General features: G+C 44.0%; 3 protein-coding genes across 3 annotated transcripts in view; 2 read left to right on the top strand and 1 right to left on the bottom strand.

The window, feature by feature from the left end:
- Nucleotides 1-2074: 2074 nt before the first annotated feature.
- LOC118698524 (nyctalopin-like) lies at nt 2075-3340 on the bottom strand. Its single transcript, XM_036401868.1, has one exon. The coding sequence runs from the start codon at nt 3338-3340 to the stop codon at nt 2075-2077; it is 1266 nt and encodes a 421-aa protein (XP_036257761.1).
- Nucleotides 3341-13021: 9681 nt separating this feature from the next.
- On the top strand, nt 13022-14253 carry AGTR2 (angiotensin II receptor type 2). Its single transcript, XM_036402262.2, has one exon. The coding sequence runs from the start codon at nt 13037-13039 to the stop codon at nt 14153-14155; it is 1119 nt and encodes a 372-aa protein (XP_036258155.1). The 5' UTR covers nt 13022-13036; the 3' UTR covers nt 14156-14253.
- Nucleotides 14254-49603: 35350 nt separating this feature from the next.
- SLC6A14 (solute carrier family 6 member 14) overlaps nt 49604-60948 on the top strand; it is a 13947-nt gene continuing 2602 nt past the window's right edge. Inside the window, exons 1-10 of the mRNA XM_036402150.1 lie at nt 49604-49651; nt 50264-50426; nt 52204-52335; nt 53822-53983; nt 55285-55420; nt 56174-56306; nt 58112-58252; nt 59214-59442; nt 59527-59652; nt 59741-59859. Coding sequence (XP_036258043.1) covers nt 49604-49651; nt 50264-50426; nt 52204-52335; nt 53822-53983; nt 55285-55420; nt 56174-56306; nt 58112-58252; nt 59214-59442; nt 59527-59652; nt 59741-59859 — 1389 coding nt within the window. The remainder of the gene's footprint in view (nt 49652-50263; nt 50427-52203; nt 52336-53821; nt 53984-55284; nt 55421-56173; nt 56307-58111; nt 58253-59213; nt 59443-59526; nt 59653-59740; nt 59860-60948) is intronic.

The raw sequence follows: 60948 nt of genomic DNA, 5'->3' as shown, positions 1-60948 counted from the left end.
AATGTCTTTGCCATTTCATTTTTTTGTGGATTAAAAATGGGGCCACATGTTCTCCCTGAGCATACTGTGTATAACTTGTTAAATATTTCTATGACTTTTTATCATAGCACAGAGGAAGCAATTTAGTTGTGTTCCTGTTACTCTTTAATGAGGTGGTGGTGTAAAAGTGGAAGGAATGTTTTCTCCAAATGTTCAGAGAAGGCAAGGTTCTTGTCCATATACATTTTTCACCAAATTGTATTATTCAATGGGAAAATGGAATCTTTTAGGGACATAAGAAATTGCTGAGGTGGACTTTGCTTGCTTTTTTGCTTCTGCCTTTTTTGATTGCAGCTTAACAGAGAGTAATTCAAAAGCAAGAAACCAGCTGGAGTATTTTTCCACCACTTCTCAAAGTATGTGAAGCTGAGGGAAGTGAAGATGATGAAACAGCACAGACAATGTAAGCAAAAATTTATTGTATTGACCGTTAAATGCTTTGCACAAACGTAACCACAAATACAATGAGGTGCAGCATGTGTGGTTTTGTTGTGGAGCCCTACTTTGTCCCTTCCCTGGTGTAACAGCAAAGGTTGGTCCTGCTCTGCACTCCATGGCAGGTTTCCCATGTCAAATTGTGCAGGTTTGTGTGTTTTCAGCCCTAAACAAGGGTTTATTTCTCTCTTATCAGCTTGGGGTAATTCCTTTGAGGACAGGGACAAGTGTGGTGTGTCCGGCACACATTCCTTTGCTTCCTTCTGTAAGCACCCAGTAAACGTTGGATAAGGGCTTTTAATATACCTGCACAAATGGAAAATTCCATTTGGGAGGACAGAGAAGGCTGATCTGTGTCTCCCAGCAGCTGAAGGGAGGCAGACTGGGGAGGTGGCACTGGAATTGTGCTGGGACAGTGCTCCTTAACAGCATGCAGGGAAACACAACTTGTACAGCCCATCCCTGAGACAAATGACCTCCTTGCAGGGGTAAATGCAGAGCCACATTAGCTGAGGTTTGGTGCTGTGAGAAACACCTGAGTGATAAAATGTTTTACATGGTGGTGGTTTTGCCCACACCTCCTACATTGTCTTACATTCCAGCAGCAGAGATCCCCATGTTCCTGCTGTGGGAAGGTACCATGTGCTCACAGTGATGCTGATGGACTGGGCCTTTTCTCAGGACTCCAGATGTCCTGGAGCACGTGCAATTTATTCCTATTTCAGCAGTACTCACTGACAATATGCCCAGTATGGGCTGGGCACAGGAAGGCAGCCCCTCCCAGGGAGATCACACCTGGCTGTGGTCAGTTGGGAAATGGGGAGGGCAGAGGAGAACATGCTTCCAGCCCCACATCACCAGCACAAGCCCCAGACCTGAACTTGCCAATGTGAGCATTTGCATTGAATTTTGATGTTAGCATTTCAGATTAGAGTATTGCCCATAAAGGAAATAATATATTCCTATATATTGAAATTTCTTTATTTGCATATAAAATCCAAATGCCAGCAAAACCATTGTTCATAAACAAATTTCAAGAAAACAAATAATCAGCCTCCACTTTATTACTGAAATGTCCTGGCCTCCTGCTGGGCAGGTTTGCCCCTGAGCAGGCAGCACGGGCTGGATAGCTCAGATAGCTCAGTCCTTTGGGGGCAGAGTGCCCAAGCCGCTCTTAGCTGCAGGCAACCTTAGCAAGCTTAAGGATATCAGCTCTTTTTAGTGATTATCAGCTCTCTCATGATTTCAGCTCTTTGCTTGCTAAGGCACCGTTGCAGGCCGACCGAAAGGCAGACCGACGCGAGAGAGGAGAAGGCAGCTGGAGTTCCACAGCGATGGTTTTATTGGGGTCTGTGAAGGGTTCTTCTAACCAGAATGGGCTAAAACAGCCCATTATATAGGGTAGAGGGGGATCCAAAATTGTCCAAGAGCAGGGGTTAAGGGAAAGTGACCTATGGGGTTACAGAGAGATGAGCTGGGGTCCGAAAGGCGGAAGAGAGGGCCTTCTTGCTTTTTCACCAGGACATGGCATTTCCTGTCTTTGAGCCTCTTCCCTCCATGGAGCCCTGGCAGGCCCGGACCCTGCTACACTCAAACACCATTAAAAGGTGGCCAGCAGGGTGCCCCATCCCCACGTGTGGCAGGCAAGTGCCAGCAGGATGAGCTGGCCGGGCAGGGCGGGGGGCCTGGGGGCCACGCTGGTGCCAGCCACCCTGCACCTGTCCTCGGTGGCCATCTCCAGGGGCACGGGACAGTCCCCCAGGAGCCCAGGGAGGGGCTGCTGGGCTGCTGTGGTGTTGGCAGGGCCCGGGAAGGCGCAGTCCAGCCCCTGGATGAGCGTGGCCTTCCAGCGCCAGAGCCAGAGCGCGCTGCAGTCGCAGCTCCAGGGGTTGTGGGACAGGAACACGTACCTCAGCCTGGGCAGGGAGGAGAAGAGGTGCACCGGCAGCGAGCTGAGGTTGTTTCTGCTCAGGTGAAGGAAGTGCAGCTTGTTTAGGTGCAAAAAAGCAGAGTCTGAGATGGAGAAGATCTGGTTGTTGTTCAAGTACAAGTTTCTCAAGTTGAGCAGCTGCCTGAAGGTGCAGTCCACAGCAGTGATTCTGTTGGCTTCAAGGTGCATGGTCTTGAGCTGGATCAATCCTTCAAAAAGCTGATTAGGCAAATCAGTGATGAAGTTGTGGCCTAAATTTAACATGTCCAGTCTGAGAAGCTTTGAGAAAGCTCCATTTTGGATGATCCATATCCGATTCTTCCTGAGATTGAGATCGTTCAGGGTTTCCAGGTCCTTCAGGGAATCTCTGCCGATGGCCTCTATGTGATTGCCCTCCAGGGACAGCCTCGTGAGGCTGGAGAGGTTCCTAAAGGCTTGTGGGACATACCTCATGTTATTGGAGGCTAAATCAAGCCTTTCTAAAGAAGGCAAGTGTGAAAATAGAAGTGGGTGGATTTCGAAGATGTTGCAGTGGGACAAATCCAGGCTGATGAGGTTTAATAGTCCTCTGAAAGTGTTTGCGTGCAGGTAGGTGAGGCGTGAGTTCCTGCTGAGGTGCAGCTCTTGCAGCCTGCTGAGAGCATGGAAAGTTCCTGGGGTCAGGAAAGTCAGATTGTTCCCATCTAGCCAGAGGCTGTGAAGGAAAGTCAGGTTTCTGAAGGTGTTGGTGTTGAGAATCCGCAAATAATTGTTGGAGAGGTTTAGGGAGATGGTGGATGGTGCTATTTCTCCAGGTAGGGTTTTCAGTCCAGCTCTGTTGCAGAGGATGGTCTCTTCAGGTGTACATTTGCACATGCTTGGGCATGAATTGGAGACATTCAGACTCAGCCCAGCCTTTGCTGCACAAGTAAATATAAATATAACGAGAAAGAACATGACCAGCCACACATCAGCCACAGCATCTAATACCAATGGACAGTAGAGGAGGAGGCAAGAAAAAGAGCATGTACCTTTTGGGCAGGTGAACCACAGGCAGGGCAGGGTTGGTTGGACTGTGCACAGTGAAAATAAATCAGCTGGTTCCTCCTGCTGCAGCCCCGTGGGGATTAAGTGTTTAGGCACGTCAGAGCTGATTAAGTGCTGCCCTGAGAGGCAGGGAGACTTCTCAGCCCAGGGTCATGCTCTGATAGTGGTTTTTCTCACCTCCTGCCCTCTACAAACAGCAACAGGTAACAGACTTCTCCTGGCAGCTGTCTGGGAGAGGCTCCTGCTCATGGGTTATCACCATTCTCAGAGTCTGCTTGGAAGTTGCCTCAAAAAAACTGTTCTGGGAGGAATTTTTGTGATTTTTCTCCAGCTAGAGCTTCAGCAAAGGCAGTGCAAGTGGCTGTGCCATCCAGGTGTGAGGTGAGGGCTCTCAGCCTGACAGAGGCTGCACACACTGACAGATGTCCCAGGCTCAGGGATTTCCCTTGGTGATGGCTGTGACTCTCCAGCAGTAAAATGGGAGACTGCCAGGAGCTGTGCAAGCCTCATGTTCTCTGATATGAGAGACATTTCTCTGACATTTTTCTCTGGGAAAGCACAGGGGAGTGCTGTGTCCTGGCAGTGCCTCTTCTTGGGATGAGCCCTGAGCCATCTATGAGGGGGGAAAAATGAACCCTGTGGTTGAAACGTGGAGCACCCCAAGGACACACTGTCCTTCCCAGGGCACTGCTTGTCTCCAGCAGGTCCAAAGATGCCACTGAGAAACTGGAGCTGGACTTGGGTCCTTAAAAATCTGTGTCCTTGCCCTGCCCTGATTTTTATCCCATATCCACAGTGCAAAGGGAAAGTGCATTTGGGGGCCTGATTGATGAACTCAGCAGCCAGGGATCAGCAATCTCCAGGCTGATCATTCTGCAGGAGGACCAGACCCAGGGCTTGCAGCTGATGGGTCATTAGTGACACAATTGCTGCTCTTGTTTTTGTCACTCTAAATTTTTCTTTTCCACTTCTCTCTGCGGAGTTCTCATGTGTTCTGATGTGCTTGAAGCACCTTTTGTCAGCTCCCTGCCTTCCAGTGCATTTCCTTGCTCTTAATTTCTTGGTCTGGCTCAGCTTTTTTCTTTTTTTCATGTTTTACAGGTTCTTTTTTTCATGTTTTCTTTCTTTCCCCTGTTCTGCCAGCTCTGTCCAGACAGTGGCTAAACCCCCAAATATACAGTATGCCCAACAGTAAGTGTGACCTGGACAAGTTTGCAGCTCTGTTATTTTCTCAGCAGAAGCAGATTATATTTCCTGTGCTGTTAAATCACTATGTTGGCTTCAGCTAGTTCTGTTTTCTTCTTCATTTTTTCAAGCAACAATCCCCTGAAGAACAGCTTCTCCCTGGAAGCTTGGCCAGGATGATCATGTTGTGTAATGGAGACCATCTTCCAGCTGTAAACAACATCATTTATTTAGTTAGACAGGCTTTGGTGCAGTGTTACTGGGGGCCAAAATCTGGTTTCCACCACGAGCAGCAGTGCTGGCACTGTGCCCAGGGGCTGGTCCTGGGAGCCCCAGAGGAAGGTGGAAATGTGGAAATGTGCACTGCTCACCCCATCCAGCTGATTGTGTCTGGGGTCAGGCAAAAGGTTTTGTGGGTGAATCTTTGTTTTCTGTATTCCTGGCTCAGCTGGGACTGCTCCTCCAAGGACATCACCTTGGTTTGGTGTCCTGCTGCTTGGTCTCCATGGCTTCTCTTGCCTCCTGATGCAGCACAGCTGGGAATCTCCATCCCTCCATGACTTTTCAGTGCAACCCTGTGAAGGAGAGAGGTTTCTGCTGATCTCTGTGCAGGACAGGTGAGCTGCACTGTGTGCTGGGGAATGCTCTTGCCTTCAGCTGAAGTTTGTAGCTCAGGCTGAAAAAGATGGATCTCTTGCTTTGGTGTCCCTTTTATTCTACACAGGGTTTATTTCTGGTTGTAATTCTGTTTGCAATTCCAGCAGTGTTACCATGTTCTAGCTCTTAGTAAAGCACAGTGCTCTCTGTAGTGTGGCTCTCCTTGATTTCATATTGGAAATTTTCAGACCAAAAGCATGCAGCTCTTGGAGCTCATTGCTGCCAGATGTTGCTTAACTGGACTCAAACACTGTGGTGGAACAGGAGCATGCAGAATGTTTCCTTGCTTTAGAGCCTATAGAGCCAAGGAAACCCATAAGTATCAAAGTGACCAAATTTTTACACTTTGTCCCAGGTTTGGCAATTCCAGTTTCTCCCTGTGGGGATTCCACAAAGCACAGAGGTGGGGTGGCAGCTGCCTTGAGAGGATTTTGCCCAAACTGACCGATGGCAGCCCAGGCTGCAGCTGCCCTTGGGGTGGAAGCAGTGCAGTGGTGTGCCAACACCCAGCACTGTGGAGAGTTAAACCTTTGCTGGGGGCTGAGTGCTGGTCCAAGAGAGTGGCCACAGGAATGTCCTGTGTGTGCTGCAGTGCCCAGTGCTCCTGTGCTCAGCACTGCTCCAGCTTCCTGAGCATCTCTACTGCAGTCACTGCCACACCAAGTGCTGCACAGACAAGGTAAAGACGTGCTCCTTGAGAAGAACTGTCAAATAAGTTTTTCCTCCACCTACCTTTATAAGCAAACTTTCCCTTTATGGTCTGCTCAAATATTAGCATCCTGCTCTGGGGTTCTCTTTTCCAGGCTCAGCTCTTTGTGCTCCACGTGCAGGGACTCTGATTGTCTCTCTCCATCTGCCTGGAGGGTTTCTGGAGTGCATCATGAGTTTTGGCTGAAGTGCCTCATCCACCCGGCTTTAATGGAAAAGCTGAACCACTGCAGGTCTTCTGTTAAAATGTATTCCACCCACCACATGGCCATGGTTGTGTTTTTGTCTTTTTTTCAGTCACTGATTTATCTGACATCTGGGATTTATAGCCCAGCTCATCCCCTTCAGAAATTGTTTGTAGCTGATGTCAAGAGCCTTGCCTAAAACTGTAGATTTTAAGGAGATGAATTCTCTTTAGAAAATCGAGGCAGCAGTCAAAACTTCTGCTGTGGGATGGTCTTGCTGTTCTAATAAGTTAAAAGAGCAAGGTTTCCATCCTTTAAACTTTTTGTTGGGAAAAGGTGGAATTAGTCGAATCACTTAATAGCTTTGTTGGTTAAAAGATTGGTTAAATAATGTGGAATATGCAAATGTCAGGAATAATCTGACACCCCCAAAGTTTTATCTAGCTGGTGAACTGTCTTTCATGTGTATCTCAGTTTTCTTGGAACATAAGAGGAATTTCTAGTAAAAGCACTTAAAAAGTGGGAAGGCTGTTTGCAGTGGTTATAGTTCAAAATAGCAAAGAGAGGAAGATTTTTATTTTTAAAAGATCTCTGGAAAGAGATCCTTTGGGTGTTCTATGACTCTATAAAAATTTCCACAGAGTCCTAAATCTTCCTAAATACCACCTTGAGACCCTAAAGAGAAATGTGAAGCATTCTCCCACATCCTTTGAATGGTTTGAGAGAAATGAGGAGAAAATTACCTGTGCTGACAAATTATGAAAGCTGACTGTGGGTTCCTGTCTCAGTTGCTGAAATGCTGCTCTGCCACTGCTGCTGCTCTGTGTCTGTTTTTAGCAAGTCTGGTGGTCTGTGTGTGTCGGGGGCATGGCTGGGAGCTGTGCAGCTCTCAGGGATGGAGTTTTGACCAAGTCCTGCTGCCTTCAGCAAGAGCAGGGCTTGCCCCAAGAACAGGCAGTGGTGCCAGGGTGTGTGCACTTCCTGCCTTTAATAGCAACGGGTGCAGCTTGTTTTCAAAATCACTTATCTGCTTGTTTTCTTTGCTTCTTTTAGTAGCTTGTAAAATGCTTACAGCCAATAATTTGAACAAACAATGTCATGGAGGATAATCTCAATCTTGGCAGTGCTGTTGGCTGGACACAAACATCTCTCATAAAATAAATGCTTTGGATAAGTTTTCTGCATGCTGAAGGTGGGAAGGGCATCCCTCTTCCCTCCCAAAGGCCTCTGTCACTCTCACTGAACTGCTCCAAAACTGACCTCTTCCAGCACAGAAGGTCTGTTCTCTCAGAGTACCTGATGGGCCCTGTCTGGGTGGCCCTTATGGCCACTGCTGTGCTGCTGGGAAGGGAAAAAGCAGCACTTTAAAAAGCTTAGTTCTTCCATATGAAATCATGGATCCAGCAGGGAGAGTGGAACACTGACTAAGGTCTTGACTTTGAGGATGCTGGCAGCTCTCCCTCTTGGCCAATACAATGGGTTTGCAGACAGCCACTGCCAGACCTGATCATGCTTCAGAGGTACCTGAGGCACTGCAAGGACCCAGAACTGACCCAGCAAGAACCATGGATGGGATTGGGACTCACTGTCTCAACCTTCAGCCTTCAAGGTCAGTGCTCACAACTGGTCCCTTCCCTGAGTCCCCAGAAAGGATGCAAGCAATCAGCGGCTCTGAAGGAGTGCACTGGGGCTGGGGAAGAAGGGTGAGGGAGATTCTCCAATCTTACTTGCAGGACTGAGCAATGAATCCCTAAAGAAACCCTTAAATAAACAAATGCAGGAAGGAGGAATGCTTAGAAAAGTTTATGGAATGCTGGAATGTTTGGCACAGCACACCCCAGAGTCACAGAATATTCTGGGCTGGATGGGACCCACAAGGATTATCAAGTCCAGCTCTTCCAGCCCATGCAGGGATCAAACCTGCAGTCTTGGCATTATTAGCACCATGCTCCAATCAACTGAGCTAATCCCAGGGTCTGGCATGATGAAAATCATCATTGTCCTGGCAGCTGGTGCTGGATCCCCAACTCCTGCTGCCAGCCCTGGCACCAGGGAGTCAGGGGATGTTGCTGTAAATCAACACCAAACACAGCCACAGTGATCTGTGTTGGGCTATGCATCCTGGGGAGCTCATTTTAAAAAGGTTTTTTCCCCTCCTGCTTTCTCCAAAAGGAAGAAATCAAGCTCATGAATACAGTTTGCATCTGGCTCTCACATTACTTGGAGCCTTTGGCAGGCAGGCAAGGTTTAGCCTCAAGAGGTGGCTCTGACAGCCTGCTGGCACTGTCAGGCTGCTTATTGGAATATTCCATCCCTGACAGTGGCAGCACTTCCCTGCAAAATCCAAGACCTAGGACTTGGAGTGCATAGATCCTTTTCTTTTTATTTGGACAGTTGATCAGAAGGTGCTATTTGAGTTGTGTTTGGGTTTTGGGTTTTTTTAAACACTTCTGGTGGCTTTTGACCTCTTTAGGTGCATAGGCTTGAGGATGGAAAAACAAACCTAAGGGCTCTATATGGGCCTGCAGCAAATTTCTTGCTCCTCTTGAACTATGAATTTTTTTAGTTGGTGTAAAAGATGTACTCAAATCCTTCCCCAAATTCAACCCCCAGAAACCTCAAGCTTCTACTAATTTAAAATCAAACAGGTCTTGTGTTGAAAACTCTCAGCTTTTGTAACTTTGCAGCCAGATGAGCAATGAAAAAGCTCTGCCCTGTGCTGAGCTGTGTCCTGGGCTCTGCTGCAGCAGATCCATGTACTGGATTTACCAGCCTGGCTATGGAAAACACATCCCACAAGCTCAGGGGCATTAGCTCAGCTGCAGCACTACATGGACAAGGTTCTTTTGTGCATGGACAACTTGGGCATCTGTTTTACAGCAGTACAAGGTGCTCAGAAATAGTGAGAGGAAGAAAGAAGTGGTGGGGGAAATAGAAGAGAGAGGGATTTGTACATTAGTGAGAGGAATCTTTGCAGTGAGGACTTGGGATCAATCAGGAATCAGATGCACTGAGCATTGGCAGGGGAAAGAACAGGAGCAGGATTTGTCAAAGGGCAGCCTGAGCTATGACCCCCATTGCACTGTGTGCATCAGGGCCATTTCTTGTCTGTAAAGTCTCAATTCTGTAGGCAAAACAGAATAAACACAGTCAGGATCTGTAAGGATCAAAAGTTGTGGGGAAAGGAAAACTTTATATTTAAGTCTAAACAACTAGTGTTTGTTATTTTTGAAAAAGAAACATTCTTGTGCATTTCCCCTTCACTGGGTGTTTGCTGAGGAATGGACCAAAACCTTTTACCAATGGTTTGTGTGCAACTAGCAGCAAAGACTCCTGGCTGAGGGTGTCCTGGCACATCTTGTTACCAAAAATAAATTAATAAATATGGTTCAGAGTGAGTGCTGATATCTCAGGTCACTCACCAGTGGGCCAGCAGTCCTGCAGACCCCAGGCAGGGTCTGTGCAGGGAAAATTGGTGGCAGAAGGTGCATCTCTGCTCCTTTGCAGCAGGACTCATGACTTTCTCTCTCTTCTGTGTGCTTGCAGCCTGACAGTCCTGACCATGGACTGCTTTGTCATCATGCCCTTGAAGCAGTAAATCGTTGCACTGTGGTAAATAGAAATGCTGTGTGGGATTCCCTTTCTTTAAATAACTCAGTCTCCTTTTAGCACAGAATATGCTAAGAACTGGACTTTGAATTATGAGGCAGATAAAGACAAAAGCTGCCAAGGACTCCTCTCTCTGCCTTGAATGTAGCACTCACCTCCAGGGGATGGGTGTATATGAATTTGCTGATAAGTTTTTTCAACACTCTCTGAAGTTTTTCTGGTCAAATACACAGCTGGGCTGTGGTGAAACTGGTGAGACTGTTCTCCACAGCCTGCTCAGCCCTTGGTTCCCCTGAAGATGCTGTTAAAAGGCTGTTTTCCATCTCTCCTCTGGGTCACTCTGGTATCAGCAGAGCTGGTGATGGCTGCTGTCCCTGGTGTGCTGCACAGTCCTGGAGCAAGGGCAGCACTGGGGTTCCCCCAAGCCCCCACTGGTGGATGCACCTCACCCCAAGGCTGTGCTGGTGTTCAGAGGATGGGATGAGCTTGGTTCCAGTGCTGGCCAGTGATTGAGAGCCAGGGGCAAAGGGAAGTGTCACTGCAAGTGTTTCTGTCTGGGACGTGAGCCTTGCTGGGGAGCACAGCATACGTGCCCCCAGGTAGATGGGCAGCTGTAGCAGAGATCACACTCAGGCATCAGGGCAAAATGTTTAAGCCTCTGGGTGCTTCCTTTGCCCCTGTTCTCATCCTCCTGGAGCTCCCTTGGAGCTCCTTCCATGGAGAGAAGGCTGGGGCCAGGCACAGCATGAGATGCAAGGGAGGAGCAGATGTACAAACTCTGTGTTGTGTGGAGTTGGCATGAGCTCATTTTGGTCATGTCCTACCCTAGTGCAGCCTCAGAACCAAACCTGCTCTCAGCCATGTCCTGCTGCCTGATTTGTCCTGATTTGTCCTGCTGCCCTCAGCCCCAGCAGTGTGCATGTCTTTGCCAGAATAGGGCAGTGGCTTTCCCATAGTAACTGGGAATGGGGTCAGCCCCTTTACCCAGGCAGTGCTGTTGTGAATGCAGTGATGTTCCTGCACTTTCTGTCTCTCTGTGTTCACATTATAGGCAATCCTGCCAGGACTAACAGCCTATTTCATTCTCAAATGTGTTAGCCAGTGCTAGGACTCCATGGACTGCACGGGAATCCCTCTGCCCTCAGAGATGCACAAATCCTTCCATGGAGGCTCCCACATGTTGTGTGTGCATGTGGAGGGCAGAAAGGGGCTGAAAGTGTGGGTGTATCCTCCTGGCCCAGGAGCTGCAGTAGAAAACCACAGGGATATTTGTGTGAATTTCCTTTTTCTTGCTTGCTTCATTTCCTTTTTTTTTTTTTTCCTTTTTTCTGGCTGTCTTGTTGCTCTCTCCTGATTTACTGCATGTGCTCACGTGGCCTTGGAAAGGGGGGTTCTCAAACTGTTTTGCTTCCAAAAGGAAAAGAAGCTGGCAGGCATTCATATTTCAGTTCTGGAGTTATGTAGGTTAAAGTCTCCCAGTGGACAAGGGAAGATATGAGAGAGCAGATTGCTGGTGGCAATACTCACCAGAAGGAAAGGGGAAAAAAGGAGCACAGAATTCTGGAGGCTTGAGAGGTAGGTTTTCTATCTGCTGTTGGAACATAATTTCCATTGATTTGATTCCATTTGTGCTGGAATGTCTCGTGCCTGCAGTGAGAGGAGGAAGGAGCAGCTCAGAGCAGATCCTCAGACACCACTTGTGCGTGGCCAGAGGGGGGGAGTGTGTTTGTCAATGAAACCTTGTTCTCTGTAATGCAGTACAAATAATTATGGTGTGGTCCCTCTGCTAGGAGTCAGGGAGGTATGTAATGATTTGTGATTAATTCTGGGATTTCAGATTCTATATGTTAAAGTGAAGAGCTCGGGACATAAGGGTGAAATGGGACTCCAAACCCTCTCTGAATATCTGTTCCCAAACAAAAAGCTTTCATTGGGTTTAGGACCTGTTTGAATACAGAACAGGGGCTTATGATCAACTATTTGTGACTTTAAATACCAGCACTCTGCAGAAATTCCCCTGCTGAATTTTCATTGTTGAGACAATATAGTTAAAATTAAATTTTTGTCAGTATATCCAAAGTCATATATTGAGTATTTTGCATTGAGCAAATGATAAGCTACTGTACGTTAAACTGTTGATACAGAAAAATATGTTTGAAATGATCAGTTGCCTTCTGTTAAATGAGAGATCATTACCCAAATCTGTTGTCTTGGTGAAAAGTTTTGTTATTTTTAGGGTTCCTTGAGAATTCTTAAATGCCTGACTGGTTCCACAAAAGCTTAATTAAAAATTAATTTCCTCTTTCTAGTATGTAAAATAAAATACTTGGGTATGATATATTCTTCCTTGACTTAGAAAGTCTTAAAGTTTGCAGTATGTCCTGCTCAGAGTGCAGACACAAGCTGTTGAAATGCAAGAAAGAAAAAACCTGTCAATTAACTCTTATTTTAGCTGGTTTATAGCTACATTTTCTCCTGCTGAAATCCAGTTCTAATATTTCTAAATGAATAGCACATAGCACTGCTAAGTCCAGTGCCTGCAAGGACTGAGTTTATTGCTTGTGTCTACATTGAAATGATCTCTTTTACTGCTCTGATTAAAGCTGTCATGAGGGAAGGAGATGCAGATATGTGTCAGAAGGACACTGACAGTGAATGACATTTTGCAAAGACCCTTCAGTGTCTTTGAGTCCAGCCCTGTGAATTGGGGAAAAAAAATAAAAATCACAGCTTGCTTTCCTAATAGTCCTTTTTAATGGCTGCTTTCACATCTGCCTTTTTTATACTACTTTAACTGCTCAGAGTGCTAGAAATAGCATGAGAAAACTGAGAAAAGGATCATGAGGAGCTTCCGCGTGGCCTTTGGGTCACAGAAGCTCCCAAAGTGTCTCCAGCTCCTGAGTCCATAATCCTTCTGCTCTGCTGGCCACAGAAAGCACCATCTGTAATCACAGATAAACCCCAGCTGCTCCCTTCTCTGCCAGGCTAATTAAAAAGTGCTGTGACGTCCCTAGGGCTAATTGTGTTCTGTCAGTGGGATGGAGGTAAGGAGTTCAGCAGGGCTGCCTGGTATTTCAGCACTCAGCTTACTGACATAACTTCAAATGGTTTTTATTTTATCAGGCCATGTGATTTCAGAGTTAAAACAGCTGCAGAGTGCACGTCTAACACATGGTTTCTGATCTGCAGGTGAGCAATGGGATAAGAAAGCGCTGCCAGCCCATGAATTTCCTGAAGAAACTCCCTTTCCACCAGCACCAACATGCAGAGCAATTACTCCCTGGTTGTCACCACCAGGGAAAGTCTCCAAGTCCTGTCTACAGCACTGACAAACTCATCAGCTGTGTCGCACTCATCCCCTCCCTGCCCCCTTACCTCTTCAGATTATCAGTTTTCACTGATTCCAGCCCTCTTCTCTGCGGTTTTTGTTCTTGGCTTGGTTGGCAACAGCGTGGTGGTTGTGGTGCTCTGTCGTCACACTGGCCCCAAGACAGTTGCTAATATCTACATTTTCAACCTGGCCATGGCAGACCTGCTGTGCCTGGCCACCCTCCCCTTCTGGGCCACCTACTATGCTCAGGGATACAACTGGCTCTTCGGGTCTCTCATGTGCAAGATCTCCAGCTCTGTCCTGTGTCTGAATATGTTTGCAAGTATTTTTTTCATTACGTGCATGAGTGTGGACCGGTACCACGCCATTGTCCATCCTATTCACTCCCAGAGGAGAACTCCACAGCAAGCTTATTTTGTGGCATTGGTTGTGTGGGGCCTCGCCTGCTTGTCCTCCCTCCCAACTTTTTATTTCCGAGACACTTACTACGTTGAAAGCTTGGAGGTCAATGCTTGCATTATGGCCTTTCCTTATGAGAACTATGCTCAATGGTCTGTGGCAACAGCCTTCCTGAAAAACACCCTGGGCTTCTTCATCCCCTTGGCAGTGATCACCACCTGCTACATCTGGATCAGGAGGCACTTGCTTAAAGCACAGCAGTTTGGGAAGAGCAGGCAGAAGAGGGACAAGGTCCTGAAGCTGGTGGCTGCTGTTGTCGTGGCCTTCCTGATCTCCTGGCTGCCATTCCACGTCCTGACGTTTCTGAACGCTCTGGCTCACATGGAGGTCATTGCCAGCTGTGCGGTGATGGGGCTCATCGACACAGCGCTGCCCTTCGGCATCTGCATGGCCTTTGCCAACAGCTGCATCAACCCCCTGCTCTACTGCTTCATTGGCAACCAGTTCCAGGAGAAGCTGCACCGCCTGTTCAAGAGGAGGGTTCACCAGCTCAGCAGCCACCGCGAGAGCTCCTCTGCCAGGAGGGGCAGCTGCTTCAGAGAGCCTGAAACCCCCGTGGGCAAAGAAGGGGAACCCGAGTCCTTCCTGTAGGCTCTGGGGTGATGTCAGTGCAGCTGGATGTCCCTGCAGTTGTGACATTCCTTTCTCCTCTTCCTTTTGTTTTGTGGCCATTCATTCACCAGCTGTTTCAAGGAGAATCTGTTTTTGTCATACACAGGGATTTGTTCCTCCTTCCTTTTCACAATGAGAACTCAAGTTTCACATAGAGGGAAGGTTCTGACAAATAACTATATTGATGGCACTATAAATATCAGCTTTTTGTATGGCTGGGATCAGGCAAATGTTATGTGTAACACCAGAAGCCTAAATATACTGAAGGACCATTGCACCATAGCTACAATTGCATAGGTGCTGAGTATTATACCCTAAACTGATTTTCTAAAAGAGATTCTCACTAGAGAATGTGTAAATAAAGCAGTGCAGATATTTCTGTACCTACCTGTAAGAAAATATTTTGACATTTATTTTGTATATTTTAATTTCTTAAAATAAATGGCTAGAGATGTATGTAAAATGCATCAAATACAATTCCAGCTTGCTTCAGCCTGGGATCCTGAGAATCTGTGGAGACATGGCTCTGCAGACTGCTGAAGGTAGGAGGGTATTCTTGTGGGAAAGTAAAACCACAAAGTGCACATTTTTATACCTTTCTTATAGCAGGTAACATGTCCATAGGACAGATGGTCCTTTCTTTGATTCAGTGTGGTCACTTGTGACAAAACTGCTGCAAGAAGTGAACATAGCAGTGTCCCACTGTTATGTGGGCATGCTGAGCCCCACACACTGTCCAGCAGCCTTCGTGGCAAGGACTTGCTGATTGTGTGCACTTTTTGCATTTTAAATGTCAATTACTAATGTGAATTTGGAGTACTGCATACAGAAATCCTGAGTGACTCTGTCTTGTTGCCCAGAAGCAAAACCATGGTGTGAGTTTACTCATTTTAACTAAAAGAATGAATGATAAAAAAGTATTTGGGAAATACTGATTCTATTTTGATGTTTATTTGAAATTTTATTTTGCTGGAGAGGTACTGGTCCTCTTGGACCCTTTGATAGGCTCAGTCCAAAAGAGGGGTCTGTTAGCACCTTTTACCATTGCCTGCAGGTTTTCCCCAGGGTGAGTGACCAAAGATCATTAGTTTCAGGAATTGTCTCTGCTATCAGAGTTACTCTTGAAGCTTGCATTCACAGTTTTGATCCCAGGTCAAGCCAACCTCCCTGGAAGTCCCAACTGGCTGGAAACCATGGGAACCTGGTGCAGGTTCACTCCTCTGGTAGGTAGGGGTAAGTTTCTTCACTGAATTTTACAAGAAATGTGTGAATCTCAGAGTGATGTGAGATGAAAAGTTTGTGCAGAACTTGGCAGAGCAGGGCCTGACCATAAGTAACCCCCTCTCCCTGAGTCCTCTGGAGTTCTCTAGTGGGATATGTGGCTGGAGAGATGCTTATCCCTGAAAGTGGCAGAGCTACCCATGCAGCTCCCCTGGAATGTTTTTGTTGAAAATGTTCCGAGCAGCTAATAGCGTCTGGGGTGTTGGGTATTTCTGGAAGGACAAACTGTTAATTGCTTAGCAATGAGGACAGCAAAGCAGTTGTGTTACAGCAAAACAAACCAGCACACTTAGAAAACCACCAGGTGCTCAAGGCAGCAAGCTCAGAGGGATAATGAGAGGTTATGGAAGATTTTTCCTTTGCTGCAATACAGGTCAGTAAAGAACACAAGTGGGACATTAATTGATGTCTTTGGAGTCTCAAATCAAAAGCTGACCTGCACCACCTGAGCTCCTGTGCTACAGCTGTGCCTGTCCTGAGGAGGACAGGCTGCACATTCTCTCCCTGTCAGGTGGGACCTGCTAAAAACCAACAGTGTTTAACAAGGATTGTGCCTTTTCCTTGGTGTGCAGACTTATGCTGATAGGGAAATACTAGAGGAATCTGAAATCCAGTTGCATTTACAGCTCTGAGAGGCTGGAGAAAATGAGAATAAATCTTTCCCGAGGGGAGAACAGCAATGCAGAATCTCCCACTGTTGTGGGACAAATTCATGGTTGGCTGCTGGAGGACAGGGATTGATAACCACTTGCAGAGGCTGAGACAGCTGCACCCAGTGTCACTTTCCTACAAACAGGGGAAGAAAAAAAGAGTATTAAATGTGAGGTGAACTGAGAGGGGAGGAAAATTCATTCTTTCAAAATGCAGTTTCAAAAGAAGTCTCCCCTGAAGGTCATATTCTGCAAGAGTGACAAACTTAGTGACCCTCAGTATGACATTTTTGTTTGCTAGATCTGCCTTGTACCTCTAATAGATCATGAATTTGAGCAGTGTGGTTAAACAAACATCCCAAAAATTCTGTCTCAAGAGAGGAGAAACAGGGGAGGTTCTGTATCAAGGGTTTTGCTTTATTTTTAGAACAAACTGATTGATGTTGAGCTCTAAGAATTTCTTTCATTCTACTCAAGTTCTTATGAGATTTTTGAGGGACTTTTAAAATAAAATGTGTGTGGGAGGGGTTTCAGGATTTCCGCATATTGTGTTTATTTTTTTGTGATTTTCAGCAAAAGAATGAGGATAGAAATTTAAGCAGGTTTTTCCTTGCAATTTAGAAGCTTCTTTTTTCCTTTCAAGAGAAAATTTTGCTCCTGTTTGAAAATTTTTCTGATAGGTGTGCAGGGCTGCTACCTCTGTCAGTCAGACCCCAACATTTGCAAGGTCCTTTGGGTGGTGCCTTAGGGTCTCCTAAAAAATGCAAACCCCTCTCCAAGGCAGGAGTCCTGCAGCCCTTTCCTGGGGTGGGCAAGCCTGGGGCCTGCTCAGGCCAGCCTGGCCATCCCACAGCACCCATCTGGACTTTGGGACACTAGAGCCACTCACACTTTTGGCAGGGACTTTGGGAGAGTGTGTGGTCACTCTGGGTTGTGCACTCTGCAAGTGCAGAAAGATGAATTTATGGGCAACCACTGGGTTTTGGCTCTGCTATGGTGCAGCAGTGTCAGTGGAGAGGAGAGCCTGCTGTGGAAGGGGTGTTTTGTGATGGACCATATGGAAATTCTGACAGGTTTGGTGAGGGAAATGTCCTGGGGCACTTCTGGACCTGTTAGATGGTCTTTCCCCAAAGAGAGATGGAAGGGATGGTTTCCTACGTGGGTCAGTCTGTCTCTGATGTATTTGCTCAGCAAAACCTCTTTGTGGCTTCCTTTTTTAGCTCTAGTTGATTGCTCAGACTACTTTGAGCATCCTATGTGTGTCCCTGAGCTGACTTGACTACACAACTTCAATGTACTCAGAGGAGAAAGCCACTGGCTTTTTATTAGGAGCTAGTGCTGGGTGGTGAGCTAAATGTTTTGTTTATGTAAGATATACAATAAGAAATGTTTCGTACAGCATGTTCTCCCTGAGGACTCAACATGGCCTGAATCTTGTGCTGGCACCCACTCAGCACAAGAGTTCTGGCAGTTCCTGCCAGATTCTGAGCAGGAATATCATCTTGCTACTCTGTAGCTGACTGCCACACTTGGCTTCCCTTCACACCTGCCCGTGTCCTGGCTGAATGGTGAGGAGGTGCCAGGGAGCAAGGGAACTGCTCATGTTCCCCTATGAAAATGAGGCCTTTTGGATATTCTGAGTGGTCCTGGCAGGAATGCAGGAAACCTGAAGAGTGGGGATTGAGGTGGTCTGGAAGCCTTTGCTCCAAGCTGGCAGCCTTGCTGATCCCATCTAGAATCTCCTTCCCATGGAGGAAAATGACTGCTGTTGTTGGGAAGGGCTGCTCCCTTCCACCAGGTCCTGGGATGTGCTTTGCTCACATCTGCCTGCTGCAGGATCCAGTGGCTGCAACAGAGAGGGGCTTGTTCCTGTGGCCCATTGTGGCCCTGTTCCTGTGGCCCATGGGCTCTGCCAGGAAGGGTTTGAGTCTCCCATGGCTTTGTTTTGTGAGATACCTGTCTGCAGAAGGAGCCCAGGCTGCTGTCTTTAACATCATGTTTCCTCTGGTTTGGGTGCAGTGGTCATCCCATTGCTGTGGCTGTGGCAGAGCATCCAGTGAGGCACCAGTCTGAGAGAGGAGGCTCCTTCCTGTTTGCCAGCTTTCATTAGAACCAAAATGGGAGAGAAAAAATAATAGTAAGAATAGTTAAAAATTGAGATTTTTTTATTGAAAACAGTGGGGTCCTGGAGTAGAGTGTCCCAGGATAGGGAGCAAGCCGACCTCTCTCATTGCCTCTTTGAAATGTTTACTTTCCACTTCTTCTTCAGCTGAGGCAGAGCCTGGATTTGACACTGTAAGCTCTGGATAGAACTCAGTTAATCCTCAAAGCACTTCACAGGGGCAAAGCAGAGGGATATGGAAGTGGATCAGTGTCATGACATTAATCTCATGAGGGACATCTGAACTTGCTCCCTATCCCCTTCTGACAACCAGTAGCTCTTTGGAGTAAGCACACACAAAATCACAAAGCTCTGCTTCATCCCTGTAAGACAAGCAGTTATGGGAAGCCAGGATCCAGTGTGATTTTTGGCTTCTGCTATTGTAAATTTGAATAAGAAAATCAGCAACTGCAATAGTGCAAATGGGATTTATCCAACACAGCTGTCAATTCTACATGACAGACAGCTAAAATGGAACAGAGACAAAGCTGTCTCTAGAAATCACACTTTCCTTGAAACAGCTATAAGAAGCCTTTCTAACAGGAAGGGAAATGGTAAAATCATTAAATGCATTTAGACAAAGATGTAATGGATATATGAGATACAATTACTCTTGAACAATGTGTGGGAGAGCTTGTGTGCAATGGAATAAAAAGATGTCACGTTCATATAATATATCCATGAGGAGACAGAACCAGCATTTAATTATTACTGTTTAAACTTGGGTTTTACTGTGTGTTCTGCATTCCCTGGTGATGCCTCTGCTCTGGATCTCTCTGCCCACACATATTGCAGTTCATTCATTGTGGAGGAAGCACGTGCATGTAGAGCTGTTTGCTGTGCTGGAGGCATGGCACTGAACTCTGAAGTAACTTGTCTGTGCCCTAAACTTGTCCCTTTGTGCCCTCAGCCACCTAGCCCCAGGCACTCTGGGATGCCCCACTGGCCTGGGTGCAGTGCCATAGCCAGAGCACAGCCTCCTCCAACCAGCACAGCAAAAAAACATCTGCAGGAGCAGCCAGGACAGCATCCAAACATCAGCTCTTTCGCAATGGCAGGAAAGTGAACACGATGAATACAGCCTGTGCTAGGCGTGCAGATGTGTCATGGCAGGGTGGAAAATATGTAGCAAGCACCCAGTCTCTGGAGAAAATGGAGCACTCCAAGAGGTGATGTTTATGTGACATACAACTATTTAAGGCCTTCAATTGCAGGAGAGCAGGGTAGGTTTTCTCAGTAGATGCTGAGCAGCACTACTTTGTGGTTTTTGACTTGCTCTGGTGAGTGCTTTGAGGAGTTTTACACGTAGTGAAATAGATCTTCTGTGCTCCATCTCACCCTGCAAACACCTCCACTAATCACAGCCAGGTTCCTTCCAAGGGAAGGACTCTGCAATTTGTCTCTCTGTACATATCTCTACTGTTGTGCTTATGAATCCCTTTTTATCATAAAGTGCTGAGTGGCCTTGTTTACTGTATTAACTCTCTGATGTTAGTAATGCTGCACAGCATTTGGGTGGTTGGGAAATTCTGAAAGGCTGTTAGAGAAGTGCAGTGTGCAGAATTTGTTCTTCAAAGTGATTGTGCTTCTTTGCAAGACAATTCCTCCAAGTGCATCCAAGTGCAGTAAAAATGTTTGACAAAAGTCTGCCTAAGAATGTACTTCTAGACCAAGACAGACTTCGTAATGTAATTGACATGTTTAATAGTGAACAGATTAATTTTTCTTTTAAATCTGTGCTAATAGACTGCTGTAGCTCAGTATATATGGGCTTTTACTATGGAAATTTTACAACCCAAGGGAGTTGTTTTCAAGGACAAGTCTAAGTAAAAAGATTTTATAGTATGACACTAAATATGCTGTATTAACTGGGTAAAGCCCTGTGGACTTCACTGGCACTCAGCCTGGGATCTGACAGTCTTTCATCTGATTTTATGTTGATCTTCCTCCCCTTCAGGAATGCAGAGAGACTTTTCTTTCACCCACTGGAACACCCGAAAAAGAAGTTAGGAATGTTTATTCCTTCAGCTCTGAGTCACACATGAATCTGAACTATGACACAACAAGCTGCTTTTCTAGCTGTTTTTATTCTGATGTTTGATACTTTGCAGGTAACTTTAGGATGAATGAGGATCACAAACAGGTAATGAAAAGAAAAAGTTGTTAATGTTGGGCTACCCTGTAGCTAATTCAGCTGCAGTAGTACCCAGAGCAGTCTTCATGCTGAAGGCAGGAGCAGATTTTATCCATACCCAAGCTGGGTGGAAAATGATGTACTTGTTGATTGCAAAGACAGCACTTGGATTAAGCAAGACTCTTGTAAGGCATGCCATCAAAAAAAAAATCCACCTTTTAAAAAATGTCAGAGATTCAGGTGGAATGAACAGGGTGGATTCAGCAGGAGGGTCTGTTGAAAGCCTCTGAATAATTACTGAGGAATGTTCACAGGTTCTTCTTGGGTGGCAGGGCAGGTGACAGTGCTGAGGACTTGTTGCCACACTGGTGACACGGTGAGCCAGCCGAGTTAGACGCGGTTGGAGACACACGAAGAATTGAGAGGTTGATCCCAGAGCTCCCTCCTACTGTGGATCCTGTCACAAGTCTTTGATATGCTCATGATGCCACCTGTGCCTGTCCTATAATTTTTGTCGTGTTGTGTTCAGGCCAGCTGAACCCATAATAAACTAGGGCAATGCTGGCAGCTGGCACCTGAAGCTGTCACACAGAGCATTTCCATTGGCCTTGCTTCCTTTCTGTCTCAGACCAAATATTTAATACATAGAGGAAATCTCTTCAACCTCAGTGGGGTCTTAAACCCTTTCTGTTACTTGTTTAAGCAGGAAAGTACTCCAAAGGAGCAGAGGAGTTGAGTCAGAGGCAGAGCAGCACAGCAGGGACAGACAGCCTCGTGTTCCCCTTCATGTGGTGACCCAAAGAAGTCACTACTTTCCTTTTCATGGGGATGCCCACAGAACTCCCCAGAGAAGCAGCCTGGCATAAATCACCCTTTTGCTGGCTCACATTTACTAGCTCTACAGGCTCCAGTCTTCATTCTTTGCCTAGCAAGAAGCGTTTACCTGCTCTGTAAACAAATTATCCCATTTCAACTGATGGAGGAAGTCACTGCTCAGCCACACCATGGCAAAACAGATTTTATTTCCTCATATGATCTCACCTAAGCGCCCATACTGCTACAAGCATTTGTTTAGCACAAAGCTTATCCTGCAGAAGCACACTGATTTTGCAATGAAGTGATTGTGCTTTTGGTGGTTGGGAAATTCTGAAAGGCAAATTAAGAACCCCTTTCCTGAGGCCATTTTGCCAGAGTGCTCTCTTGCTGTAGGCAATGCTCATTTCCTTGTTAGCCTCTTCAAGAAAGCTAAATGCTCCAATTAAACAATTATGCTGTTCTCTGCATTAGAAACCTCAATCCCATCCCATGAGTCTCTTAAATGCTCCATGATTTATCAGAGTTTTCTACTTTTGCAGACCACTTGGCAGAAAGAGCACACACTGCTGGAGTGCAAGGGCTTTGTTCAGAGCAGGGGAGGGGAAGCTGTGACTGCTATTTTGGATCTCACCTGGCAAAACCTAAGCTGAGTAGAAAAGTGTAATTATTTTATCTTCACGTCCTCTTCCCCTCTGCATGCTCTTGCATCTATGAGTTGGATGAAGGCACATTTTGTTTTTGGGCTTTTTTTTCAGGAATAAAATACTATGTGTACCTCCTAGGAAGTTATGTGGATAAAACATTGCCCAAGGCTTAGGCTGCAAGCCAAGTTACAGAGAATCTGTTCTGTATTCTGAGCTATATTGAATGCATTCCAGTTAGGAAACAATGATCACTTTTGGAATATTTGTCTTAAAATCCTTCTGAACAAAGTTCTTTAGACTTGCCTAATGTTTTTTACTTTTGGTTAAGTCATTAGGTGATATAATGATGTATCAGACCTTCTCTGAAAGAAGAAAGAGGCCACCTAGTGCTGAATTACAGACTGCTGTAGAAGACTATCTGCTTGGAAGGTATAAAAACAACTTCAATGTAATAATAATACTTTTTGTGGAAGGTTTTTTTTTTTTAAACAAGATTGTTAGACATTAGGAATGAGATCTCAATTAGCCATACTTTAAAAATTCATAGTGTCTGTTTTACAGATGGATCCACTGCTTGCCATAAAAACTGATTCTTTCAGGTCCTGGAAGTTCATGTAGCCCTCAGAAAACAGTCCCACTGCTAATTAACCTGACCCATTTGTGAGTGGGGCACCCCACTGCCCCACAGAACTCTGTCCCAGCTGAGCAAGGGGTGCAGGGCAGTGAAAGAGACATTATTGAACCTTAACTGCTGGTGCCAGACCAGCTGCTGGGGCACCACAGAAAACCCCTGAGGGCTGCAGGGATCCCACTGGCACTGCAGGATCTCTGCTTGCTTTATATTCAGTACTGAAAAAGGTACCCGCACAGTTTGTTATAAATCTGAATTATTTGCTGGCATTGCTCCTCTTTCTGCATTGACTTTTATGAGAGCATGGGGATATGTTTGGAGGAGGGTCTAAACTGATGGGGTTTTGACCTGAGGTCTCTTGGTTGTCTTCTGGAGATACCTGGCTTTTCATGCATTGTCTGCAGGAGGAAATGTTCTCCTAGGAGACTGTGCTTATCATACTTGAATAACTAAGTTAGGTGGCATGAATAATCCCCCAAGGCATGGATCAGGCATCTCTGTTAAATACTGGCGTTGCATGCTCTAGTGTTCAATCAGAGCTCCAGCGACACTCTTTGCTTTCAAAGGTGAATCTACTGTACAGAGTTCAGGGTAAGAAGGTAATTCCCCATTTGTATCTGACGTGAGGCATTACACAACATGAAACTATTTCCTTGAGAGGAGAAAAATCACTTTTCCAGTTCCTCTTGTGAGCCACGGAGTTGTCCAAAAAGATGGCTGAAACAAAGTTCTTAAATTTTAGCTTTGTCATATTTTGGTGCTTAGTTTCACTCATTAGTCACTATGGGCTGGAACCTTCTGTAAGTTTAGTACTTTCCGAATTAGGACCTAAGTATCTCTTGAAACATCCAGAAATGGAGGTGCCCAAAAATCAGTGTTTCTATGCACTCATGCCTTTATCAGTTTATGCAAGCAGTATCATGAAAATACCTCTTCCCTACAAATATTCACTATGCACATCAATGCTTTAGTAATTTCTGCAAGCAGAGGGGACGGTCCCATGATGGGACTGCACATGGCATCAGTGCATGCCCTGGTGACATGGAATTGCAGCAGGTCAGTTTAATTTGTTGTGTAGCATAATAAGAATGGAGTTCTGTTGTACAAGGCTTCTCACAAAAAAAAAAAAAAAATTACACAGAAGTACAGGGTAAGTCAGAAGATAAGGTAAGATTACATGTAAGATTGCATATTGATGAAATCAGCTTTGTTCTGTGTTTGAGGCATTTTGCTGCAGGCATAAATTGTTGTGTACCAGATTAGATGGGGATAGCAGTATAATAGCAAAAATAGTAATACTTTTTAAAAACTGCATAACTTCAGTGAAAAAAGCTATATTTAGAGGACTCATTGTGACAAAATCTACAAACATGGATATGCCTTTATTCCTAAGTGAATTATTTATTATGTTTGGAAAGTGTGGCAGTTTCATGTGACAATTCCAGCTCTTTTACATATTTCAGTAGAAGCTCTAACTCAGTCTGGCATCTATGTGGGTAATAAATTCCAGAGCAAAACAGTTAGATTGCAGCAAATAAAAAACAATGTTAGTAAAAAGTTAATAGGGACAGAAGTCCTTGGATCTGGGTTTTAATGCCTTGCAGTTATCTGGCCCATAATATCAAGTCTATCCCAGGTGTGCCCTTGGATATGTGTTCTGCTCTTGAAGAGAACAGTTCACATAGGCTAGTGGGAGCTTAAGGGTTTCACTATGTCTGTCTAATATCTGAAATTCCAAGATTTTAAGATAAGAGGGATATTTATATTGTTTATAATTGACTACTCTTATCTCCTGCACAGTCCTACTTCAGCCAGGTTGTGTTTTTCTAACTATTTGGATATAGGAATCCTAAAAAAAGGAAATTCTATGGAAGTGCAAGACTGAGAGAGTACTATATGGCTGTTTTTTTACAATTATTCTTTGTAGAAGTAGTCCACTGATCTGCAGGGATCATGGGCAAGAAGTGCCAAACCACAGAGCTGTGTTTTCTATCAGGCTGGGAAACCATGACGTTCATGGTGGAACGTGATTTGAACACGCTGCAAACAAAAGGGCAGGAGACAAGATCTGCACATGCAAACTCACACTCTCTTAGGTCAGAAGGTGCCATAGGCACCCCTGCTGATCCTTCCATGTCTACACAGCACTGCCTCCACCCATGAGCCACTGATACCAGTATCATTTGCAAACCAGTTGGGTTGATCATGGAGAAGAAAAATATTCGCTACATGGAGGTCAATATACTTCAGGTAAACAAATCATTTGTGCTGCTGATCTTTATCTGTCAGGAAATCTTGTTGGAGGTTTGTCAGCTTGGAAGGGAGCAGACTTTATCTTTGTGTCCCCTTCCAAAACACAGTCCAGGAATAATGCACTACAATCAGAGTCTACAAGTGGAGTGTTTGACACTGCAATGAGCAGTGCCTCCTCTGGGGACCCTCTGGGCTGCAACTGAACACTGGTGTTCTCTTTCCTGTCTGTAGGGACCCAAAAAGCAAATTTGCCATGTCTCTCTCTGGTACCTTTACAATACCTCTTCTCTTTCCTATCTGAAGCAAAGTAATTACTTGAGTGAATAAATACCATGTGGCAGATTTATCAGCAGCTCTAATTTCTGCCTGCAGAATCCTCCAGTGTTTTCTGTCTTGTGCAACTGAGGAAATGTTCATAAACCCCTAAGATACAAGAACTGAAGGAATGCTCTAGAGCTTTTCTGATAAGCTTCAAAATTCCCTGGTACTAATGTCTTAACTTTCCAAAACTGAAGAAATAATACAGATAAAAATTGCACGTAGAAGGAACACACACAGACAAAAATGGCATGTTTCAGCCAAGTGGGAACATTCTTCTGTAAGATTCTGTTTAACACCATACTATCAGATTTTTTTTTTGCCATATGCAACACAAAGCTAATATTGAGAAATCTAATGCTGCTCATCAGTATCATCCACTGCAATAACTCCTGATGGAAGACAGAAGTTGCCAAATCTTCTTTGCATTCCCTTTTCTCCCTTTTGCTTTTGTGCAGCCCACCAAAGCTGTCAGGTCAGTGCTTCAGATCTGATCTTGTTTGTCCTTGTTGGTTCTACTCCTCTTTTTTTAAGCTTACCTTTTCTGTTTGGCAAATCTCTGGCCATCTCTACTCGTGCATCTTCCTACTGGTTCACAGCAATCACAGAGCTTTAGTACTGCATTCCTCAGGCCTGAAGTTAGATATTCTACTGATTTTACTTGTCTTTTGTCTCCTGTGGCATGGTTACTTTCTTTTTCCTGGCTTTTCTTGGTTTCTGTAGAACTTTTACTTTTGTTTTCCTTCTGATAAAAACCATGTTTCACTGGGTGATTTTAACTTTCAATGCAACAGGTTACATATGGTCAGACCTGAGAGTTTGTTGTTTACAGTGAGTTTCTTCCAAATTTGTTAACCTTGTCCTCTTCCTTCCCTCAAACCCCACCACAGAGATGATGAGAGCAGCACTGGGCTGGCACATGTACCTGTTACAGAGTATAATGCAGGAGCCCTGCCTTGTACTCCTTTAAATAAAAAAACACATCACCTCCTTCAGTTGCTGGATTTTGTCACTTGATTTACAAAGTGGGGAGCTGTAGCTTCTTCCTTTCCTTCAGCTTCTTCCTTTCCTTCAGCTTCTTCTTCCATTTCAGCTTCAGAAAATCCATTTTCTTGCAGTTGGAATGCTTGGTAATACCAGTAAAGCCCGTAAATCTTCTTTGAGAAGAAAGGGTGTGGTGGGCTGCCGAGGCACCTCTGGCCTCCAGCATCAAACCCTCTTTCTCCAACTTTCAACATCTAGAGAAAGGCCTTATAAAACAAAATATTTGCAGTTAGATTTTTCTTACTTTTTAGCAAATACATTTCTTTACTGCACTGAGAAAAATCCAAGGAAAACACGAAATCAACCATCTAGTAGTTATGCCTGTTTCTAAATTTGTCCCAGGCTCTGCACTGGAGAAGAAGACAACTCCCCAGAGGATCTTTCTTTAGTTCATCCTAATTGTCTTTCTGTGTTTTGGTTTTTTTCTTGATCACTGCCTGATGTAGGAAACAGAGTGGTGTTTGTCCAAGCTTTTTGAGCTAATAGCTTTCTACAGATCAGCTCTTTTTATTTTTTTCTTTTAAATAGCCTTCTAAACTTCTTCTGTGAGTCATAAAAAGCAACTATTTGAGTAGGTGTAACTGTGAATGTTCCTCTGGGTCTCTGCACAGACTGCACAGAAAACTACCCTCAAAAATTATGACATGAGTAATCTGTGTAGTGCTTCCTAAAGAACTGGTCAGGTATTATTTCAGTGTAATCCTTTAAACTTTTTGCTGTGGGTCTTAATCCTCCAAACAGGTATTTCTCTAATTCTCAGTTATGTGCCTTGGGACACCACTCAACAAAGTCAGTGATGTTGCTTTCTCATCTTTCTCCCACTAGGCAGCAGGTCAGAGGTTTTACTGCTGTGTTTTGGATGGGACAGGAACTTGCTGGGAGCACATGGACGGTGAGGGGTGGGGGGAAAGGCTGATGTTGTATTTACCTTTGAATGGAGGGAGGGAGAGGGGCTGCTCAGTGTTTGTTTTTAATCTGGCAACCAAAGCATTCCTGATTTCCTTCCAATTTCTTGGAAGCTTTATCTCATAACACTCACAAAACTCTCCCTATTGAGCAACAGTTTTGTTTCTTCTCTGGAGCAGGACTGCCTTGGGAATGTCCAGCTGGAGCACAGAGTAACCACAAGGCAAGGAATTACAAACCAAACATCTGCCATGGGCTGTTCCTGCTGGAGAGGGTGACCCTCTGCACCAGGCTGGGGCTTGGTGCTGAGCTGGCAGGTCTCCAGCACCACTTGAGAGCTGGTTTTGGAAATCAGGCACCATTCTGGTCAGGTTCCAGACCAGCCCCAGATGAGTGGGAACATTTCTTCCTAACTACATCCATGTAGGAGTCAAAGAAGCTCCCAGGGGTGTTAACCAGTTGGTCAGTTTGAGGGGAGAAGCCTTTGAGGGAAGGACTTTCCTACAGAGGAGAAAAGTTGTCTGTGCTCTGCAGTGAGGAGGTGCCTCTGCTGTGGCCCTCTGGGAACTCTGTGCCAAACTGCACCACAGGCACAGGACTTCAAATGCAGCCTGTGTGGGTCATAAGATCTGATGGAGGCAGGCAGTGGGGTTTTAACTTCCCTGAAATGCAGGGCCATGGGGGAAACCTAACAGGGAGTGAATATGGTGGGATAGGGGCCTGGAAGAAGGAGGAATTCTCAGTCTTGCCCTGACTTTCTATTACTGCAGGAACACCTTTATCTTTTGGTGAAGTCCTCCTCACTCTTCTCCACCCTTTCAGTGAGGTCAGTGGAGCTGAGGAATGTGCATGTGAATTTTGGGAGGGAGAAAATCACCCCTCACCCACACACAAGTACAGCCCTTAGAGCCTACACTGTCCTAAGACTTAATTGCACCCCATGGTATGACAATTTAACAAAAGATTAAGGAGTCTCTTGTGTTATTGGGACTCCTCCCTAGTCTGTCTGTGTCTGCTATCAGCTTCTGAGAGGCTGCCTGAAGCTCAGCTTTGTTGTCATTCCCCTAGTATGTATTCTTGGTGTTTTTAGCACTGCTGTGATCCTCCAGGAGCCAGCAGGGAACAGCAGCTGGTCAGGCTTTGCTTTCAGACAATGCTCTGCAAACACAGGCCAGCACCCCACAGCTGACTGGGGATCTGCCCCCAGATTCCAGGGCAGGTTGGCTGGTGGGTGAGGGAAGAAAGAAGGGGAAGGAGTTACAGATTTTGGTCATATGGTGAACCTCTGCCTCTTTCTTCACTGCACTCAGCTCCTGGAGGGGATGAGGCAGCAAGGGCTCTGGGTTCTGCCTCTGCTGAGGCACATCAGCTGTCAGGACAGAGGAGCACACCTCTGTACACAGCTTTTTTGAATAATCACTCTTTAATCCTTAAATTTTAATCCTTAAAATCTTTAATCCTCTATTATTCCTATTGATAAATCAAACAGGTGCAAGGTCTTGAGTTGCTCTGCACTACAAAATGCTGTGCAAGGATAATCTTAGGTTAGATTTGTAGCTTAGTAGTTCTCCCAGTTCCCATATAGGAGGAAAAAAAGATGAAATTGCCCTCTTGAGCCACGTGTCTGCATTCCAGGCATATCCCAGCCTCCCACAGGTTCCCTGAGAGCTGTGGGCGAGCAAGAGGATGGGAGTTGAGCAGCAGTGAGTCTGTGTCAGACTCAGGATGGATGTTTGCAGTTTCCAGTTCCCTGTTGTGTCTGGCAAGCTACATGGTCTCTGATTTAAAATTTGTAAGAATGTACTATGAGCCATGAGAAAGTGAAATGATGCCAGTAATTCCATCAATCTCACCTGCTTTTACAATGCAATAAAAAAAATGAAAATTTTTCTGACTAGAAGTTCTAAAAATTATTTTCTTTGGAATTGTTATGAAAAGCTGACCTTTTTTATTTACTACAATTAATTTTTTCTGATACATTTTACTTCTAAATGATCAAGATAAAGATAATTTATTTTACTAGATCAAGGCATTTCACGACTTTTTCAGCAGTGTTAACCCCAAAATTGTTAATTCTATTGGACTAAAAAAAAGATGAACATTGAATTCTTTGTAGTCAAAACAAAATACTTCTGTGGAGAACAGATGCAAATTTAATGTTGCCAAAAACCCTTGCACAACACTACCAAGTTACTGCTCTTTTGGAGAATTGCTCTGTGGGTGAATTTCCAGCTAGATCTAACAGCAATTGAAAAAATGAGACTGGTGGGCTTTTTCCATCATTCCTAAGACTCTGTGGCAAATAATTTTTATAGGAATTTAGAATTAGAGGCATCTAATGAGAGGTGCCACAGCTTTTCATAGCAATATGGTAGAAACAAACATAAAGTTATGAAACAAATAGAGCATTCTGAGCATTTAGTTTGGCAACTGCCAATTATTTTATGAGTAGTTTATGATTTCATCCTTGAAAACTGCTGTGGGCATGGCATCACTGAGGGCTGTCTGTGCCCCTTACTGGAAGGGCAGAAGATTGGTTTCTCCTCTGCAAGTGCCTTGGATCCAGTCACGTGCCTGTAGGGCAAGGGAGATTGTTTTGGTATTCCCCGTGGGAAATGCTCAGACTGTCTTTTCCTGGAGGTGATGAAATCCTGCTCCTGCAGTGTCAGTTCTGCTCGCAGCTTTCTGATGTGTGCTTTTGTTTGCCTTTCCCCGGCCTTGAAACAATTTCTACTGAATCAGGTCAGGTTATTACTACAGTGGGTAAATACAATTCACAAGAGAATAAGTGGTTCTGACCTGGCAGTTATTTCCAGTCTTTTCTTTCTTCCTTTCCCAGAATCCCTCCCCTTGCTCACTCCCCAAACTTCACAATCTCTCTGTGATAGTCTGTGATAACCTTTAGAAGTATTTCCTTGCCAAAAGCCAAACCAAATTCTCCCTACAGTTAATATCACTGCAGCGCTGTAAATAGTCAGCAGTGACCTTCAGTTTTGTTTAACCTGCTTTCTGCTTAAAATTGTGTAAATGGCTTCCTACAAAATTCATCATCATATATGATTCCCTACCAGATTTCTAATCTAATTGACCAGTTCTGAGGAAGGGCATGGCATTTTACCTATGGCAGATTGAAATTCAGTCATAAGATCTGGGTTGCAGTTCAGAGCTCTGGTTCTGAATTTGTCTGGTGCCTTAATTTCTGAGCTTGACCTTATTTCCTTGTTGTTCTTCAGGTAAACCAGCCTTTCCAAAACATTCCATCTCTTCAGAGAATGAGGAAGTTATAATGTTTCCTCTATGTGCAGTCCCCAGAAAAGTTTTGAAGTCCTGACAGCCATCCTAACGAATCTAGGTAGTTGTTGGAGTACTCTCAAGTTGAAAAGGGAGCATTGTACATAAGCAATCATAAATTCTGTTCTCAGTAAACTTTGGAACATCAGTGGATTTATTTTTTGTGCATTATTTAATTCTGAAAATTATACAGATGGTCTTTCAGATGATGTTCAAAGTACAGAAATACTGCTGTATTAATAATGAGTACAAAATATCTTCACAACATACAAATCATGACACCATCTACGTGAAGAGCAAGTACTCAGTGGCAAAGTGCTCTTCAGTCTGAGAGCTGGAGTGTGGGCAGAGGCCACTGTAATCAGCAGCTGAAAGATTTCTATGCATGTAAGACCTAGGAGAAGTGGGGATATTGCACCACAGGATGAAAGGTTTTTCATTAGTGTTTTGCACAATATGTAAGAGTTTTCACAAATTCTAAATGCTTGCTTGAACAAAATGTTCATTGTCTAGAGTCAATGTCTACTCCCATTTCCTGCTTTAGATTCCTGTGACTTCAGCCAAAGTGAAATATCATTCTGAAGATTTTAGTAATCTTTAGAATTTTCATCTGTCTTACACTTAATAAATTTTACAAATAACATGAAGCAGTAACTTTGTATTAGGACAAAATACTAAAATTGAAGTTACTAGGAGCAGATGGAGCCTTTAGCCGTGAAGTTGGTCACGATGCACAAGGAGTTTTACCTGTCTGATTGGGCTGACCTCCATGTACTTTTTGTCATAGACAGGCACTTCTGTCTCAGAGGTTTCTATATTGTGGTGCTGGCCTCAAAGATTGTCTCAGTAAGAATGCCTAGATCTTAAGAATCATATGGAATAAAATTTGGGAGGGTTATAATTAACAATGAAGGTAATGACTAACTAAGATTGACAGCAATGAAAGCTTCCTGATTAAGAGTGCTGTAGCAGCTTATACAAGACATTTATTTTTGTTTACACGTTCTCTCAACAGTGTGTTTGTGTGATCTCATAAGGTTTTTACAGTGCTTCAAACAAACTATCTTTGTATTGCCATTGCCATTTGAGTTCATGTAATGTTATCTCTCTTTTAGGCATGTACAGCACCAACAAAATCAATATCACAAGCAAAAATGGAACTTTAAAAACCGAAACAAATTCCTGCAGCTGATACTGCCACATTTACTAAGAGAAGATTGAAGTGCATGCTAACCTTGACCTGAATGCCAAGGTAATGGTGATGAAAGATGGTACAGGAATGGGTGCCCCTCCCAGAGAGGAGCTGACTGAACTCTGCCAGGCAGCCCTACAGCCCCTGAGCTCCTGTGGGGAATCTGCTCCTGCAGATCCCTACAGCCCCTGTGTTCCTGCAGATCCCCACAGCCCCTGTGTTCCTGCAGATCCCTACAGCCCCTGTGTTCCTGCAGATCCCCACAGCCCCTGTGTTCCTGAAGGGAATCTGCTCCTGCAGATTCTTGCAGCCCCTGGGTTCCTGTGGGGAATCTGCCCCAGTGTTTCTGTGGGAATCTGCTCCTGCTGCCCACACTTTCCAGCAGTACAAGCACACAGGTGTTGTGGTGGGCAGGAGCAGCACAGGTGAGGAGCAGGATGGGGCAGCGTTGCCACAGGGAGGGAGCTGCTGTAGGAGAGGGCCCTGTGTGTACTTTCCACCAGGAATTACCAGTGTTGGTGGCTTATGAAAGAAAAATAAGTGAACTTTGTGTTGCTCTGGCAAGGGAAGTGCAGCTTGTCTGTATAAATGTGTGTGTATCTGCCACCTAATGTTGTTTTGGTTTTGATACTTTGGAAGATAATGATTCACATTCAATTCTTGCTTCTCTGTTAGTCATGGCCTGGTGGCTGCTTTCCTTCCAGGGATCCCTGCCATGGCCAGAGCTCTGTCTGGTGTGAGCAGCATTTGTTACACGCTCACAGGCTCTGTTTGCCACCCGGGTATGGGTCAGGTTTACAGGGCAGTGTTTAGGACAATGCAGAAACACATGCATGGAAAGTTTTTATCTATGCAAATAAAGGGAGAGGGGTGACTGTTTCATGGGCAAGATAACAGGGTGTTTAATGCTAAATTTCCTCTAACAGGTGCCAGCTCCTCACCACTCACTGCCAAAGCAGCCAAATCCAGGCACCTGTAAATGAAAAAGCCCTGTGTGTTTATTCCAAACCATGTGGCCTCCAAGATCCTTTGTGTTCAGTATGATTTTAGGCATGTTATTTTTAATACAGAGCCTCTTTCTAGCATCAGTAGTTAAGCTAATGTTGTTACTTACAAAAACAAATATGTTTTAATTGTGGTAAATCCTAGAGACAGATCAGGTCATGGCAAGGGCAGTAAATGAAGGAGAGACCAAAACAAAGTGGAAAATTGTTGAACTCTGCTGCTGGCACTTATGGAAGAACATTGCATGTCTTTAAGGCTGTGCTCTGTGGAAAGAGAAGGCTGCTGGAGGGAGCACAAGCTGTAGGACATAAATCCTTGTATTAAGCAATACAGGAGCTTCCTCCTATCTGAAGAGGAGGAAATTGCAAGAAAGATATACTCAAGCAACAGGTGAAGTCCCACATTGCCTAAGTCAACAGAATCCTACCTTGTATGTGCATGGTTTCCATAAATGCACAGGATTTCTAGGCTGATGGAAAGTTAGGGAATTTGATATTTCCTTATCTTCAATCTTCAGGAAATACCAATTAGATGCTGTTTGAAAAACCAAAGTTGCTATTTCTTGCAGCTCTTTCAGCATGTTCCTGTTGACTCTGGACATTTAACTTCAGGCTGTTGGCAGAGAGACAGCTGTAGAAAAATAATCAAGTTGTTAATGACGCTCATAATGTTGTCAAAATTTTATTTATTTGTGAGATTGTCTGCCTAGATTCTTCTGAGTGGAATCCAAAATGAAAATTTTGAGTCTTGCTTTCAGACTTGGAATGCTGATATGAGCTTCCAGTTACATAAAGTTGAATCTAAATCTCTCTGCTGTAATCTCTTTTGACCCAAATTTAGCCATGAGCTTTCTTCCCATTTTTGATGAAAAGTTCAGCAAGCAGTGAATACAACTGAGCTACAGAGAACTAGCAGCAAATTTGTACTGGAGTGCTAAATACACACAAAACGAGCTGTGAGGGATATGTACACTTCCACATTTATTTCTACCTTATCCTTGCCCTGGTGAGGTTATGTCTCTGAACAGATGAAATGATGACCTCCTGCAGTAGCTGTAGTTGCTGTTATGACTCTGTTCCTTATTGCAGAAAGATTCCCCATGATGTCATGCTCAGTATATAAAAAGGAAAGAAGTGGCAGAAGGAAGTGGCAGAAGGAAGTGGCGGAAGGAAGTGGTGGAAGGAAGTGGCAGAAGGAAGTGGCGGAAGGAAGTGGCGGAAGGAAGTGGCAGAAGGAAGTGGCGGAAAGAAGTGGCGGAAGGAAGTGGCGGAAGGAAGTGGCGGAAGGAAGGAAGTGGCGGAAGGAAGTGGCGGAAGGAAGTGGCGGAAGGAAGGAAGGAAGGAAGTGGCGGAAGGAAGTGGCGGAAGGAAGTGGCGGAAGGAAGGAAGGAAGTGGCGGAAGGAAGGAAGGAAGTGGCGGAAGGAAGTGGCGGAAGGAAGTGGCGGAAGGAAGTGGCGGAAGGAAGTGGCGGAAGGAAGTGGCGGAAGGAAGGAAGGAAGGAAGGAAGGAAGGAAGGAAGGAAGGAAGGAAGGAAGGAAGGAAGGAAGGAAGGAAGGAAGGAAGGAAGGAAGGAAGGAAGGAAGGAAGGAAGGAAGTGGCGGAAGGAAGTGGCGGAAGTGGCGGAAGTGGCGGAAGTGGCGGAAGTGGCGGAAGGAAGGAAGGAAGGAAGGAAGGAAGGAAGGAAGGAAGGAAGGAAGGAAGGAAGGAAGGAAGTGGCGGAAGGAAGTGGCGGAAGGAAGTGGCGGAAGGAAGGAAGGAAGGAAGGAAGTGGCGGAAGGAAGTGGCGGAAGGAAGTGGCGGAAGGAAGTGGCGGAAGGAAGTGGCGGAAGGAAGTGGCGGAAGGAAGTGGCGGAAGGAAGGAAGGAAGGAAGGAAGGAAGGAAGGAAGGAAGGAAGGAAGGAAGGAAGGAAGGAAGGAAGGAAGGAAGGAAGGAAGGAAGGAAGGAAGGAAGGAAGGAAGGAAGGAAGGAAGTGGCGGAAGGAAGGAAGGAAGGAAGGAAGGAAGGAAGGAAGGAAGGAAGGAAGGAAGGAAGGAAGGAAGGAAGGAAGGAAGGAAGGACGGACGGACATTTGGAGTGATGGCATTTGTCTTCCCAGGTCATGGTTCTGTGTGTTGGGGCCCTGCTCTCATGGATGTGGCTGAACTCCTGCCTGCCCATGGGAAAAAGTGAATTAATTTCTTGTTTTGCTTTGATTGTGTGCGTGGCTTTTGCTTTCCCTATTAAACTGTCCTTTTTTCAGCCCCTGATTTTCCTACCTTTTCCCCTTCCAATTCTCTCCCCAGTCCTGCTGGTGAGGGAGTGACCTGAGTGGCCTGTGGTGCTTGGCTGCTGGTTGGAGTTAAACCACAGCACACCCAGAGCTACAGGAGAGGCTTAAGCAGACAAAACTGGAGAGCCAAGAGCTGCCTCTTGTGCCAAGGATGGGGAGAGAGCCAGCCCCCTGATCTCCAGTAGTGATTTTACTGGAAGTGGGAATTGCAATAAATCCCTGCAGTTTGCAACACAACACATTCCTCCTGATTGAGCTCCAGTGCTTCCTCTCCTTGTGGTGTCAGACTAAGTCTTGTTTTCAGCTTTTTGTTTCAAAGGCTGGGCCAGCCCCATGCTGTTAGTGTGTTTCACAACTGACCTGGTCCCCAGGCCTTTGTGAAGTGACAATGTTACCTACTTTCTTGAACTTTTCACTATTTGGCCTGTACTCAGTGACTGCTGCAGGTGGAACATGCACTAATCCATTTATGCCTCTTCCTGCTCCCAAGTCTGAGGGAGGAGAGGGTTTGATAAAGGCTTTCAGTAAATTCCTTTTGGGTAAAACAGAGAAGGGAAGGTTATCTTGAGTCATCTTTGTGTTTAAACTCCAGCCCCTTCTATGTAAATAAATTACCTTCCTCAATGCCAGACCAAGTAATTTTAAGGAAAGTTTGAAAAAATAAACCTCACAACTTAAAAACAAACCAGTCAGAAAAGAGAAACAGAGCAGACAATTGACAGTATCTGGGAGTTGCCTCTTTGCACAGCTCCATGACAGCTATTGAAGCTTCCTACATTTACACCTAGCAGGGCTTCACCTCATGTGTGTGTTTCTGGGACTCTGTGGGCAAAGAGGGGTTGATGCATTTAGGACCACATCTGCCTGTTGGGGATCCCTCTTGTTACATGGAATGGTGAGCACGACAAAATAGACCTTGTGGCATCTTGAAATGGACAATTCTGACCAGGCATCCCTGCTCCTCAGGCCTTTCTGAGTATTTTAACTCATGAGAACTCTACTGGGGGCTTGGGTTGATGGCAAACTGAATTTGTCAACCATGTCCTGTGGTACCAACCCCAGCATCAGCAGCCATTTGAGGGAGAGGATTGTCCTGCTCTACTCTGTACTGGTGCAGCCCCATCCTGAGTCCCATGTGCAGGTTTGATGCTTCTTTGTAAGAAGAACATCAAATTACAGAGCATGTTCAAAGGAGGGCAACCAAGATGGTGAAAAGGGCAAGATGTGGAGGAGTGTCTGAGGTCACCTGGTTTGTTCAGCTTGGAGAAGAGAAGGCTGAGGGACCACACCACAGTCTGCAGGTTGTTCAGGGAGGGCAGTGGATGGGGCATGATGATCTCCTCTCTCTGGTGACCAGCAAAGTATGAGGAAATGGGATGAAGCTGTGTCAGAGCCTGTCAGAGTTGAAGGAGTGTCTGGAAAACATTCTTGGTCATTTGGGATAGATTTGATAGTTCTGTGAAAGGCAGGGAGTTGAACTCCATCTTTATGGGTCCCTTCCAACCTGAGATATTCTATAATTCTATGATTCCTTTAGCTCAACATGGACTTGCAACACAGGAGGCTTTTAAGTTTTCCTCTGTTAAGGACTTGTTGACAGAATCAGAGTTTGGAAGAACAAGGAAAAGACATTGCAACCTACAAGATTTGGCATAGCTTGGTAGGAGGTTACTACAATATTTAAAGCAATTAACATGTCTTCATAGGGTTCATTTAGCAGGCTTTGTGAAAATAGATATAATTATCCTAAGCTGATCTGGCAACTTCCATGGGACCCTACTGTGTCCCATTTGGGAAATAAAAGGAATTTTATATAGCCTTTTGGAATCCAGTTTTCTGCCTGGTTCACGGTTACTCTCTTTGCTCATACAGAAGTCCTGTGACCTGAATATACTGCAAATAAAAAAGAAAATGGCTGTTACATCTGTTAGGCATCCACCTGACAGATCACGGTGTAGTTTAACAAAGAATTAGAACAAGCCTGACATTTCATTCATGGTCTAAATAGTCTAATCCAGAGAAAATATAGTAGGCACAGAAACATTAAATTATTTGAGTTTTTCAAAACAAAATCTAAGGAATAGAATTCAGTGGAAGAAAATAAAATGATAGAAGGAAATTGATGATAACTTCTCATTTTGAATAAATACAAGTATAAAATAATCACATTCATTAACAAAAGCTGTAAACACCCTTTGACTACTAGCTTAAGCAAACTATGAGTCCATTGCTATCCAACTCTATCTTACCTGTATAAACAAGAGGGAAAAGTTTATCTAAAAAGGAAGTTTTCTTCACTGAGTGAGACTCTACCCCTGATGGTTTCCAAGTGTTTTGTCATAAAAAGAGCTGAAGGGGGACAGGAAGAACAAAATAATAGAAAGGTGTTTTGCTGTGGATTCTTCCACATAATTTTTAGGCTGTACTGGCATTTTATCTAAATGCTTTGTCCATAGACACAACTAAACTGCTGCACATGGGAGTTTGCTCCAGTACTCAAATGTTGCTATTGAACAAACAGCTTTATTCTCAACAAATTCTCAGTTCTTGGCTCTGAATTTGCCCCTCAGCAGAGCCAAGAGCCATTGTTCCCAGCACTGAGGTGCTGCCTGTGTGCACGTGCTGCCTTGGCAGAGAGCACATTCATCAGGCTCCATTGCAAGGTGTTCAAACTGCCTGTCCAAGGAGGTCCCAGATCATTGCTGGGGTTTGAAAACTTGGCCAAGGAGAAGGAGGAGGAGACTGGTCCTGTCATCAGCAAAACCAGCCCTGTGGGTTTCAGTCCTCTTAACACATCTTGGTTTCTTCAGCAACTGTAAACACGAGTGAGCCTCCTAAAGAAAACAATTGTCATGGAGCTTATGGAAGAGGAAGAAGTAGGTATTTTTAGAAAGAGCTTGGAGGTCATCTGAGTGTCTTTGACCAACGTGGCCAACACAGGCTCCAAGGCTCATCTCAGCTTGGCTTGTACACAGGCTAAGCTCAGCATCTCAGCAGAGGGGTGAGAATGGAGATAGTGATAGTAAACAAACAAGTTGTGCTTGCTATCCTTCTTCCACAGTCAGGCTTGAACTTTGTCTCTTTCTCACCATCCTGCTGTGAAATTGGAATTTCTGTGGTGATTGCATGTGGCTTAGGTTTTGTGTATGTTGGTTAAATTGTGTCTGGGTTATATATCAGTTGGTCCAAACTGGAAAAAACAAGAACAGAGGCAAAGGCATTTCTCAAAGAGAAAATGAAATAGTCAACACACACCTCCCCCACACTTTTTCTACTTCATTTGCCAATTCTTCTTCATGGCACAAATTAAGTGTGGCAAAAATTTTAGAGCCTAACAGATTTCAGTAACAGTGAGAAATCAGGTATTGTGACCAGATAAAAGAGACTCAGAAGTACATTTCAATCCAATGAGGTAGATGCAGCCAATTGACTCAGAGAGAGAGAGTTGCAAAAAGACACCTGAAGAGTTTGGATGACATCAATAGTGTTATTATTTCATTATTGTGAGGTTTCATAACATCATCACAACATTTGAGTATGTGATGAATCTATCATACTGTTTAAGCATGGGATACACAACATTGACTCTGGAGCAATAGCAGCTGTGATTTCTTGTTCTAATGCCTGCTCTCAAATCTTTGGATGCCCATGTCATCTCAAATGTCATCTCAGCAGAAGAGCTGAGTGTGGGAAATGCCACAGGTCTTTACTGGGTTTGGGGTTTTTTTCCTCAGAAGAAAAGTATCTTCTCTTTTCTGGCATTAGTCAGGCAAGAATTTCTGTTTCATGGGCCATGAGGAGATGACCTATGTACTGTTTTCTGCCAGCTGAGCCTGTGAAGTGCCATAATATATCCAAACTGCACCTATGGGCTTCAGAAATATTAATGACTTTTTTCTGCTGAATTGCTTCTCTATGACTGTCAAAGCCCTGTTTTAATTTTTTTCCTATAACTTTAAATGATTTTAGGGTGTTAGAAGCTTTTAGTTGTTCTATTTCATTATTTTTTTCCCTCATCTCCAGCAGGCTTTTGCTTTGGTATTGATTTTTTGGAAGTTTTTTCTCAATTTCTCTCTTTCAGGAATCTCATTTCCACTACAACAGGTTCAGTAAAACAGATCTCAGGACTTTTAGGAGAAATGTTCGCTGTGACAATATTACAACAGGCCACCTCTGATTGCCTCTGCTCACTCTGAGATGAGGATAAGCTATTTCTCCTGGCTGTCTTCTGAAGGTAAAAATAGTTTCAGTGTAAAGCAAAACCTGACTGCTTGCTTCAGCCTAGATTTCCATTCTCTTTAGTTAATTTCATATAAAAAAGGCAAAACCCTGTTCACCCGATAGGCAGGAGTCTGGACTAGGGGTACATTCCTGCCTGAGTTGTTCTGTTTCTGAGCCTGTTGTCATATAAATGCTTAGGTTAAGTTGAAAGAAAAAAAAATAAGGGCAATTACAACAAATTTAAAAGATATTTTGAAAATAAAAGTTTAAAAATTATGTTACAGTATTTTTCCCTTTTAATTTTTTTTAAATGCCTGAGCTTTTTGTTGAATTTGAGATGAGTTAGTTCCTTGGAAAGTGAGCTCTATGGAGTTTGCCATATAAAAAAGACATCTCACCTCCAGTGACTTCCTCCTAAATACTTTTCTCTTTATAAAACAGACTAATACAATCTAATCCTCTGCAAAAATAGTTGTTTGTTCTGTTTCCAGTGGGGAACTACCTTCAAACAGTAACCAAAGAAACACCTTAATAAATAAATGTATTAAGCTGATAAAGACTTTAGACTTACTGGTTCTACTTTATCACCTTGCTAGGATCAACAGCTTTTTAAATGGCTGGAGAATAGAATAGAATAGAATGCTTCTTCTGTTTGGGTTCTCCTGTAAACAGGATGCCTAGGTTGTCTTCAAAGTTTGCACCCTTGGCCTCCCTGCTCTTTGTCCCTGCCTGTGGTTGCCCATGTTCAAAGGACCTTAATCCAGACTGTGCAGAGAAGGGATGTCAGAATAACCAGAGTAACTGAGATGTGACTAGAGGAATTTGGTTTATTTACCTTAGAAATGCCAGAGTGAGAAGAGATATGACAGGTCTCAGTAGAAAAGGGCAACAGGAAGGACTGAAGGAAAGGGGAGAAGTGGGGAAAAAGCAAAGGAGGAAAATAAAGTGAATTAAGCACAAGAACAGTTGTTAAAGCTACATTTTGTCTTCAGAGGTGTCAGATTGTGGAAATGCTTTATCTGGAGGAGCATGTGGAAAACCCTAACAGGTTAAACTGAGGTTTGATCACTTTGAGAGGAATGGAATGAGGCTACTGTCTACAGAATATTGGATTATCCAACTCAGATCTGCCTTTCTCCTAACTCCTGCTTTGTGCCTTCTGACACCACAGTGACCCTTCTTACTAAAGAAGACAGCTAGGATAAACCCTTGCAGATCATCCATTCTAACAAATTTTTGTAGAAATATTTACTTCCTTTTTCCTGACCCTGTAATAGGAATGCTTGATATATTCTTTTGGTAAAGAAGATCCAGTTGCCAAGTTGGCAAATATCCTTTCTATTTTGGAGCAAAGCTAGCAAGTTAGCCATTTGCAGTCTGTTTTATCATTTGTGACCTTAGTGTGCCTGTGAATCTCCTGACCTTGCTCAGAGTCCCATGTGGTGATTGTGCTGTTGTGTTTGCAATGATTATCTTTTGAAACAAAAGGCCTAAAACAAGTGTCCATTTCATTAAATATTGTGCTTGAAATATTCAAACTTGTAGAGATGTTATCTGCCCTTGATTTAGGCAAATAAGGAAGGACCTGACTTCAATCTTTATATAAACAGCCAGCAGCATAGCAGTAAATCTGTTTGCTAGCTGGCAGATGGGACTCTTCTCTAGGTTTCAGTTTCCTCTCCACCATCCACATCCACTTCATCAGCCAATGCATGCCCATTGGGAAAGAATATTCATTGCCAAGTGAACCCTGGGAAGCCTCAGCAAACAGTCAAGATAATTGTACCAGGATTTCTGATTGAACTCCTATCACCAGTAGTCTTTTAGTCTTTGATGGGAAAATGTTTCTTTTACAGCCTCCTTGTATCTTGTTGAGGTTAAAAAATAAAAAAATATATTTATTTAGTGTTTCAGGTATACAATACAATACACCCAGGGTAAGTCCCAAGTGCATGAATTTTGAATGTAAAGGAAAAAACGTGATTGTCTTCTTAGTTAAGCAGAGGATTAAACACAGCTCTCTTGTCTGGCTTTACTTTCTACCATGATGTTTCCTCCTCTGCTTCAACATTCACTTAGCAGGGAAGGGCACTAAAAGGAAGGACACAAAGCTGTGTAATTTAGCCTGTAAAGCCACACTGTATATGGGCAAAAGCCAAGACATGGGAGTCCTTGAAACATCAGAAAAAGAAAGCAGCCAATATTAGGTCCTTGCTGGAAGGACTTGTGTCAGTGTTGTCCCTTTTACTACCAGTGCCCAGTTTAGTATCAGTGTCATCCTAATGCTGCAGACAGACCTGGGACCATCCCTCAGTGTCCCAGTAAAGAAGGCAACCATGATTTATACCCTAGGAAGATTCAGATTCAGGCAAATTTTGTTCTGTTTCCATGCACATGTATCAGAATAGAGGTGACCAAGCTACGTTCTGAACAATTCCTTCTAAATGGAACTATAGTCCAGTATCAACATTCACTTTCCAGGGAACAAATAAAAAAAAATAACAACAGCAAAGGAACCCCTCATTTCAAAGTGAAAGAAATTTTCCTGTAACTAACAAAGCCCTGCCTCACAGGATTGTTTCATAACCACAGAAACTTTTAAAAGCATGGTTGCTTCCACAAACTGGACAATTGCTGGCACTACAAGCACCACTGGAAACAATGCTGTAAATTTACCTTTTGGTTAATATCTACCACCAGAATATCCTAAATGAAATGCTACCTTGAAACATCTGTAGAAGGAAGTGATATGAGCTTAGTTAATGAAATTCTGCAAAGTGATGATCAATAAACATAGAATCTTGTTGTTTGGACATAAACCATCCATTTTTAAAATGAAAATTAGCACTCAAAAATTACTTTTTCAAATTTTCTCCATACTGCAACAGCTCTGGAGTGATTGTACTAAGCCTTGAATTATCAGCTCAGAAGTGCATAGGATTGGGTGGAATAATGGAGAGAAGTTTCCTGGGACTTTTTCCAGGTGCTGCACTGTGCAACTGGGAAAATTATGTTACATGATGTCAGTAGGACAGGATTGGCTTTGACTAAATCATCTAATCACATTACTTGATTAAATTCTTTAATCAAGGTGGGTCCTCTCTATTCAGAAGCCTGAAAATATTATGTGCTTTAACTGCATGCCTCAGGCCGCTAAACCAAGGCAAATACTCTTATGTGTACTGGTGTGGGAGGTATGGCTGCAAAGCATGTATCTGGATATGCAAACAAATACAATCTCTCTGCACATTTCTTGGGTTTGAAGTAGCCGTTCTACATAAACTCTGGGGCTTGCTATTATTTTTAACTTCTTACTGGATATCACAACTCAGCAATAAATCTGTAGGACATTTTTTTACATGGTCCTAAAAGCAGTTGCAAGTGCTCTGTGCTGTGTGGAACAGTCCTGGAGACTTTCCATCATGGACAGAAAATCTGGTTCTCTCCTTTGGCTTTTGCAACTCTTCATAAAATACCAAAACCAAAACCAAACCAACAGAGAGAAGGTGAGCCTTGGGGATAAGAAACAGAACATTGTACAGCCAGCACACCCAGACTATCACCATAAAGCAGAGCATTTCTCACAGCTAGTCCCCTTTGGATCAGTATTTGCTGTCCATCACAGTTTATTGGTACCTTTCCAGGGACTGCTCAATCCACTGTTTTTAGTGGTGTCTCTGGCTTGTCCTGGTGTTCCCTGCCAAGTGCATAAACACAGCTTCTCGTGTCTTGCTTCATCTCATGGGAAGGACGTCAGTGCACTTCCTTGCTTTGCCTTCCTGCACTCCTGTTCAAACTTTACTCCCTTGTTTGCCAGTCAAGGAGAAGTTTATAAGGAGGAGTACAGGAGATTATAGCACTGCCAGACCAAGATTATGTAAAGAAACTCATGACTGTATAAAAGTTTGCAAAGCTTCACAATCCAGAGGTGTCCAGATGAGTACCAAATGTTGATATACCAGATATATAATTGCCCCAGCTTTAAGGAAAAAAACCAACATGTCTTCATAATACTTTTTTTCACTTGAACTTTAAAACCAGCCACAGAAAATGCAGGTCCTTTGAGAACAACAACAAAAAAAAAAAACCCAAAAAATCCAGTGTAAAACTTCATACATTAGTCTTCAGCTTTCAGGAAAGTGGAGTGTACTTTTTTTCTATCCTCTGGAGTAAAACATTTGTAGAAGTGGGTGCCCTTAGCACTACAGAGCAGCTGTAACCTAGTGGAAGCAGGTTGTTGCCATTGGGTATACTAATAATTTTAGCAATTCACCTTTCAGAGGTACAGCTGCACTGAGACTTCACATCAGGACAGTACTCAGCCCCTCACCTTTCTGTACTGAGACTCCTTGAAGTCTGACAGAGACTTCAGCCCTTCCCCCAAATCAATTAAAGTGGCAATTCTGTGAAACACTAATCCAAAACTGTAATCCTAGAAGCCTCATGCTGAGATGCTGCCTAACAAATTTAAAATCTATGGGCCCCAAGTTTAGGCACTGGAAGTCAGGCAAAGTCCAGAAAATCCCAAGTGTTGGAAGTTCTGAGAGGCTTGGTTAAAATCAGCGTTTCATTAGAAAATGGCTTCTCTTTGGCTGCTGGGTCAGGTGAGAGTGTGCTGAGAGGATCCACCCCAGAGCAGGTGTTGCCACTGCTGCCTTGCTAATGGCAGGGCCATGGGAAACAGGGAGTTGCCTTCACATCCCTTCCACCCAGCCACTCTCTGGCCCTTTGGGGTCATATATGGCTGTTCCTGATCCTGCAGGAGAAAAGGATGGTCTGGGCTCTGAGGATGCCTGTTCAGGAGAGCCTGAGCCAGAGGGAGAGAGACTGAGGGCCTGAAAGGAATGTCAGGGGAGTGACCAGATTTGTGGCAACCAGGGTGAGTGTTATGGGTGGTAAAATAACTTATGGTGTTTCTTGTTGAAGCTTTTCTTCCCAGTCAGTCATGGATTGTTTTGGGGTGGTCAGCTTTCTTCCCTGCTTAAGGGGAATACAAATGCACCCCCTGATTTCAGAGGGGAGGAGGTCCTGTGGTGAAGCAAAAGAAATTACAGGGTCTAATGCTTGTGACCACTGCAGTTCACATGCTCTCTGCAAAACCTGTGCTATATTAAATACTTGAGCCCTACCTCTGCTACCATCCTTGAATGAAGGTAAAAAGACCAGTTTCTTTTAGAAAGGATTTCTAAGTCTAATGGTGAAGAGAGTTGTAGGAAATCCAGATAGCAGAAGGAATACTATTAATACCTCTAGTATTTAACTTCTTTTAAATGCCTTTTTTTTTCAAATTGTGAAAATGCTCAGCTAAGTAGTTGTTCTAGTGTCCCTGCAAATCTTGTTTTTTTTGTTTTGCACTCAGAATCATGTTATTGCAGCAGGTGACTTTATGGCATTACTACTACATTTACAGCAGTACTACTTGATATGAGGTTGTTTTTTCTTACTGACTTGGATGAGACTCTTTCTGAAAGTAATTGCTGACCTGCAGGAACAGGTATCACACAAAGTGTTGATGGAGGTATTTCCATTCCAAAGATATCAGGCAGGACTAACAGCCCAGCTTTTGTCCTTTTGTGAAGGAGGACAATCCCAAAGATAATTCTCTTGGCTATCACATGGCAAGACTGCATGTCAATATGTAAAATTACCTCAAGGAAAGGACTGAGCTGAAAGGTCTTCTTTTTGCTGTGTGATAGCCAATACCTGTATTTCAAAGCCTTTCTGTTAGTCAAAAGCTTCTCAAGAATATGCATTTATGTTATCTTCTGTGAAAAGCTTTTTTTTTTTTTTTTAGCAATTAGCAAGAAAGTATAGAACTGGGGGGCTGGGGAAGAGAAACTACCTACCAGCATCTCTTGGCTGTGCTGAACTCCAGAAATATTGGCACTTGGTGTTGGGGAAGAATTTAAAAATGAAACTGTTAATGATTGATGAACTCAGTACAGCATATTTGAAAATTACTACTGTACTCACTCCTAGGCTTTGTTTTACTCAATTAAAAATGACTCTTTAGTTTCTACTGGCCCCACCTCTGAAATATTTCCTAATAGAAAAGTCATTATATTCTGACACCTCTGCGCTCCCTGATCATTAAGTTTTGATAATTGCATGCTTCCAGTTTTTCATTTTCCCGTACTTTATCTCTCCCCTTTCCTTCGTTGTATCTGTTGTTATGTCCTCCCTCATGCGATACCCGAGGTTTTGTGTTTACAGAGCCTTTCAGTTGCTCAAAGACAAGTTGAACATGTTTGGAACCTGCCTCTAGGATGGTCAGGGAGGGGGCAGGTAGAGTGACACCTGGCTGATGCATGTTGGAAAGGCTTGTATGTTTGTTTGGCACAAGGTTGTAATGATTCATGGAAAACTCAGATGCTCTTTGCCAAAAGACAAAGCAGAACTGGAGGGATTAGGAGCCCTGGGCTGCCAGTGCTGGAGTTCACTGTGCTTTGGTAACTCTAATGCAAGTCTGGATTTCAGCAGAGATTTCCAGATGGTTGTGTGATTTGAACATCTTCGATCTTTATCAACATTAATCCTTTCTTGGTTGCTTTTCTCCTTATTGTATATGGAGCTCTGTGTTTGAGAACAACCTTTTTTTTCCTGTATGGTAACTTCAGTAATCTCTGACTGATTGATGAGGTCTCAGGGACTGGAGAGAGGCAGTGCTACAAGAAAGACTATCCTGGAGTTTTGGTCAGAGGGTGAAGTGATTGAGGAGCACATTCCAATTCTTGAATAAAATTAACTAAAGTGGAGATTAATGTTCCATAGATACAGAACTGTCAATCTTGCCAAGAGTCATGAAAACACCTTGATTAATTTTGTGGTTGGAGACGTGTGGCTTCCTCTTGAATGGCTGGGACAACAAAATCTTCCAGGCTCAGTGTAGTAGAAAAGCAGTTCTGCAGAACCTTTCAGTTTTATTGGTATATTTTAATTTATTTCTGTCTTATAAGTTTTTTCTACATGCATATGTAAAACTTCCCCATCGCTAACTTGATTACTGCATATAATATTAATGATTTGCAGGTTGCAACCTGCTGAAAAGGCCTGAGGGCAAATCTGCTTTCCATATAGTTTCAAGTCTCCACCCATAATATGAGCATGACTTCGAAGGCTTAAGCATTTTGCATTTGTAGCATTTTGCAACTGTTCCATTGTAAGGAGATAAATGAGTGAGGTTTCAGCTGCTTCGTTTGGGTTGTGGTAGCAGACTGTCCATAGAGGCGAGTAGGAGTGACCTTGCTGCATTTCTCACCTCTGAGATGGCTTTAGAGATGAATCCAAAAGTCCCGAAGTTGGAGAAAATTGGATTAAGCACCTCATTGTGATTTTGCCAATAGAGGTCTTTAATATGATTATGTAATTAGTAATTGAATGAATGACTGTTATGTTAGTGAGCCAAACTTATCACACAGTGCTGAAAACTTTTGATGTTTTTCTGAATAATTTTTTTTCATGATTTCCATTTAATGAAAAAATATTTGTGGCTTGAGTAGAGGTGTGTGTCCTGGTGGCCTGTTGAGCAGCAGCAATGAACATCCCAGTTATGGAGAAAAGCAAAAACTGTTTAAAAATAAGAATCCAGGAAGGATATACAATACATCAACTCCTTTTCACTTGAGCAAAACCTCCTCTCCCTGAAGGGATTGGCAGCATTGGAAGGAAAATTTGCTTCCTACTTTTGTTTCACAAATGGTTGGATGAACCATTAGAGCCAAGCAAACCAGTATTGGCATGAGGCCTCTTCAGCAAGTAATTCCCAGACTGTGTTTTGCTACAAACCCTGTCTGCTTCCACAGGTACCTCTCTGGAATCACAGATGGCCATTTCAGAAACTGTTGCCTTTGTAATTTGTCCTTGACAACACCATCTTCACCTCTCCATTCTGTCTTCTAAGCAGAAAGGCCACTTCCTGACATGCCCTCCTTGTAGATACACTTCCACCTTGCTTACGGCAGGCTCACAGTGAAATAAGACATTTCTCACCAGATGAGAATGCTGCCTTGCTTTCATGGGCTACTAGACCAGTGATTGATTTTTAATTTTTTTTTAAGTTAGTGGTAAAGGTTTGGTCTAAGCTGCCTGTGGATCAGTTCAACACCAAGGAAATGGTCTCGCTTTTAATCACTTTGTCTTTAAAATCAAGGTTAAGGCTTTCTTAGGCAGAAAGCCTTAATTTAAATTGAACTGTAGGGCTTGGTTCTGTTCAGCTGCAGAGGAGAGGATAATTCTTGCAGCTGCAGGAGCCAACTTTCTAAGTTTTCTGCCTTGCTTCACCTGTCTGTTTATAGCAGTCCTGTCTGTCTGATCGTCTCCTCCAAAGAGTGTAACATTGCCAGTTGAGTTCTGGATGAGAGTAATTACATGCTGTTGATAGACAGTTAAATGATTTAGATCATCTTCCTCAGATCCTGAAGGCCAATATGGGGGGTTTTTTTATGATTGGTCTGTGTGTGTTGGCCTGCCAGGATTTAGTGCATTCTGAAGTGATTTGCAAAGTGAGTTTTCTGGTCTTTAGCTCACACCATTTGGAAGGGGAGAGCTAAATGAGCCCCAGCTTTGTCTGCTGAATCAGTTTTGGATGTGTGTGTCAATATTAGTGCCAATATTAGTAAGCATTGCTATCACAGAAGATAGAGTGTTTCTCTAAGAACAGAATTTACTCATCGTATTCTTAAATAAGCACATCAAACACCATCTGCTGTATCACCAGAGCTGTTTGTGTTAGCTAAGGGCAATACCCAACACCTGATAATAGCACTGGTACAACCAAATGGAAAACACAGGTATCTCACTGCTCCTAGGAAATGTCAGAATTGTTTGCTGTATTCTCAGCATGTTAAGATTATAATTAATTTATTTCTAAATTATTTTTTCTCCCCATTGGATTAACAGAAGATTCAGTAAATGGCATTGATAGTAATCCAGGGGTGTTTTCCAAACTAGAAAGATGACGTCAGTTAGGCTGCTGGTCAGGAGATGGGATATCTCATCTATGGTAGAACCAAACTGGCTCTGGTTTGCTGGCTGATAATTCTGCATTTATAGCTGAGACATTCCAGGGGTGACTGGCTGGCATGGTGCTTGTTTGGTGGGTGGCTATCCCAGCTGTGAGGAACCAGCCTCAGGGATCAATGATGGACTCAGCCCCTAGTGAATGCAAAGGGAGCTGTTGTGCTGTTCATCTGCAGAGCTAACAGGAGAAATACAGCCCTGCTTCAGGCACAATCCTCTCTGGAGATAGGCCTCTCTCCACTGCTCACTGCAGACAGCCTGTAGAGGCTTGTTTTCTTTAATTTTTATTTATTATTTTCTCCCAAAGCCTGTGTCCTATCAGGACACTGCACCTGTACTTGCTTTTTGTTCCAAAGGTAAGAGTATTCTGGGATCTTTCCAGTATCTAAAATATAACTCTCCTTGAGAATCTGCTGCACAGGGTGATAAAATAAAATCTTATTTTACTTTCCCACCTTTCAGATGCTGTCCCACACAGTCCTCAGTCCTGGTGTACCTCTTAGTTGTGGCTAGATTGACACACACTGGGTAGCACTTTGCTAAATGAAAAGTCCCACTAATTTGGACAGAAAAGGTATTTGTCAAGGTGTGGATCCGAAAGAGCCATGGAAAAGACCATTTATAAATAGGGGAGGGCAATTAAGTGACCAGACAATCAGTGTCTCCTCATGTCTGTACACAGAGTGTGCTTTGAGCAGTGTCCTCGTGTGTTATGGAATGCTTGGGGAAGGTCACTATGACATCCCTTCCCATAAAGGGTGAAATGTCACAGCCACATTTGTGGTTGGAGCGGGGCAGGTGGGTTGTGGAGGTGCCTGGTCTTTCTGCTCAAATTCCTCCTCTGGAGACGACTTAACTTTTATGACCTGCCCTTTCTGTGTCTGTACCTGAAAGTTGTGTTCAGATGCTGAAATTTCCGCGGGATATAACCCCCTTGTGGCAGAGGCAGGAGCTCAAAGAGGTCACCGGGGTAGTGGGCAAAGGTGAGGCAGACAGGCAGTGCCTCCGTGGGGAGCAGGCATAGGGAGCAGCAGAGTGGGCTGCTCAGGTGAGGGTCAGTGTTTGATGGGGAATTGGCAGCCCTGAGGTAGAAAACAGGAAGGAGAGTGTGTGGGTAGGTGTTGGAAGAGGAGAAGGAGTGGGGGGACATGCTAGAAGTGAAGGTGTGTGACAGAGAGGCGGCCAGGCAGGGGTGCAACGAGAGCTGAAGAGCCCTGACTGGGGGAGCGAGCCCAGGCAGGTTGGCGGCAGGGAAGTGGGTCGGGGTAAGGCGAGGAGCGAGGGCGTGCGGAGGGCAGGCAGTATTTAGGAGGGGAAGTGGGCAGGTGACCGTGCAAGGTGTTTTAGGCAGGTGGGTGTTCCCGAGGAAGTGGGCGCGGGGCCGGAGGAGGGTCAGCGGGCGGGGCGCGGCGGGGAAGCGGGCACGGGCTGCGAGGGGCTGCCCCGGGGGCGGGAGGCGGCCCCGCCCGGGCCCTGGGGCAGCCCAGGGGCCGCGGTTCCCGGCAGGGCAGCGAGGGGCGGGCGGCTGCCGCTCCGATAAAGCGGCGGGCGGCGGGCGGCGCGGGCAGAGCGCAGCGGCTGCGGCGGCGGAGATGGGGATGCTCAGCCTGCCCGGCTTTCTGTCCTGCGGGAAGAAGAAGGTGAGGCGGCGGGGGAGGCTGGCCGGAGGCTCCCGGGCAGGTGGGGTGCGGAGGCACCTGGGCAGGTGTGCGAGAATGTAGGCGAGTGTGGGTGCACCTGGGCAGGTGGGTTGTGGAGGTGCCCCGGTGGGCGTAGCAGCACTCGGGCGAGCAAGGCACAGGTACGTAGGCAGCTGAGGGCAGGTATGAAGCTGTCTGGGCAGGTGAGATCCAAACAGGTAGTGGAAGGTAAAGTGGGATGAGCTCCTCGGCACATGTGCAAGGCACTAGGACAGGTGTGGGCATACAGGTATGTGCTGATGTGAACATCTGAACAAGTATGAGGGCATCGGCAGGGGCAGAATAGAGGAGTCTCCTGGAGCTGATAGCACAAAGGAGTAAGGCAGGAGTAAGGCAAAATTGTGGAGGTGTTTGGGCTCTCTTGTGGGACCGTCTCTCACAGGTCTGTGCTGTCCTGCCAGGGGCCAGGTGGACTGGCAGCCAAAAAACTGACTCTGCCCGTCCTGTCTGGCTGGTCAGCTATCCCAAGGTGCGTCTCTGGACAGAGAAATGATGGTATGATTGCCCTTCTTGCCTGGTGGGTATCACAAGTCTTCCCTCTTCTCTTCAAAGGACTTCAGTTTGACATACGAAAGAGATGCCAGTTGCACCGATGAGAACGTGGAGCGTGGCAACTGGGCAAACAAAAGCGAATACCTGCTGTCCTTGGTGGGCTATGCCGTGGGCCTGGGCAACGTCTGGCGCTTTCCCTACCTCGCCTACCAGAATGGAGGAGGTACCTGTGCTGAACAGCAGGGTCACAGGGGGGCACACCTTGCTATCCCCAGGAGAGAACAGAGAAAGCTCCAAGGGCCAGCTCTGAGGCTGGGCATGTTCTGTCAAAGCTGGACACGAGCTCTATCACCCTGGGAACTGGGATAGAGCCTGCTCATGGGAAAGGGCACTTAGAGGCACCTATGTGCTTTTTGGGTACCAGCTGAGAAGGGAAACAGTACTTAGTTTGAGTTGCAAATTTCTACCTGAGAATTCCATCTTCTGAGTTACTCATAAACAACATGTACCTTTTTGTCCATGTGCCAATATCCTCTACTTGTCTAAGTAGCTGCTCTCCCTCCCCAATGCTTACCCTCTGGTAAGTTTATGTTATATACCATACCTAGTATGTTTATAGAGAATAGTGGAATCCCCTCTGCACCTTTGTTTTTCCATGCAAACACTCTAAGCTGGAATAATTATCTCAGCTCAATAATTACCCAGATCAAACACTTGGGAAGTGTGAGACAGAGAGAGCCTCTACCTCCTTACACAATGAACTAGTGGCAAAGCCAAGCAGAGGCACTGGTTTCCTTGGCTTGTATTCCAGAGTTTTATCTACTTGCCAGGCTACCCCTGGTAATTAAAGAGTGCGTAAATAGTAACTGCAGAGAACTTACTTATATGTACCTATTTGCTCTGCCTAACTGTTGTTGAAGTAAAATTCTGGGCTGTAAAGGCAGTACAGCCCACACAGCTGCACATGGAACATAAGGAGGCATTCCCAGTACAGAATTTTTATTGGAGTGAGATGGGCTGTTTTGCATTACTTGAAGTTTTGTTGAAGAAAATTGTGAAAACAAAATAAGTTGTGACGTCAGCCCTTGGACTAGATCTTTTTTTTCATCTGCTGCAGCAGAGACTTTGCATTTAAAGCATATTTGTGCTGTTGCTTGCATCCTTTTCTGTGCCCCTTTGCCCATGATTGATAAAGACAATTGTTAGATCCTTGTTTTGAAACAGAGGAGTAATCCAGTTAATTCTGTGGGACAATTTACTTCCTGAAATTACATCAGGTATTTGCAGTTCCTTGCAGAACTGGGTCCTTGATTGCTTTAAATTCACTGAGAGTGATGAGGACAGATTCCTGCAGGGATACCGTGTTGTGTTTATGAAACTCGTGCTCTCGCTTTCCCTGTCTTCTGTGCACACACAAAGAAGTGCCAGTCCCTTTCACAGAACAAGGTGCTCACTGATATCAGGTTAACATGCACTTTTAAATGGACTTGAACAAGAGCCATCCTGAGATGTTGTTTGACACAGGACTCAGCCAACCATAGAAAATAATCTTCATGCTTTGATGTCCAGTAGCTGCTTAACAGGGCAGTTGCAAAACACAGCTGAGCACACACAGAGATGGTTCTGTTCCTCTTTAAATTAAAAGTTGGAAGATTAAATAGAAAGTGGAGAAGGCTGATGGTGCCTACAGCTGAGCAGTGTTCTTACTTGTATTAGAGCACATCTTCAATAGCTTTTTATAAAATTAATTTACTTTCTATAAGAGAAGTCATTCTTTTTAAATCAGCAGTTCTGACATTCATTGCAGGTACTATTTAGTCTTATAGAAAACAGGACTTAGAAACAAATCTCTCTATTTTAAAAATAAGTGCCTACGGTGAGGAGCAGGGGAGAAAGGAGGAATATAAAATGTGATAAAACTGTGGTGAATGCTGAAAGATGCATTGTTTTCTCTGTGTGTGTGATTGTGCTTTTCCCCCCATTTTTTTATCTCCTCTCAGGTGCTTTTCTAATCCCCTACACCGTCATGCTGGCGTTAACTGGCTTGCCCTTATTTTTCATGGAATGTTCCCTTGGGCAGTTTGCCAGTCTAGGGCCAGTTTCCGCCTGGAGAATGCTACCATTGTTTCAAGGTTGGTTTTCTTATCTTTCCTTTTATTCTAATAATAGACTGTTGTGAATTAATGATTTCTTAATGAAGTTACTAATTCTGAGACACCGATATCCGTGTTGTGACTATTCCCAATGTTACAGGGTCAGTGTTCTGTAGCCAGGTATATACTTCCTCATTATTCAGTTAATAAACAGATGTTGAGTAAAGATTCCCCCAAAAAAGTTCTTGGTTATGAAAGGTTTTATCAGAGATTCTTGTGCTCAGCAGCACATCACTCTCGTTCCAGCTGTCCAGGCAGAAGGAAATATCTCTGTTTTGCTGTGTGAGGGAAAAACTCAATGGAACAACTGGTGTAATGTGTGCAACAGATTGAAAATAAATTTTAGAAGTTGACTTTATCACTGTTTCTTTATGCTTCATGTCCAGTGTAGCTTGCAAGGCAATTGTGTATTGGATGGGTTAATTCTGTATTTGGCTGCCAGTGTGGGCACAGGCACACAGGTCTGGGTGCTTTGTGCAATATTGTGCACAATCACCCAGCAGCTGCCTTGGGAGTCATCTGCTGGTGAGATAAAATAGCCTAGACTCTGGCATTGTAAAGTGGGGTGCCTCTTGAGATAAGAGAAATTGTTGCACGCTGTAGTGGTAGTTTGAGTTTGTAGTGAGGGTTTGTATTTCAAACACTCTCATAGGGAGATTTGTTTGGAAACAATTAACCATGTGCTTTACTCATGCCTGTCCATCCTGGTCCTGTACCATGGGTGTAAAGGACTCTGCAATGGTTTTGTTTGTCTGAATCTACCAGAGGAGTTAACGTAGGAACAAGGAAGTTTCCTTCTGATCCAACAAGAATTTGCTTGTCACCTACAGAAACTGGTTGCCCCAACATTTACTCTTTTTCCCAGTCTCTGTTCTGCAGCACAAGAAACTTTCATGAAAGCAGTGTGTCTATCTTAAAGCAAAAGGTTTTAAACACAGCATGTATTTTATATATCTGTAAAGAAAGAAACTTATATATAGTTTCTAAGATGACTGGTACAGTTTGTCAAGCTTTACCAAACTCACAGAACAAAACTGATTTTAACAAGGGGGAGAATAGTAATATTTACAAGATTTACTATAGTTTAAAGCATTCATTACAGTGGAATCTTTAAAACGGCTTGGGCAGTCCTAGTACGGTTTGTTTTATTTTACTAAATTTCCCTCTGAATGGGGAGAGAACAAAATACTGAATTTCTCCTTTAGACTTTGTAAATAGTCCATTTTTCTATGGGCCTGATTAAAATTCTGTTTCAAAAGCATGTTTGAGATGGTCAGTTTAGATCTCATCCATCATTTAATGGGTTTAAAATGTCGCTGTTTGTTTGCTGTTAAAAAAATATTTTAAAACCAAACAAAAATCAACTTCTTCCCAAGTCAAGTGAAGGCTATTTGTTTTGGTGGGAGGAGGGGTTTTGCAACCCGAGTTTGAGGTGTTTAAGATATTTTGTGTTTCTCTTTCCTAGGAGTGGGCATCACAATGGTCGTCCTCTCAACATTTGTGACTGTCTACTACAATGTTATCATTGCTTATGCACTCTACTATTTATTTGCCTCATTTCAAAAAGTACTGCCGTGGTCAGAATGCTTTTCCTGGGCAGATGAATTCTGCAGCAAGACACGAATAGGTACCATACTTATCAGACAGTTTAATATTATTGGTTTATAATTGGACTGTTTTCTGGATGAAAGTACAGGATCGGGACAGCTACCCATGACTTCAAAAGTCCTTCCTGGAGTTTTGCATCTGAACACAGAGGAGTGATGCTTATCCACTCCTTTGCCACATGCTCTGGATGCTTGGGAAATCTTCAGAGAACTGGGCTGAAATCACCTTGTTGGATCTTTTTTTTTTCCCTTTTAAACCTCAGCTTTTTTCTAGTACATACATTTCCAATCGCTTGAAATACTGTATTCCCATTTCATCAGGCTTTGTGGCAAAAAAATACCTTCCATGAGACAAACTACTGCAGCAGTTTTTATCGAGGTCTTTTTGTTACTCCTTGCCTCCCCTGTGGCTATGGTAATCCTGAGCACCACTGAGGCGCTGGTTTCACTCTTCATTAACTCTTTAGAATGTATCTCCACACCATTGTTCTTGTGTTTCACAGCAGATGTAGAGCCCAAACACTTATCTCGCCAGTTTCTGTATCAGACCAGTTTAAGGCAAAAGGTGAAGTTGGTGAGGTAATTACCAGTTAGCAGCTGGAAATTAACAGTGATTATTAAAATAACAAGGACAGGGTGAGGATGGATTATATTGTTTACAGTATTAATGTAAATATATCTCAATCATATATCTGAAAATATCTTCAAAGAGGCCTTATGTAACAAAAAGTTGATGATTATTTATTGGCAAAACAAAAAAGATTTCAGCACCTAATTGATAAGTTTTGGGGGAACACAAAACTGAACTGACGAAGCTGTCCTGAAATAGGCTTCAACAAGAATTTCCAGTAAATGCTGATACATATGCTGATAAAGTGTTTTTTATTGTATGTTCTGGCAAAAAATTCCCAACCCCAGTTTCCATTCCTCCAAGGAAAATATTTAAAGTGTTCTAACAAGCCCTCTGCCACAATAAGATGAATATCAGATACCAGATGATCCATGTGTCACCTTGGTTTGGGACAAAGGTTTCCATAGTGTAACCAAGGCTACAATTTTAACTATGCTCAGATTTGATTTTTATAAGTATTCTTGAGGATAAGTAAAATGTGGTGAGCACACCAGATTCTTGGTGTTTTGATTTACAGTCAGGTAGCGAAATCACAGCTGCAAGTGACATTTCAGGTTTGTTTCCAAATATTGTTAGCAGGCAAACTGAAGCTGTAATTGCTTAGGAAACACATTTGCTGTATCAGTCTGATTTTTTTTTTTTTTAATAATAGTCATCTCAGTATTAATGATTCCTTTTTATTGATTTCAGTAAATGACTGCAACACAACCTTCCATGGGAATATCATTCGTGCAAACTACTCATTCGTCGCGGCCAACAATCTCACATGTATAAATGGCACCATAAGCTACAAACCAGTGCAATTTCCCAGCGAGCAATACTGGAAGTAAGTAAAGACTTTAAAGAAATTACTGAAAAGATACCTTTTAATGCATTGTGGTTTTGGATGTACCTTTTATTTTTGTCTTATCTTGCAGTCCAGAAAAAATCTAGTCAAGGGACATGGGCATGCAAATCACTAGAGAGGGGACTTAAAATTTAATTGATAAGTTTGACTTTTTTAAGAGAAATTATGTATAGAAAGAGAAGCAAGTGAGTCAACTGTTAACCAATTGAAAAATACTCCCATTTATAGAAGTCCTCTTCTCTGGAGTCCTGGTAGGCACTACTTGGCATCTTTACACATAGCATATACTTTTCTTTTTCTCGGGAGTTACTGTGTAAAATATATTCACCTTATTCTGAATCTGGGCGTGTTATAAAATTGCCATTTCTTTATTGCCCCACAGTCTCAATTTGCCTCGTGTTCCCTGGGTTCCTGGAAACTGATTCTTTTGGGCTCTTCTTTTCCTGTCAGAATTTCATGATTAACACAGAATATCTTAGGTGGGTCTTACAGGAGATGTATGGAGAGATGAGAGCTGGTAGGCTTCGAGAAGAAGGAAAAAATGCAGTTAACTATACAGTTTCTCATTGCCAATCATGCAATTCTAACTGCACACTCTTGGAAGAGGCTGCAGAGTCTTGTAATAGCCTCACACAGCAGCTCACTTTTTCTGGAGAAGTAGCTGAAGAGGAGGTGTGTGAGGTTTGTGTGCTGCTGCCATCCCCTCCTCACGGGAGCATCGTGTGCTTTCAGCAAAGTGGCTCTGCAGCGCTCGAGTGGGCTGGACGAGACCGGCAGGATCGTCTGGTACCTGGCTCTCTGCCTCCTCCTCGCCTGGATAATTGTTGCAGCTGCCCTGTATAAAGGAATCAAATCTTCTGGAAAGGTATGTTAGGAAGGCCAGGGAGATGACTTTTGGCCTGATTCTGCCCTCCCAATGTCAGCTGGACCCAGGGAAGTTTAGCACAAGGCAGGATGCAGTCCTAACACACCCCCCTCTGCTGGGCTCAGCATTTGGCTTCCCTCCTGCTCCTCAGCTTCATAACTGTTACATAAAATATGAGTAAGGTGCTGATTACACAGCCATTACTTCACTCCTGGGCCTCCACTCCACTGGGCTGCCCTGTATTTTGGAATCTTGCTGTTGTGCCAGTGATTCCAGCTGAGTTTTAGCCGTTGCCTGGGCTGTGTGATGGAAGCGTCCATGTGATGGCACACATGGGCACACGCCCTGGGAACACCCGGTGATTATTTTGTACTTCCAGTCTGGTTGAGATGGTTGGACCATACAGGTCAGGTGCTGTGAACAGGTGTGTGTGTGCAGGTTTCTGGCAGATTGTGAAATGTTGTTTGTTCCCAAGAGTTGAAATTAGTTGTAGGGACAAGGTACTTAGATGTTTGTTTTCAGAATCTGTCTCTGCTGAGCTCCCATTTCCACAAGCTGCAGCATGGTTTTCTGGAGTTTTTCTTGGGCTAGGCTGACTTCAGGCAGGCTGAATTTCATCCTTCCTCACCTGAGACCCTTTTCTTGGTTTTGTTTCTTCCTTCTCATACTCTTTTCTCACCTTCGTGTTGCATCTCCATCATTTACATCTTCAGTCTCTGTTCCTTTGCTCTTTTATTCACTTTCTCTGCACAGATTTTTCCCCCCCTTTTCCTTTTGTCATTGTGCCTTTCTTTGGTTCTTCTCCTTTCCTCCGCTCAGTGTGATGTCTCCTCCTGTTTTGCTTCTATTTGGAGCTTTCTGTCCTTGTTTCAGTGCTTTGGGGTGGAGTGTCTGTGCTTTCCCAGCCTCAATTATTTGGCTGCATGGCTCTTAATCTCATGTTCTTTGGGTTCCTGGCAGTTGCTCTTCCTGTTGTCATTTTTTTTCTGGCACAAAGACAATTTTCTTCGGAGAGTAAGGTGAGACTTGGAAGAATCTAGCTGGGCAGGAGCAAGACAGATGAAAGGCAGAGAGAATTGTTCTAGGCAAGCATGAAGGAAGTCTTTGGAAATGTCAAACTCACCACACAATGGCACAATCCTCTGGCTTGGTGGAGCCAGCAGTCCTGGGTCAATTACCTATCTGAATAACACTGAAACTAAGATTCAAGAAACCAGAGCATTGTTGAACGTAGCCTGTGTGACAATAACTGTACTGCTGGCCTTGGTCCCATTGTGCTAGTACAACAGAATAGAACTGTGTCTGAGAGAACCTAAAAGTCCTTGCTCCAGCAAAGAAAGCTTCCAGAACAGTGACTTTAAAAAAAAAAATTTTGTTTTGGCTTTTTTTTTGAGGGGTGGTCGGGGGGAGTAGTAGGGAGCTCATCAGGAGATAATTCCACCCTGGTCACCTAGTTTTTCCTGGCTTTCAGCTTGCACTTGCTAGAAGCACTGCCTGGCAAGAGACATCTGGGCTAGTTGAATCCAGACCTACAGCAGTAAATCATGCCAGAAAAATGCATTTCTTAAACTGGTCAAGTGCTATCTCAAAAGTGGATAGGTGGCTCGGGCCTTCTGCTTCTGCTGGAATGCAGCTCCAGAACCGGCTAAGCCAGATGGTTTGGTGGTTGGCATGTGTTCATTTCTCTGGTTGCCTGTTTTTCTTTTGTACCAGCAGACCTTAGCCTAAAGCCTGTCCAGTCTTCCTGCACGAAAGTCTGTGGATCCCCTCACACCTAAAGTGTGTCCCTGCCCATCTTTCTGCAGGTTGTCTACTTTACTGCACTCTTCCCATATGTCATCCTGCTCGTCCTGTTGGTGCGAGGTGCCACCCTGGAAGGTGCTTTGGATGGCATCGAGTACTACATTGGGAAAGAGTCCAACATCACCAAGCTGATGGAGGCAGAGGTGAGAGGAAGTTCAGCCCCAGAAGTGTGACACACTTTCCTGGTTATGTGGCTTTCTTCTTTTTTATCCAGTCAGGTGCTTCAGGTCCTGCCCTGTATTTTGTATCAGCAGCTGGCTGTGTAAAAAGTCCAAGCGCCTATTCCAGCTACTCTCAAATTGAAAGACAGTCACCTCCTTCCCCCTCCCTGCCGCACCAGTGATGAGAACTGTGCTATTGCTTCTAAACAGTTCTTGGGGATCATGCTGGAGTTTAATCTTAGTGAGATCTGCTGAGAAAGTTCTTGCTGATAATTTTAAGGGACTTTATCATAATGCTGAAGGGATCCCTGATTTTGAAATTCAGGCCATGCCTTGCCTGGGAAATTACCTTGGGTAATTAGGTGGACCAGGAAGGGCACCTCATGCAAAGAAAGCCAGAACTTTCTTTGTTCTGGCTTGTGCCAATATTATTGCAGTTCTATCAAAAGCAACTATTAGGTGTGATATTTATTTGTGGTATTTATATGAGTGCTTGGCACTAGCTGAGGGGCTACATCAGAGGCAGGAGTGGTTTGTTTGGGTCACACAAGTGGGAGGCTACATGGAAGTTCTCACTCCTGCAGCCAGTCCTGGTTGTCCTTATTTGTTGTCTCTGTGCCAAGATTCATATCTCAGCAATTCACCTATGTGAACAAATCTAATCTTTTCTTCAGGGCTAGCCCACTAAGATTTAAGTATTTGGCAACATGCTTGGGATGTGACCTTTAGACACCATAGAGATACTGTTTGTGATTGAGACTGCAAGGTCACCAGCATGCTATATTCTATCCTCCCTAAAATTCATATGAAATAGAATTAGATACACAGGCTGAATGAAAAAAAATATCCTTGAGCTTCAATGTTGGACAGACTTCAATGTTTATGATAAATACTATAAGTAATACAGCAATTCTCATGTTCTTTTTTTTTTTTTTTTTGGCAGGTTTGGAAAGATGCAGCCACCCAGATATTTTACTCCCTGTCTGTGGCGTGGGGCGGGCTTGTTGCTTTGTCTTCATACAACAAGTTCCACAACAACTGCTATGCAGATGCCATTCTAGTTTGTGTGACCAACTGTGCCACCAGTGTATTTGCTGGGTTTGCAATATTCTCCATCCTGGGACATATGGCATTTGTGTCTCAGAGGCCTGTCTCAGAGGTGGTGGAATCAGGTAGGCTGATGGTCACACTGTTGGTATTGGGACTTGCATTGGCCAAGGCACGACAATAACATCCTTCTCTCCACTGCTTTCCAGGGTTTGAACTGGCCTTTGTAGCCTACCCAGAGGCTCTCTCCCAGTTACCAGTTTCTCCTCTGTGGTCCTTCTTGTTTTTCTTCATGCTTGTGCTTTTGGGCCTTGACTCCCAGTTTGCCATTGTAGGTAAGTGGGGTTTTAAGTGACTCATGTCTTTTCAGATGACCATTGCCTTTCTTAATTTTGCTGCTCAAACTCACTTCTTCCTTTGCAGAAACACTTACAACCACCATTCAAGATATTAATCCCAGCGTGATGAAAAAATTAAGACTACCTATAACCCTGGGGGTGTGTGCAATATTGTTTTTACTTGGGCTTATCTGTGTTACTCAGGTAAGAAATTAAGTTTTTTGGTAGTGAGTTTAGTTATGCTGCAAGTGATAAACTCAAATCAAAATACCCTTTGCAACTGTTGCTGTCTTTGTGGATAAGTCTTAGAGACCCTTGAATTTTGACAGTGTGCCTGAACACACAAGCAAGCAATTCCCAGGGAAAGCTTGAAAAACCTAAGGTTTTCTATGATTATTGAACTGAGACATGCTTTTAAATAGAAGGCTTTTACAGAGCCTGTGAATGATCAGCCTGATTTATGGTTCCTCAGTTCAGGAATTTGTTTGTGTAATCACAAGTACACGCATAGAACGTGTCCACAGCACAGTGGGTACTGCTAATAAATGCTGATGGGATCTTTTTGTTCAGAACTCACTACCAGGGAGGACAGGAATTAAGGAATGGCCTATCCGTGTAATAAAAACCCATTAGCTCATGAGCATTTGTAGATTGCATGGTTACTTCTCCTGCATGTGTATAGTTATATAAATAGATATACAGAAAAGGAATTTCAAGTATACTGTGTAAAATTTCTTGAGGCAATTGCTTTTAAGGGTATAAAGGTTCACTGCTATTACTCCATCTAGAAATGCAGATTTATGTGTGTAATTAGACTGAGAATGTGAAGGAGGTAATTGTGGTGAGTAGACATTTGTATGGTCAAGCAAGTACGTAAGTCATAAACAGGGTGGTGGGGAAGCTTGCAAGGGACTCAATCACAAGAGTGTGGAATGGCTCAGAGATTGCCTCCTGCTCTGGGATCCTGCTATTGCATGCTGGTGTTCAAAGCTGTGGTTAACCCCATGGAGAAGTCAGGCATGTAGGAAGACTGAAGCCTCCCAGAACTGATAACTGGTGTAGCTGTTGCTGTAGTTCAGTATAAAAACTTCAGCCCCAAATTTATTCCTGTAAGCTCCAAATTTAAATCTTGCTCTCAGCTGTTTATATATGTTCTATATATGCATAGATCTTGGTTTTAGCGTCTATAGTATTTTGTTAGATGTGCTTTTCAACTTTACATAGAGGATTTAAAGAAAATAATATTCACAAATCTGTACTTGACCTGGAGAACTGTGAACTTAAAAACTCAGA

Source organism: Molothrus ater, chromosome 14, assembly GCF_012460135.2.
Source record: "Molothrus ater isolate BHLD 08-10-18 breed brown headed cowbird chromosome 14, BPBGC_Mater_1.1, whole genome shotgun sequence".
Lineage (NCBI taxonomy): Eukaryota > Metazoa > Chordata > Aves > Passeriformes > Icteridae > Molothrus > Molothrus ater.
This window is presented reverse-complemented; position numbering and strand designations above follow the sequence as displayed.

Bases quoted from the DNA above. Each gene is read 5' to 3' on its own strand.
- AGTR2 (XM_036402262.2), top strand. From the start codon at position 13,037: ATGCAGAGCAATTACTCCCTGGTTGTCACCACCAGGGAAAGTCTCCAA.
- LOC118698524 (XM_036401868.1), bottom strand. From the start codon at position 3,340: ATGTTCTTTCTCGTTATATTTATATTTACTTGTGCAGCAAAGGCTGGG.